We start from the raw sequence: 72,089 nt of genomic DNA, 5'->3' as shown, positions 1-72,089 counted from the left end.
ATGTCCGTTAGGCCCCTTCCCTTGAGATAAATCTGCAAATATCTCGGAAACTAAGCGAGCTATGGCAAAATGTTAAGAGACCTCTTTTGTAGAGAATTAAGTTTCCTACTTTTTATGTTCTATGATATTTTTTGATCAGATGCGTAGTTCTCGAGATATATCAAGATATTTAAAAGTTCCGAAGCCGCACCAACATAATAGAGATACAGAAACACCGTGGCCCCTTTCTTTGAGATAACTCTGCACTATTGCGAGCTGTAAATGCCACTTCCAGCTTAGCTGTGCAGAAGAAGAACAACAAGAAGAAGAAATATCTCGAAATATGTCCGTCAGGCCCCTTCCCTTGAGATATATCTGCAAATATCTCGGAAACGAAGCGAGCTATGACAAAATGTTAAGAGACCTTTTTTGTAGAGAATTATGTTTCCTACAATTTATGTTCTATGATATTTTTTGATCAGATGCGTAGTTCTCGAGATATATCAAGATATTTAAAAGTTCCGAAGCCGCACCAACATAATAGAGATACAGAAACACCGTGGCCCCTTTCTTTGAGATAACTCTGCACTATTGCGAGCTGCAAATGCCACTTCCAGCTTAGCTGCGCAGAAGAAGAACAACAAGAAGAAGAAATATCTCGAAATATGTCCGTCAGGCCCCTTCCCTTGAGATAAATCTGCAAATATCTCGGAAACGAAGCGAGCTATGGCAAAATGTTAAGAGACCTTTTTTGTAGAGAATTAAGTTTCCTACTTTTTATCTTCTATGATATTTTTTGATCAGATGCGTAGTTCTCGAGATATATCAAGATATTTAAAAGTTCCGAAGCCGCACCAACATAATAGAGATACAGAAACAGCGTGGCCCCTTTCTTTGAGATATCTCTGCACTATTGCGAGCTGGAAATGCCACTTCCAGCTTAGCTGCGCAGAAGAAGAACAACAAGAAGAAGAAATATCTCGAAATATGTCCGTCAGGCCCCTTCCCTTGAGATAAATCTGCAAATATCTCGGAAACGAAGCGAGCTATGGCAAAATGTTAAGAGACCTTATTTGTAGAGAATTAAGTTTCCTACTTTTTATGTTCTATGATATGTTTTGATCAGATGCGTAGTTCTCGAGATATATCAAGATATTTAAAAGTTCCGAAACCGCAACAACATAATAGAGATACAGAAACACCGTGGCCCCTTTCTTTGAGATAACTCTGCACTAGTGCGAGCCGCAAATGCCACTTCCAGCTTAGCTGTGCAGAAGAAGAACAACAAGAAGAAGAAATATCTCGAAATATGTCCGTCAGGCCCCTTCCCTTGAGATATATCTGCAAATATCTCGGAAACGAAGCGAGGTATGGCAAAATGTTAAGAGACCTTTTTTGTAGAGAATTATGTTTCCTACAATTTATGTTCTATCATATTTTTTTATCAGAAGCGTAGTTTTCGAGATATATCGAGATATTTAAAAGTTCCGAAGCCGCACCAACATAATAGGGATACAGAAACACCCTGGCCCCTTTCTTTGAGATAACTCTGCACTAGTGCGAGCCGCAAATGCCACTTCCAGCTTAGCTGTGCAGAAGAAGAACAACAAGAAGAAGAAATATCTCGAAATATGTCCGTCAGGCCCCTTCCCTTGAGATATATCTGCAAATATCTCGGAAACGAAGCGAGCTATGGCAAAATGTTAAGAGACCTTTTTTGTAGAGAATTAAGTTTCCTACTTTTTATCTTCTATGATATTTTTTGATCAGATGCGTAGTTCTCGAGATATATCAAGATATTTAAAAGTTCCGAAGCCGCACCAACATAATAGAGATACAGACACACCGTGGCCCCTCTCTTTGAGATAACTCTGCACTATTGCGAGCTGGAAATGCCACTTCCAGTTTAGCTGTGCAGAAGAAGAACAACAAGAAGAAGAAATATCTCGAAATATGTCCGTTAGGCCCCTTCCCTTGAGATAAATCTGCAAATATCTCGGAAACTAAGCGAGCTATGGCAAAATGTTAAGAGACCTCTTTTGTAGAGAATTAAGTTTCCTACTTTTTATGTTCTATGATATTTTTTGATCAGATGCGTAGTTCTCGAGATATATCAAGATATTTAAAAGTTCCGAAGCCGCACCAACATAATAGAGATACAGACACACCGTGGCCCCTTTCTTTGAGATAACTCTGCACTATTGCGAGCTGTAAATGCCACTTCCAGCTTAGCTGTGCAGAAGAAGAACAACAAGAAGAAGAAATATCTCGAAATATGTCCGTCAGGCCCCTTCCCTTGAGATATATCTGCAAATATCTCGGAAACGAAGCGAGCTATGACAAAATGTTAAGAGACCTTTTTTGTAGAGAATTATATTTCCTACAATCTATGTTCTATGATATTTTTTGATCAGATGCGTAGTTCTCGAGATATATCAAGATATTTAAAAGTTCCGAAGCCGCACCAACATAATAGAGATACAGAAACACCGTGGCCCCTTTCTTTGAGATAACTCTGCACTATTGCGAGCTGCAAATGCCACTTCCAGCTTAGCTGTGCAGAAGAAGAACAACAAGAAGAAGAAATATCTCGAAATATGTCCGTCAGGCCCCTTCCCTTGAGATATATCTGCAAATATCTCGGAAACGAAGCGAGCTATGGCAAAATGTTGAGAGACCTTTTTTGTAGAGAATTATGTTTCCTACTTTTTATGTTCTATGATATTTTTTGATCAGACGCGTAGCTCTCGATATATATCAAGATATTTAAAAGTTCCGAAGCCGCACCAACATAATAGAGATACAGAAACAGCGTGGCCCCTTTCTTTGAGATATCTCTGCACTATTGCGAGCTGCAAATGCCACTTCCAGCTTAGCTGCGCAGAAGAAGAACAACAAGAAGAAGAAATATCTCGAAATATGTCCGTCAGGCCCCTTCCCTTGAGATAAATCTGCAAATATCTCGGAAACGAAGCGAGCTATGGCAAAATGTTAAGAGACCTTATTTGTAGAGAATTAAGTTTCCTACTTTTTATGTTCTATGATATTTTTTGATCAGATGCGTAGTTCTCGAGATATATCAAGATATTTAAAAGTTCCGAAACCGCACCAACATAATAGAGATACAGAAACACCGTGGCCCCTTTCTTTGAGATAACTCTGCACTAGTGCGAGCTGCAAATGCCACTTCCAGTTTAGCTGTGCAGAAGAAGAACAACAAGAAGAAGAAATATCTCGAAATATGTCCGTTAGGCCCCTTCCCTTGAGATAAATCTGCAAATATCTCGGAAACTAAGCGAGCTATGGCAAAATGTTAAGAGACCTCTTTTGTAGAGAATTAAGTTTCGTACTTTTTATGTTCTATGATATTTTTTGATCAGATGCGTAGTTCTCGAGATATATCAAGATATTTAAAAGTTCCGAAGCCGCACCAACATAATAGAGATACAGAAACACCGTGGCCCCTTTCTTTGAGATAACTCTGCACTATTGCGAGCTGTAAATGCCACTTCCAGCTTAGCTGTGCAGAAGAAGAACAACAAGAAGAAGAAATATCTCGAAATATGTCCGTCAGGCCCCTTCCCTTGAGATATATCTGCAAATATCTCGGAAACGAAGCGAGCTATGACAAAATGTTAAGAGACCTTTTTTGTAGAGAATTATATTTCCTACAATCTATGTTCTATGATATTTTTTGATCAGATGCGTAGTTCTCGAGATATATCAAGATATTTAAAAGTTCCGAAGCCGCACCAACATAATAGAGATACAGAAACACCGTGGCCCCTTTCTTTGAGATAACTCTGCACTATTGCGAGCTGCAAATGCCACTTCCAGCTTAGCTGTGCAGAAGAAGAACAACAAGAAGAAGAAATATCTCGAAATATGTCCGTCAGGCCCCTTCCCTTGAGATATATCTGCAAATATCTCGGAAACGAAGCGAGCTATGGCAAAATGTTAAGAGACCTTTTTTGTAGAGAATTATGTTTCCTACTTTTTATGTTCTATGATATTTTTTGATCAGACGCGTAGCTCTCGATATATATCAAGATATTTAAAAGTTCCGAAGCCGCACCAACATAATAGAGATACAGAAACAGCGTGGCCCCTTTCTTTGAGATATCTCTGCACTATTGCGAGCTGCAAATGCCACTTCCAGCTTAGCTGCGCAGAAGAAGAACAACAAGAAGAAGAAATATCTCGAAATATGTCCGTCAGGCCCCTTCCCTTGAGATAAATCTGCAAATATCTCGGAAACGAAGCGAGCTATGGCAAAATGTTAAGAGACCTTATTTGTAGAGAATTAAGTTTCCTACTTTTTATGTTCTATGATATTTTTTGATCAGATGCGTAGTTCTCGAGATATATCAAGATATTTAAAAGTTCCGAAACCGCACCAACATAATAGAGATACAGAAACACCGTGGCCCCTTTCTTTGAGATAACTCTGCACTAGTGCGAGCTGCAAATGCCACTTCCAGCTTAGCTGTGCAGAGGAAGAACAACAAGAAGAAGAAATATCTCGAAATATGTCCGTCCGGCCCCTTCCCTTGAGATATATCTGCAAATATCTCGGAAACGAAGCGAGCTATGGCAAAATGTTAAGAGACCTTTTTTGTAGAGAATTACGTTACCTACAATTTATGTTCTATGATATTTTTTGATCAGAAGCGTAATTTTCGAGATATATCGAGATATTTAAAAGTTCCGAAGCCGCACCAACATAATAGAGATACAGAAACACCGTGGCCCCTTTCTTTGAGATAACTCTGCACTATTGCGAGCTGTAAATGCCACTTCCAGCTTAGCTGTGCAGAAGAAGAACAACAAGAAGAAGAAATATCTCGAAATATGTCCGTCAGGCCCCTTCCCTTGAGATATATCTGCAAATATCTCGGAAACGAAGCGAGCTATGACAAAATGTTAAGAGACCTTTTTTGTAGAGAATTATGTTTCCTACAATTTATGTTCTATGATATTTTTTGATCAGATGCGTAGTTCTCGAGATATATCAAGATATTTAAAAGTTCCGAAGCCGCACCAACATAATAGAGATACAGAAACACCGTGGCCCCTTTCTTTGAGATAACTCTGCACTATTGCGAGCTGCAAATGCCACTTCCAGCTTAGCTGTGCAGAAGAAGAACAACAAGAAGAAGAAATATCTCGAAATATGTCCGTCAGGCCCCTTCCCTTGAGATATATCTGCAAATATCTCGGAAACGAAGCGAGCTATGGCAAAATGTTAAGAGACCTTTTTTGTAGAGAATTATGTTTCCTACTTTTTATGTTCTATGATATTTTTTGATCAGACGCGTAGCTCTCGATATATATCAAGATATTTAAAAGTTCCGAAGCCGCACCAACATAATAGAGATACAGAAACAGCGTGGCCCCTTTCTTTGAGATATCTCTGCACTATTGCGAGCTGCAAATGCCACTTCCAGCTTAGCTGCGCAGAAGAAGAACAACAAGAAGAAGAAATATCTCGAAATATGTCCGTCAGGCCCCTTCCCTTGAGATAAATCTGCAAATATCTCGGAAACGAAGCGAGCTATGGCAAAATGTTAAGAGACCTTATTTGTAGAGAATTAAGTTTCCTACTTTTTATGTTCTATGATATTTTTTGATCAGATGCGTAGTTCTCGAGATATATCAAGATATTTAAAAGTTCCGAAACCGCACCAACATAATAGAGATACAGAAACACCGTGGCCCCTTTCTTTGAGATAACTCTGCACTAGTGCGAGCTGCAAATGCCACTTCCAGCTTAGCTGTGCAGAGGAAGAACAACAAGAAGAAGAAATATCTCGAAATATGTCCGTCCGGCCCCTTCCCTTGAGATATATCTGCAAATATCTCGGAAACGAAGCGAGCTATGGCAAAATGTTAAGAGACCTTTTTTGTAGAGAATTATGTTTCCTACAATTTATGTTCTATGATATTTTTTGATCAGAAGCGTAGTTTTCGAGATATATCGAGATATTTAAAAGTTCCGAAGCCGCACCAACATAATAGAGATACAGAAACACCGTGGCCCCTTTCTTTGAGATAACTCTGCATTATTGCGAGCTGTAAATGCCACTTCCAGCTTAGCTGTGCAGCAGAAGAACAACAAGAAGAAGAAATATCTCGAAATATGTCCGTCAGGCCCCTTCCCTTGAGATATATCTGCAAATATCTCGGAAACGAAGCGAGCTATGGCAAAATGTTAAGAGACCTTTTTTGTAGAGAATTATGTTTCCTACTTTTTATGTTCTATGATATTTTTTGATCAGACGCGTAGCTCTCGATATATATCAAGATATTTAAAAGTTCCGAAGCCGCACCAACATAATAGGGATACAGAAATACCGTGGCCCCTTTCTTTGAGATAACTCTGCACTAGTGCGAGCCGCAAATGCCACTTCCAGCTTAGCTGTGCAGAAGAAGAACAACAAGAAGAAGAAATATCTCGAAATATGTCCGTCAGGCCCCTTCCCTTGAGATATATCTGCAAATATCTCGGAAACGAAGCGAGGTATGGCAAAATGTTAAGAGACCTTTTTTGTAGAGAATTATGTTTCCTACAATTTATGTTCTATGATATTTTTTGATCAGATGCGTAGTTCTCGAGATATATCAAGATATTTAAAAGTTCCGAAGCCGCACCAACATAATAGAGATACAGACACACCGTGGCCCCTCTCTTTGAGATAACTCTGCACTATTGCGAGCTGGAAATGCCACTTCCAGTTTAGCTGTGCAGAAGAAGAACAACAAGAAGAAGAAATATCTCGAAATATGTCCGTTAGGCCCCTTCCCTTGAGATAAATCTGCAAATATCTCGGAAACTAAGCGAGCTATGGCAAAATGTTAAGAGACCTCTTTTGTAGAGAATTAAGTTTCCTACTTTTTATGTTCTATGATATTTTTTGATCAGATGCGTAGTTCTCGAGATATATCAAGATATTTAAAAGTTCCGAAGCCGCACCAACATAATAGAGATACAGAAACACCGTGGCCCCTTTCTTTGAGATAACTCTGCACTATTGCGAGCTGTAAATGCCACTTCCAGCTTAGCTGTGCAGAAGAAGAACAACAAGAAGAAGAAATATCTCGAAATATGTCCGTCAGGCCCCTTCCCTTGAGATATATCTGCAAATATCTCGGAAACGAAGCGAGCTATGACAAAATGTTAAGAGACCTTTTTTGTAGAGAATTATGTTTCCTACAATTTATGTTCTATGATATTTTTTGATCAGATGCGTAGTTCTCGAGATATATCAAGATATTTAAAAGCTCCGAAGCCGCACCAACATAATAGAGATACAGAAACACCGTGGCCCCTTTCTTTGAGATAACTCTGCACTATTGCGAGCTGCAAATGCCACTTCCAGCTTAGCTGTGCTGAGGAAGAACAACAAGAAGAAGAAATATCTCGAAATATGTCCATCAGGCCAGTTCCTTTGAGCTGAATCGGCAAATATCTCGGAAACGAAGCGAGCTATGGCAAAATGTTAAGAGACGTTTTTTGTAGAGAATTATGTTTCCTACAATTTATGTTCTATGATATTTTTTGATCAGAAGCGTAGTTTTCGAGATATATCGAGATATTTAAAAGTTCCGAAGCCGCACCAACATAATAGGGATACAGAAACACCGTGGCCCCTTTCTTTGAGATAACTCTGCACTAGTGCGAGCCGTAAATGCCACTTCCAGCTTAGCTGTGCAGAGGAAGAACAACAAGAAGAAGAAATATCTCGAAATATGTCCGTCAGGCCAGTTCCTTTGAGCTGAATCTGCAAATATCTCGGAAACGAAGCGAGCTATGGCAAAATGTTAAGAGACGTTTTTTGTAGAGAATTATGTTTCCTACAATTCATGTTCTATGATATTTTTTGGTCAGAAGCGTAGTTTTCGAGATATATCGAGATATTTAAAAGTTCAGAAGCCGCACCAACATAATAGGGATACAGAAACACCGTGGCCCCTTTCTTTGAGATAACTCTGCACTATTGCGAGCTGCAAATGCCACTTCCAGCTTAGCTGTGCAGAGGAAGAACAACAAGAAGAAGAAATATCTCGAAATATGTCCGTCAGGCCAGTTCCTTTGAGCTGAATCTGCAAATATCTCGGAAACGAAGCGAGCTATGGCAAAATGTTAAGAGACGTTTTTTGTAGAGAATTATGTTTCCTACAATTTATGTTCTATGATATTTTTTGGTCAGAAGCGTAGTTTTCGAGATATATCGAGATATTTAAAAGTTCCGAAGCCGCACCAACATAATAGGGATACAGAAACACCGTGGCCCCTTTCTTTGAGATAACTCTGCACTAGTGCGAGCCGCAAATGCCACTTCCAGCTTAGCTGTGTAGAAGAAGAACAACAAGAAGAAGAAATATCTCGAAATATGTCCGCCAGGCCCCTTCCCTTGAGATAAATCTGCAAATATCTCGGAAACGAAGCGAGCTATGGCAAAATGTTAAGAGACCTTTTTTGTAGAGAATTAAGTTTCCTACTTTTTATATTCTATGATATTTTTTGATCAGATGCGTAGTTCTCGAGATATATCAAGATATTTAAAAGTTCCGAAGCCGCACCAACATAATAGAGATACAGAAACACCGTGGCCCCTTTCTTTGAGATAACCTTGCACTATTGCGAGCTGCAAATGCCACTTCCAGCTTAGCTGTGCAGAAGAAGAACAACAAGAAGAAGAAATATCTCGAAATATGTCCGTCAGGCCCCTTCCCTTGAGATATATCTGCAAATATCTCGGAAACGAAGCGAGCTATGGCAAAATGTTAAGAGACCTTTTTTGTAGAGAATTATGTTTCCTACTTTTTATGTTCTATGATATTTTTTGATCAGACGCGTAGCTCTCGATATATATCAAGATATTTAAAAGTTCCGAAGCCGCACCAACATAATAGAGATACAGAAACAGCGTGGCCCCTTTCTTTGAGATATCTCTGCACTATTGCGAGCTGCAAATGCCACTTCCAGCTTAGCTGCGCAGAAGAAGAACAACAAGAAGAAGAAATATCTCGAAATATGTCCGACAGGCCCCTTCCCTTGAGATAAATCTGCAAATATCTCGGAAACGAAGCGAGCTATGGCAAAATGTTAAGAGACCTTATTTGTAGAGAATTAAGTTTCCTACTTTTTATGTTCTATGATATTTTTTGATCAGATGCGTAGTTCTCGAGATATATCAAGATATTTAAAAGTTCCGAAACCGCACCAACATAATAGAGATACAGAAACACCGTGGCCCCTTTCTTTGAGATAACTCTGCACTAGTGCGAGCTGCAAATGCCACTTCCAGCTTAGCTGTGCAGAGGAAGAACAACAAGAAGAAGAAATATCTCGAAATATGTCCGTCCGGCCCCTTCCCTTGAGATATATCTGCAAATATCTCGGAAACGAAGCGAGCTATGGCAAAATGTTAAGAGGCCTTTTTTGTAGAGAATTATGTTTCCTACAATTTATGTTCTATGATATTTTTTGATCAGAAGCGTAGTTTTCGAGATATATCGAGATATTTAAAAGTTCCGAAGCCGCACCAACATAATAGAGATACAGAAACACCGTGGCCCCTTTCTTTGAGATAACTCTGCATTATTGCGAGCTGTAAATGCCACTTCCAGCTTAGCTGTGCAGCAGAAGAACAACAAGAAGAAGAAATATCTCGAAATATGTCCGTCAGGCCCCTTCCCTTGAGATATATCTGCAAATATCTCGGAAACGAAGCGAGCTATGGCAAAATGTTAAGAGACCTTTTTTGTAGAGAATTATGTTTCCTACTTTTTATGTTCTATGATATTTTTTGATCAGACGCGTAGCTCTCGATATATATCAAGATATTTAAAAGTTCCGAAGCCGCACCAACATAATAGGGATACAGAAATACCGTGGCCCCTTTCTTTGAGATAACTCTGCACTAGTGCGAGCCGCAAATGCCACTTCCAGCTTAGCTGTGCAGAAGAAGAACAACAAGAAGAAGAAATATCTCGAAATATGTCCGTCAGGCCCCTTCCCTTGAGATATATCTGCAAATATCTCGGAAACGAAGCGAGGTATGGCAAAATGTTAAGAGACCTTTTTTGTAGAGAATTATGTTTCCTACAATTTATCTTCTATGATATTTTTTGATCAGATGCGTAGTTCTCGAGATATATCAAGATATTTAAAAGTTCCGAAGCCGCACCAACATAATAGAGATACAGACACACCGTGGCCCCTCTCTTTGAGATAACTCTGCACTATTGCGAGCTGGAAATGCCACTTCCAGTTTAGCTGTGCAGAAGAAGAACAACAAGAAGAAGAAATATCTCGAAATATGTCCGTTAGGCCCCTTCCCTTGAGATAAATCTGCAAATATCTCGGAAACTAAGCGAGCTATGGCAAAATGTTAAGAGACCTCTTTTGTAGAGAATTAAGTTTCCTACTTTTTATGTTCTATGATATTTTTTGATCAGATGCGTAGTTCTCGAGATATATCAAGATATTTAAAAGTTCCGAAGCCGCACCAACATAATAGAGATACAGAAACACCGTGGCCCCTTTCTTTGAGATAACTCTGCACTATTGCGAGCTGTAAATGCCACTTCCAGCTTAGCTGTGCAGAAGAAGAACAACAAGAAGAAGAAATATCTCGAAATATGTCCGTCAGGCCCCTTCCCTTGAGATATATCTGCAAATATCTCGGAAACGAAGCGAGCTATGACAAAATGTTAAGAGACCTTTTTTGTAGAGAATTATGTTTCCTACAATTTATGTTCTATGATATTTTTTGATCAGATGCGTAGTTCTCGAGATATATCAAGATATTTAAAAGCTCCGAAGCCGCACCAACATAATAGAGATACAGAAACACCGTGGCCCCTTTCTTTGAGATAACTCTGCACTATTGCGAGCTGCAAATGCCACTTCCAGCTTAGCTGTGCTGAGGAAGAACAACAAGAAGAAGAAATATCTCGAAATATGTCCATCAGGCCAGTTCCTTTGAGCTGAATCGGCAAATATCTCGGAAACGAAGCGAGCTATGGCAAAATGTTAAGAGACGTTTTTTGTAGAGAATTATGTTTCCTACAATTTATGTTCTATGATATTTTTTGATCAGAAGCGTAGTTTTCGAGATATATCGAGATATTTAAAAGTTCCGAAGCCGCACCAACATAATAGGGATACAGAAACACCGTGGCCCCTTTCTTTGAGATAACTCTGCACTAGTGCGAGCCGTAAATGCCACTTCCAGCTTAGCTGTGCAGAGGAAGAACAACAAGAAGAAGAAATATCTCGAAATATGTCCGTCAGGCCAGTTCCTTTGAGCTGAATCTGCAAATATCTCGGAAACGAAGCGAGCTATGGCAAAATGTTAAGAGACGTTTTTTGTAGAGAATTATGTTTCCTACAATTTATGTTCTATGATATTTTTTGGTCAGAAGCGTAGTTTTCGAGATATATCGAGATATTTAAAAGTTCAGAAGCCGCACCAACATAATAGGGATACAGAAACACCGTGGCCCCTTTCTTTGAGATAACTCTGCACTATTGCGAGCTGCAAATGCCACTTCCAGCTTAGCTGTGCAGAGGAAGAACAACAAGAAGAAGAAATATCTCGAAATATGTCCGTCAGGCCAGTTCCTTTGAGCTGAATCTGCAAATATCTCGGAAACGAAGCGAGCTATGGCAAAATGTTAAGAGACGTTTTTTGTAGAGAATTATGTTTCCTACAATTTATGTTCTATGATATTTTTTGGTCAGAAGCGTAGTTTTCGAGATATATCGAGATATTTAAAAGTTCCGAAGCCGCACCAACATAATAGGGATACAGAAACACCGTGGCCCCTTTCTTTGAGATAACTCTGCACTAGTGCGAGCCGCAAATGCCACTTCCAGCTTAGCTGTGCAGAAGAAGAACAACAAGAAGAAGAAATATCTCGAAATATGTCCGCCAGGCCCCTTCCCTTGAGATAAATCTGCAAATATCTCGGAAACGAAGCGAGCTATGGCAAAATGTTAAGAGACCTTTTTTGTAGAGAATTAAGTTTCCTACTTTTTATATTCTATGATATTTTTTGATCAGATGCGTAGTTCTCGAGATATATCAAGATATTTAAAAGTTCCGAAGCCGCACCAACATAATAGAGATACAGAAACACCGTGGCCCCTTTCTTTGAGATAACTCTGCACTATTGCGAGCTGTAAATGCCACTTCCAGCTTAGCTGTGCAGAAGAAGAACAACAAGAAGAAGAAATATCTCGAAATATGTCCGCCAGGCCCCTTCCCTTGAGATAAATCTGCAAATATCTCGGAAACGAAGCGAGCTATGGCAAAATGTTAAGAGACCTTTTTTGTAGAGAATTAAGTTTCCTACTTTTTATATTCTATGATATTTTTTGATCAGATGCGTAGTTCTCGAGATATATCAAGATATTTAAAAGTTCCGAAGCCGCACCAACATAATAGAGATACAGAAACACCGTGGCCCCTTTCTTTGAGATAACTCTGCACTATTGCGAGCTGTAAATGCCACTTCCAGCTTAGCTGTGCAGAAGAAGAACAACAAGAAGAAGAAATATCTCGAAATATGTCCGTCAGGCCCCTTCCCTTGAGATATATCTGCAAATATCTCGGAAACGAAGCGAGCTATGGCAAAATGTTAAGAGACCTTTTTTGTAGAGAATTATGTTTCCTACAATTTATGCTCTATGATATTTTTTGATCAGAAGCGTAGTTTTCGAGATACATCGAGATATTTAAAAGTTCCAAAGCCGCACCAACATAATAGAGATACAGAAACACCGTGGCCCCTTTCTTCGAGATAACTCTGCACTAGTGCGAGCCGCAAATGCCACTTCCAGCTTAGCTGTGCAGAAGAAGAACAACAAGAAGAAGAAATATCTCGAAATATGTCCGTCAGGCCCCTTCCCTTGAGATAAATCTGCAAATATCTCGGAAACGAAGCGAGCTATGGCAAAATGTTAAGAGACCTTTTTTGTAGAGAATTAAGTTTCCTACTTTTTATCTTCTATGATATTTTTTGATCAGATGCGTAGTTCTCGAGCTATATCAAGATATTTAAAAGTTCCGAAGCCGCACCAACATAATAGAGATACAGAAACACCGTGGCCCCTTTCTTTGAGATAACTCTGCACTATTGCGAATTGCAAATGCCACTTCCAGCTTAGCTGTGCAGAGGAAGAACAACAAGAAGAAGAAATATCTCGAAATATGTCCGTCAGGCCCCTTCCCTTGAGATAAATCTGCAAATATCTCGGAAACGAAGCGAGCTATGGCAAAATGTTAAGAGACCTTTTTTGTAGAGAATTAAGTTTCCTACTTTTTATGTTCTATGATATTTTTTGATCAGATGCGTAGTTCTCGATATATATCAAGATATTTAAAAGTTCCGAAGCCGCACCAACATAATAGAGATACAGAAACAGCGTGGCCCCTTTCTTTGAGATATCTCTGCACTATTGCGAGCTGCAAATGCCACTTCCAGCTTAGCTGCGCAGAAGAAGAACAACAAGAAGAAGAAATATCTCGAAATATGTCCGTCAGGCCCCTTCCCTTGAGATAAATCTGCAAATATCTCGGAAACGAAGCGAGCATTGGCAAAATGTTAAGAGACCTTATTTGTAGAGAATTAAGTTTCCTACTTTTTATGTTCTATGATATTTTTTGATCAGATGCGTAGTTCTCGAGATATATCAAGATATTTAAAAGTTCCGAAACCGCACCAACAAAATAGAGATACAGAAACACCGTGGCCCCTTTCTTTGAGATAACTCCGCACTATTGCGAGCTGTAAATGCCACTTCCAGCTTAGCTGTGCAGAAGAAGAACAACAAGAAGAAGAAATATCTCGAAGTATGTCCGTCAGGCCCCTTCCCTTGAGATAAATCTGCAAATATCTCGGAAACGAAGCGAGCTATGGCAAAATGTTAAGAGACCTTTTTTGTAGAGAATTAAGTTTCCTACTTTTTATGTTCTATGATATTTTTTGATCAGATGCGTAGTTCTCGAGATATATCAAGATATTTAAAAGTTCCGAAGCCGCACCAACATAATAGAGATACAGAAACACCGTGGCCCCTTTCTTTGAGATAACTCTGCACTATTGCGAGCTGCAAATGCCACTTCCAGCTTAGCTGTGCAGAAGAAGAACAACAAGAAGAAGAAATATCTCGAAATATGTCCGTCAGGCCCCTTCCCTTGAGATATATCTGCAAATATCTCGGAAACGAAGCGAGCTATGGCAAAATGATAAGAGACCTTTTTTGTAGAGAATTATGTTTCCTACTTTTTATGGTCTATGATATTTTTTGATCAGACGCGTAGCTCTCGATATATATCAAGATATTTAAAAGTTCCGAAGCCGCACCAACATAATAGAGATACAGAAACAGCGTGGCCCCTTTCTTTGAGATATCTCTGCACTATTGCGAGCTGCAAATGCCACTTCCAGCTTAGCTGCGCAAAAGAAGAACAACAAGAAGAAGAAATATCTCGAAATATGTCCGTCAGGCCCCTTCCCTTGAGATAAATCTGCAAATATCTCGGAAACGAAGCGAGCTATGGCAAAATGTTAAGAGACCTTATTTGTAGAGAATTAAGTTTCCTACTTTTTATGTTCTATGATATTTTTTGATCAGATGCGTAGTTCTCGAGATATATCAAGATATTTAAAAGTTCCGAAACCGCACCAACATAATAGAGATACAGAAACACCGTGGCCCCTTTCTTTGAGATAACTCTGCACTATTGCGAGCTGTAAATGCCACTTCCAGCTTAGCTGTGCAGAAGAAGAACAACAAGAAGAAGAAATATCTCGAAATATGTCCGTCAGGCCCCTTCCCTTGAGATATATCTGCAAATATCTCGGAAACGAAGCGAGCTATGGCAAAATGTTAAGAGACCTTTTTTGTAGAGAATTATGTTTCCTACAATTTATGTTCTATGATATTTTTTGATCAGAAGCGTAGTTTTCGAGATATATCGAGATATTTAAAAGTTCCAAAGCCGCACCAACATAATAGAGATACAGAAACACCGTGGCCCCTTTCTTTGAGATAACTCTGCACTAGTGCGAGCCGCAAATGCCACTTCCAGCTTAGCTGTGCAGAAGAAGAACAACAAGAAGAAGAAATATCTCGAAATATGTCCGTCAGGCCCCTTCCCTTTAGATATATCTGCAAATATCTCGGAAACGAAGCGAGGTATGGCAAAATGTTAAGAGACCTTTTTTGTAGAGAATTATGTTTCCTACAATTTATGTTCTATGATATTTTTTGATCAGAAGCGTAGTTTTCGAGATATATCGAGATATTTAAAAGTTCCAAAGCCTCACCAACATAATAGAGATACAGAAACACCGTGGCCCCTTTCTTTGAGATAACTCTGCACTAGAGCGAGCCGCAAATGCCACTTCCAGCTTAGCTGTGCAGAAGAAGAACAACAAGAAGAAGAAATATCTCGAAATATGTCCGTCAGGCCCCTTCTCTTGAGATAAATCTGCAAATATCTCGGAAACGAAGCGAGCTATGGCAAAATGTTAAGAGACCTCTTTTGTAGAGAATTAAGTTTGCTACTTTTTATGTTCTATGATATTTTTCAATCAGATGCGTAGTTCTCGAGATATATCAAGATATTTAAAAGTTCCGAAGCCGCACCAACATAATAGAGATACAGAAACACCGTGGCCCCTTTCTTTGAGATAACTCTGCACTATTGCGAGCTGCAAATGCCACTTCCAGCTTAGCTGTGCAGAAGAAGAACAACAAGAAGAAGAAATATCTCGAAATATGTCCGTCAGGCCCCTTCCCTCGAGATAAATCTGCAAATATCTCGGAAACGAAGCGAGCTATGGCAAAATGTTAAGAGACCTTTTTTGTAGAGAATTAAGTTTCCTACTTTTTGTGTTCTATGATATTTTTTGATCGGATGCGTAGTTCTCGAGATATATCAAGATATTTAAAAGTTCCGAAGCCGCATCAACATAATAGAGATACAGAAACACCGTGGCCCCTGTCTTTGAGGTAACTCTGCACTATTGCGAACTGCAAATGCCACTTCCAGCTTAGCTGTGCAGAAGAAGAACAACAAAAAGAAGAAATATCTCGAAATATGTCCGTCAGGCCCCTTCCCTTGAGATAAATCTGCAAATATCTCGGAAACAAAGCGAGCTACGGCAAAATGTTAAGAGACCTTTTTTGTAGAAAATTAGGATTCCTACTTTTTATGTTCTATGATATTTTTTGATCAGATGCGTAGTTCTCGAGATATATCAAGGTATTTGAAAGTTCCGAAGCCGCACCAACATAATAGAGATACAGAAACACCGTGGCCCCTTTCTTTGAGATAACTCTGCACTATTGCGAGCTGCAAATGCCACTTCCAGCTTAGCTGTGCAGAAGAAGAACAACAAAAAGAAGAAATATCTCGAAATATGTCCGTCAGGCCCCTTCCCTTGAGATAAATCTGCAAATATCTCGGAAACGAAGCGACCTATGGCAAAATGTTAAGAGACCTCTTTTGTAGAGAATTAAGTTTCCTACTTTTTATGTTCTATGATATTTTTCGATCAGATGCGTAGTTCTCGAGATATATCAAGATATTTAAAAGTTCCGAAGCCGCACCAACATAATAGAGATACAGAAACACCGTGGCCCCTTTCTTTGAGATAACTCTGCACTATTGCGAGCTGCAAATGCCACTACCAGCTTAGCTGTGCAGAAGAAGAACAACAAGAAGAAGAAATATCTCGAAATATGTCCGTCAGGCCCCTTCTCTTGAGATAAATCTGCAAATATCTCGGAAACGAAGCGAGCTATGGCAAAATGTTAAGAGACCTCTTTTGTAGAGAATTAAGTTTGCTACTTTTTATGTTCTATGATATTTTTCGATCAGATGCGTAGTTCTCGAGATATATCAAGATATTTAAAAGTTCCGAAGCCGCACCAACATAATAGAGATACAGAAACACCGTGGCCCCTTTCTTTGAGATAACTCTGCACTATTGCGAGCTGCAAATGCCACTTCCAGCTTAGCTGTGCAGAAGAAGAACAACAAGAAGAAGAAATATCTCGAAATATGTCCGTCAGGCCCCTTCCCTTGAGATAAATCTGCAAATATCTCGGAAACGAAGCGAGCTACGGCAAAATGTTAAGAGACCTTTTTTGTAGAAAATTAGGATTCCTACTTTTTATGTTCTATGATATTTTTTGATCAGATGCGTAGTTCTCGAGATATATCCTGATATTTAAAAGTTCCGAAGCGGCACCAACATAATAGAGATACAGAAACACCGTGGCCCCTTTCTTTGAGGTAACTCTGCACTATTGCGAGCTGCAGATGCCACTTCCAGCTTAGCTGTGCAGAAGAAGAACAACAAGAAGAAGAAATATCTCGAAATATGTCCGTCAGGCCCCTTCCCTTGAGATAAATCTGCAAATATCTCGGAAACGAAACGAGCTATGGCAAAATGTTAAGAGACCTTACTTGTAGAGATTTAAGTTTCCTACTTTTTATGTTCTACGATATTTTTTGATCAGATGCGTAGTTCTCGAGATATATCAAGATATTTAAAAGTTCCGAAGCCGCACCAACATAATAGAGATACAGAAACACCGTGGCCCCTTTCTTTGAGATAACTCTGCACTATTGCGCGCTGCAAATGCCACTTCCAGCTTAGCTGTGCAGAAGAAGAACAACAAGAAGAAGAAATATCTCGAAATATGTCCGTCAGGCCCCTTCCCTTGAGATAAATCTGCAAATATCTCGGAAACGAAGCGAGCTACGGCAAAATGTTAAGAGACCTTTTTTGTAGAAAATTAGGATTCCTACTTTTTATGTTCTATGATATTTTTTGATCAGATGCGTAGTTCTCGAGATATATCAAGATACTTAAAAGTTCCGAAGCGGCACCAACATAATAGAGATACAGAAACACCGTGGCCCCTTTCTTTGAGGTAACTCTGCACTATTGCGAGCTGCAAATGCCACTTCCAGCTTAGCTGTGCAGAAGAAGAACAACAAGAAGAAGGAATATCTCGAAATATGTCCGTCAGGCCCCTTCCCTTGAGATAAATCTGCGAATATCTCGGAAACGAAGCGAGCTATGGCAAAATGTTTAGAGACCTTTTTTGTAGAGAATTATGTTTCCTACAATTTACGTTCTCCGATATTTTTTGATCAGAAGCGTAGTTTCCGAGATATATCGAGATATTTAAAAGTTCCGAAGCCGCACCAACATAATAGAGATACAGAAACACCGTGGCCCCTTTCTTTGAGATAACTCTGCACTATTGCGACCTGCAAATGCCACTTCCAGCTTAGCTGTGCAGAAGAGGAACAACAAGAAGAAGAAATAACTCGGAATATGTCCGTCAGGCCCCTTCCCTTGAGCTAAATCTGCAAATATCTCGGAAACGATGCCAGCTATGGGAAAATGTTAAGAGACCTTTTTTGTAGAGAATTAAGTTTCCTACTTTTTATGTTCTATGATATTTTTTGATCAGATGCGTAGTTCTCGAGATATATCAAGATATTTAAAAGCTCCGAAGCTGCACCAACATAATAGAGGTACAGAAACACCGTGGCCCCTTTCTTTGAGATAACTCTGCACTATTGCGAGCTGCAAATGCCACTTCCAGCTTAGCTGTGCAGAAGAAGAACAACAAGAATAAGAAATATTTCGAAATATGTCCGTCAGGCCCCTTCCCTTGAGATAAATCTGCAAATATCTCGGAAACGAAGCGAGCTATGGCAAAATGTTAAGAGACCATTTTTGTAGAGAATTAAGTTTCCTACTTTTTATGTTCTATGATATTTTTTGATCAGATGCGTAGTTCTCGAGATATATCCTGATATTTAAAAGTTCCGAAGCGGCACCAACATAATAGAGATACAGAAACACCGTGGCCCCTTTCTTTGAGGTAACTCTGCACTATTGCGAGCTGCAAATGCCACTTCCAGCTTAGCTGTGCAGAAGAAGAACAACAAGAAGAAGGAATATCTCGAAATATGTCCGTCAGGCCCCTTCCCTTGAGATAAATCTGCAAATATCTCGGAAACCAAGCGAGCTATCGCAAAATGTTAAGAGACCTTATTTGTAGAGAATTAAGTTTCCTACTTTTTATGTTCTACGATATTTTTTGATCAGATGCGTAGTTCTCGAGATATATCAAGATATTTAAAAGTTCCGAAGCCGCACCAACATAATAGAGATACAGAAACACCGTGGCCCCTTTCTTTGAGATAACTCTGCACTATTGCGAGCTGCAAATGCCACTTCCAGCTTAGCTGTGCAGAAGAAGAACAACAAGAAGAAGAAATATCTGGAAATATGTCCGTCAGGCCCCTTCCCTTGAGATAAATCTGCAAATATCTCGGAAACGAAGCGAGCTACGGCAAAATGTTAAGAGACCTTTTTTGTAGAAAATTAGGATTCCTACTTTTTATGTTCTATGATATTTTTTGATCAGATGCGTAGTTCTCGAGATATATCCTGATATTTAAAAGTTCCGAAGCGGCACCAACATAATAGAGATACAGAAACACCGTGGCCCCTTTCTTTGAGGTAACTCTGCACTATTGCGAGCTGCAAATGCCACTTCCAGCTTAGCTGTGCAGAAGAAGAACAACAAGAAGAAGAAATATCTCGAAATATGTCCGTCAGGCCCCTTCCCTTGAGATAAATGTGCAAATATCTCGGAAACGAAGCGAGCTACGGCAAAATGTTAAGAGACCTTTTTTGTAGAAAATTAGGATTCCTACTTTTTATGTTCTATGATAATTTTTGAACAGATGCGTAGTTCTCGAGATATATCAAGATATTTAAAAGTTCCGAAGCCGCACCAACATAATAGAGATACAGAAACACCGTGGCCCCTTTCTTTGAGGTAACTCTGCACTATTGCGAGCTGCAAATGCCACTTCCAGCTTAGCTGTGCAGAAGAAGAAATATCTCGAAATATGTCCGTCAGGCCCCTTCCCTTGAGATAAATCTGCAAATATCTCGGAAACCAAGCGAGCTATGGCAAAATGTTAAGAGACCATTTTTGTAGAGAATTAAGTTTCCTACTTTTTATGTTCTATGATATTTTTTGATCAGATGCGTAGTTCTCGAGATATATCCTGATATTTAAAAGTTCCGAAGCGGCACCAACATAATAGAGGTACAGAAACACCGTGGCGCCTTTCTTTGAGATAACTCTGCACTATTGCGAGCTGCAAATGCCACTTCCAGCTTAGCTGTGCAGAAGAAGAACAACAAGAATAAGAAATATTTCGAAATATGTCCGTCAGGCCCCTTCCCTTGAGATAAATCTGCAAATATCTCGGAAACGAAGCGAGCTACGGCAAAATGTTAAGAGACCTTTTTTGTAGAGAATTATGTTTCCTACAATTTACGTTCTCTGATATTTTTTGATCAGAAGCGTAGTTTTCGAGATATATCGAGATATTTAAAAGTTCCGAAGCCGCACCAACATAATAGAGATACAGAAACACCGTGGCCCCTTTCTTTGAGATAACTCTGCACTATTGCGAGCTGCAAATGCCACTTCCAGCTTAGCTGTGCAGAAGAAGAACAACAAGAATAAGAAATATTTCGAAATATGTCCGTCAGGCCCCTTCCCTTGAGATAAATCTGCAAATATCTCGGAAACGAAGCGAGCTATGGTAAAATGTTAAGAGACCTTTTTTGTAGAGAATTAAGTTTCCTACTTTTTATGTTCTATGATATTTTTTGATCAGATGCGTAGTTCTCGAGATATATCAAGATATTTAAAAGCTCCGAAGCTGCACCAACATAATAGAGGTACAGAAACACCGTGGCCCCTTTCTTTGAGATAACTCTGCACTATTGCGAGCTGCAAATGCCACTTCCAGCTTAGCTGTGCAGAAGAAGAACAACAAGAATAAGAAATATTTCGAAATATGTCCGTCAGGCCCCTTCCCTTGAGATAAATCTGCAAATATCTCGGAAACGAAGCGAGCTACGGCAAAATGTCAAGAGAGCTTTTTTGTAGAAAATTAGGTTTCCTACTTTTTATGTTCTATGATATTTTTTGATCAGATGCGTAGTTCTCGAGATATATCAAGATACTTAATAGTTCCGAAGCCGCACCAACATAATAGAGATACAGAAACACCGTGGCCCCTTTCTTTGAGATAACTCTGCACTATTGCGAGCTGCAAATGCCACTTCCAGCTTAGCTGTGCAGAAGAAGAACAACAAGAATAAGAAATATTTCGAAATATGTCCGTCAGGCCCCTTCCCTTGAGATAAATCTGCAAATATCTCGGAAACGAAGCGAGCTATGGCAAAATGTTAAGAGACCTTTTTTGTAGCGAATTAAGTTTCCTACTTTTTATGTTCTATGATATTTTTTGATCAGATGCGTAGTTCTCGAGATATATCAAGATATTTAAAAGCTCCGAAGCTGCACCAACATAATAGAGGTACAGAAACACCGTGGCCCCTTTCTTTGAGATAACTCTGCACTATTGCGAGCTGCAAATGCCACTTCCAGCTTAGCTGTGCAGAAGAAGAACAACAAGAATAAGAAATATTTCGAAATATGTCCGTCAGGCCCCTTCCCTTGAGATAAATCTGCAAATATCTCGGAAACGAAGCGAGCTACGGCAAAATGTCAAGAGAGCTTTTTTGTAGAAAATTAGGTTTCCTACTTTTTATGTTCTATGATATTTTTTGATCAGATGCGTAGTTCTCGAGATATATCAAGATACTTAATAGTTCCGAAGCCGCACCAACATAATAGAGATACAGAAACACCGTGGCCCCTTTCTTTGCGATAACTCTGCACTATTGCGAGCTGCAAATGCCACTTCCAGCTTAGCTGTGCAGAAGAAGAACAACAAGAAGAAGAAATATCTGGAAATATGTCCGTCAGGCCCCTTCCCTTGAGATAAATCTGCAAATATCTCGGAAACGAAGCGAGCTACGGCAAAATGTTAAGAGACCTTTTTTGTAGAAAATTAGGATTCCTACTTTTTATGTTCTATGATATTTTTTGAACAGATGCGTAGTTCTCGAGATATATCAAGATATTTAAAAGTTCCGAAGCCGCACCAACATAATAGAGATACAGAAACACCGTGGCCCCTTTCTTTGCGATAACCCTGCACTATTGCGAGCTGCAAATGCCACTTCCAGCTTAGCTGTGCAGAAGAAGAACAACAAGAAGAAGAAATATCTCGAAATATGTCCGTCAGGCCCCTTCCCTTGAGATAAATCTGCAAATATCTCGGAAACGAAGCGAGCTACGGCAAAATGTTAAGAGACCTTTTTTGTAGAAAATTAGGATTCCTACTTTTTATGTTCTATGATATTTTTTGAACAGATGCGTAGTTCTCGAGATATATCAAGATATTTAAAAGTTCCGAAGCCGCACCAACATAATAGAGATACAGAAACACCGTGGCCCCTTTCTTTGAGATAACTCTGCACTATTGCGAGCTGCAAATGCCACTTCCAGCTTAGCTGTGCAGAAGAAGAACAACAAGAATAAGAAATATTTCGAAATATGTCCGTCAGGCCCCTTCCCTTGAGATAAATCTGCAAATATCTCGGAAACGAAGCGAGCTATGGCAAAATGTTGAGACCTTTTTTGTAGAGAATTAAGTTTCCTACTTTTTATGTTCTATGATATTTTTTGATCAGATGCGTAGTTCTCGAGATATATCAAGATATTTAAAAGCTCCGAAGCTGCACCAACATAATAGAGGTACAGAAACACCGTGGCCCCTTTCTTTGAGATAACTCTGCACTATTGCGAGCTGCAAATGCCACTTCCAGCTTAGCTGTGCAGAAGAAGAACAACAAGAATAAGAAATATTTCGAAATATGTCCGTCAGGCCCCTTCCCTTGAGATAAATCTGCAAATATCTCGGAAACGAAGCGAGCTACGGCAAAATGTCAAGAGACCTTTTTTGTAGAAAATTAGGTTTCCTACTTTTTATGTTCTATGATATTTTTTGATCAGATGCGTAGTTCTCGAGATATATCAAGATACTTAAAAGTTCCGAAGCCGCACCAACATAATAGAGATACAGAAACACCGTGGCCCCTTTCTTTGCGATAACTCTGCACTATTGCGAGCTGCAAATGCCACTTCCAGCTTAGCTGTGCAGAAGAAGAACAACAAGAAGAAGGAATATCTCGAAATATGTCCGTCAGGCCCCTTCCCTTGAGATAAATCTGCGAATATCTCGGAAACGAAGCGAGCTATGGCAAAATGTTTAGAGACCTTTTTTGTAGAGAATTATGTTTCCTACAATTTACGTTCTCCGATATTTTTTGATCAGAAGCGTAGTTTCCGAGATATATCGAGATATTTAAAAGTTCCGAAGCCGCACCAACATAATAGAGATACAGAAACACCGTGGCCCCTTTCTTTGAGATAACTCTGCACTATTGCGACCTGCAAATGCCACTTCCAGCTTAGCTGTGCAGAAGAGGAACAACAAGAAGAAGAAATAACTCGGAATATGTCCGTCAGGCCCCTTCCCTTGAGCTAAATCTGCAAATATCTCGGAAACGATGCCAGCTATGGGAAAATGTTAAGAGACCTTTTTTGTAGAGAATTAAGTTTCCTACTTTTTATGTTCTATGATATTTTTTGATCAGATGCGTAGTTCTCGAGATATATCAAGATATTTAAAAGCTCCGAAGCTGCACCAACATAATAGAGGTACAGAAACACCGTGGCCCCTTTCTTTGAGATAACTCTGCACTATTGCGAGCTGCAAATGCCACTTCCAGCTTAGCTGTGCAGAAGAAGAACAACAAGAATAAGAAATATTTCGAAATATGTCCGTCAGGCCCCTTCCCTTGAGATAAATCTGCAAATATCTCGGAAACGAAGCGAGCTATGGCAAAATGTTAAGAGACCATTTTTGTAGAGAATTAAGTTTCCTACTTTTTATGTTCTATGATATTTTTTGATCAGATGCGTAGTTCTCGAGATATATCCTGATATTTAAAAGTTCCGAAGCGGCACCAACATAATAGAGATACAGAAACACCGTGGCCCCTTTCTTTGAGGTAACTCTGCACTATTGCGAGCTGCAAATGCCACTTCCAGCTTAGCTGTGCAGAAGAAGAACAACAAGAAGAAGGAATATCTCGAAATATGTCCGTCAGGCCCCTTCCCTTGAGATAAATCTGCAAATATCTCGGAAACCAAGCGAGCTATCGCAAAATGTTAAGAGACCTTATTTGTAGAGAATTAAGTTTCCTACTTTTTATGTTCTACGATATTTTTTGATCAGATGCGTAGTTCTCGAGATATATCAAGATATTTAAAAGTTCCGAAGCCGCACCAACATAATAGAGATACAGAAACACCGTGGCCCCTTTCTTTGAGATAACTCTGCACTATTGCGAGCTGCAAATGCCACTTCCAGCTTAGCTGTGCAGAAGAAGAACAACAAGAAGAAGAAATATCTGGAAATATGTCCGTCAGGCCCCTTCCCTTGAGATAAATCTGCAAATATCTCGGAAACGAAGCGAGCTACGGCAAAATGTTAAGAGACCTTTTTTGTAGAAAATTAGGATTCCTACTTTTTATGTTCTATGATATTTTTTGATCAGATGCGTAGTTCTCGAGATATATCCTGATATTTAAAAGTTCCGAAGCGGCACCAACATAATAGAGATACAGAAACACCGTGGCCCCTTTCTTTGAGGTAACTCTGCACTATTGCGAGCTGCAAATGCCACTTCCAGCTTAGCTGTGCAGAAGAAGAACAACAAGAAGAAGAAATATCTCGAAATATGTCCGTCAGGCCCCTTCCCTTGAGATAAATGTGCAAATATCTCGGAAACGAAGCGAGCTACGGCAAAATGTTAAGAGACCTTTTTTGTAGAAAATTAGGATTCCTACTTTTTATGTTCTATGATAATTTTTGAACAGATGCGTAGTTCTCGAGATATATCAAGATATTTAAAAGTTCCGAAGCCGCACCAACATAATAGAGATACAGAAACACCGTGGCCCCTTTCTTTGAGGTAACTCTGCACTATTGCGAGCTGCAAATGCCACTTCCAGCTTAGCTGTGCAGAAGAAGAAATATCTCGAAATATGTCCGTCAGGCCCCTTCCCTTGAGATAAATCTGCAAATATCTCGGAAACCAAGCGAGCTATGGCAAAATGTTAAGAGACCATTTTTGTAGAGAATTAAGTTTCCTACTTTTTATGTTCTATGATATTTTTTGATCAGATGCGTAGTTCTCGAGATATATCCTGATATTTAAAAGTTCCGAAGCGGCACCAACATAATAGAGGTACAGAAACACCGTGGCGCCTTTCTTTGAGATAACTCTGCACTATTGCGAGCTGCAAATGCCACTTCCAGCTTAGCTGTGCAGAAGAAGAACAACAAGAATAAGAAATATTTCGAAATATGTCCGTCAGGCCCCTTCCCTTGAGATAAATCTGCAAATATCTCGGAAACGAAGCGAGCTACGGCAAAATGTTAAGAGACCTTTTTTGTAGAGAATTATGTTTCCTACAATTTACGTTCTCTGATATTTTTTGATCAGAAGCGTAGTTTTCGAGATATATCGAGATATTTAAAAGTTCCGAAGCCGCACCAACATAATAGAGATACAGAAACACCGTGGCCCCTTTCTTTGAGATAACTCTGCACTATTGCGAGCTGCAAATGCCACTTCCAGCTTAGCTGTGCAGAAGAAGAACAACAAGAATAAGAAATATTTCGAAATATGTCCGTCAGGCCCCTTCCCTTGAGATAAATCTGCAAATATCTCGGAAACGAAGCGAGCTATGGTAAAATGTTAAGAGACCTTTTTTGTAGAGAATTAAGTTTCCTACTTTTTATGTTCTATGATATTTTTTGATCAGATGCGTAGTTCTCGAGATATATCAAGATATTTAAAAGCTCCGAAGCTGCACCAACATAATAGAGGTACAGAAACACCGTGGCCCCTTTCTTTGAGATAACTCTGCACTATTGCGAGCTGCAAATGCCACTTCCAGCTTAGCTGTGCAGAAGAAGAACAACAAGAATAAGAAATATTTCGAAATATGTCCGTCAGGCCCCTTCCCTTGAGATAAATCTGCAAATATCTCGGAAACGAAGCGAGCTACGGCAAAATGTCAAGAGAGCTTTTTTGTAGAAAATTAGGTTTCCTACTTTTTATGTTCTATGATATTTTTTGATCAGATGCGTAGTTCTCGAGATATATCAAGATACTTAATAGTTCCGAAGCCGCACCAACATAATAGAGATACAGAAACACCGTGGCCCCTTTCTTTGAGATAACTCTGCACTATTGCGAGCTGCAAATGCCACTTCCAGCTTAGCTGTGCAGAAGAAGAACAACAAGAATAAGAAATATTTCGAAATATGTCCGTCAGGCCCCTTCCCTTGAGATAAATCTGCAAATATCTCGGAAACGAAGCGAGCTATGGCAAAATGTTAAGAGACCTTTTTTGTAGCGAATTAAGTTTCCTACTTTTTATGTTCTATGATATTTTTTGATCAGATGCGTAGTTCTCGAGATATATCAAGATATTTAAAAGCTCCGAAGCTGCACCAACATAATAGAGGTACAGAAACACCGTGGCCCCTTTCTTTGAGATAACTCTGCACTATTGCGAGCTGCAAATGCCACTTCCAGCTTAGCTGTGCAGAAGAAGAACAACAAGAATAAGAAATATTTCGAAATATGTCCGTCAGGCCCCTTCCCTTGAGATAAATCTGCAAATATCTCGGAAACGAAGCGAGCTACGGCAAAATGTCAAGAGAGCTTTTTTGTAGAAAATTAGGTTTCCTACTTTTTATGTTCTATGATATTTTTTGATCAGATGCGTAGTTCTCGAGATATATCAAGATACTTAATAGTTCCGAAGCCGCACCAACATAATAGAGATACAGAAACACCGTGGCCCCTTTCTTTGCGATAACTCTGCACTATTGCGAGCTGCAAATGCCACTTCCAGCTTAGCTGTGCAGAAGAAGAACAACAAGAAGAAGAAATATCTGGAAATATGTCCGTCAGGCCCCTTCCCTTGAGATAAATCTGCAAATATCTCGGAAACGAAGCGAGCTACGGCAAAATGTTAAGAGACCTTTTTTGTAGAAAATTAGGATTCCTACTTTTTATGTTCTATGATATTTTTTGAACAGATGCGTAGTTCTCGAGATATATCAAGATATTTAAAAGTTCCGAAGCCGCACCAACATAATAGAGATACAGAAACACCGTGGCCCCTTTCTTTGCGATAACCCTGCACTATTGCGAGCTGCAAATGCCACTTCCAGCTTAGCTGTGCAGAAGAAGAACAACAAGAAGAAGAAATATCTCGAAATATGTCCGTCAGGCCCCTTCCCTTGAGATAAATCTGCAAATATCTCGGAAACGAAGCGAGCTACGGCAAAATGTTAAGAGACCTTTTTTGTAGAAAATTAGGATTCCTACTTTTTATGTTCTATGATATTTTTTGAACAGATGCGTAGTTCTCGAGATATATCAAGATATTTAAAAGTTCCGAAGCCGCACCAACATAATAGAGATACAGAAACACCGTGGCCCCTTTCTTTGAGATAACTCTGCACTATTGCGAGCTGCAAATGCCACTTCCAGCTTAGCTGTGCAGAAGAAGAACAACAAGAATAAGAAATATTTCGAAATATGTCCGTCAGGCCCCTTCCCTTGAGATAAATCTGCAAATATCTCGGAAACGAAGCGAGCTATGGCAAAATGTTGAGACCTTTTTTGTAGAGAATTAAGTTTCCTACTTTTTATGTTCTATGATATTTTTTGATCAGATGCGTAGTTCTCGAGATATATCAAGATATTTAAAAGCTCCGAAGCTGCACCAACATAATAGAGGTACAGAAACACCGTGGCCCCTTTCTTTGAGATAACTCTGCACTATTGCGAGCTGCAAATGCCACTTCCAGCTTAGCTGTGCAGAAGAAGAACAACAAGAATAAGAAATATTTCGAAATATGTCCGTCAGGCCCCTTCCCTTGAGATAAATCTGCAAATATCTCGGAAACGAAGCGAGCTACGGCAAAATGTCAAGAGACCTTTTTTGTAGAAAATTAGGTTTCCTACTTTTTATGTTCTATGATATTTTTTGATCAGATGCGTAGTTCTCGAGATATATCAAGATACTTAAAAGTTCCGAAGCCGCACCAACATAATAGAGATACAGAAACACCGTGGCCCCTTTCTTTGCGATAACTCTGCACTATTGCGAGCTGCAAATGCCACTTCCAGCTTAGCTGTGCAGAAGAAGAACAACAAGAAGAAGGAATATCTCGAAATATGTACGTCAGGCCCCTTCCCTTGAGATAAATCTGCAAATATCTCGGAAACCAAGCGAGCTATGGCAAAATGTTTAGAGACCTTATTTGTAGAGAATTAAGTTTCCTACTTTTTATGTTCTACGATATTTTTTGATCAGATGCGTAGTTCTCGAGATATATCAAGATATTTAAAAGTTCCGAAGCCGCACCAACATAATAGAGATACAGAAACACCGTGGCCCCTTTCTTTGAGATAACTCTGCACTATTGCGAGCTGCAAATGCCACTTCCAGCTTAGCTGTGCAGAAGAAGAACATCAAGAAGAAGAAATATCTCGAAATATGTCCGTCAGGCCCCTTCCCTTGAGATAAATCTGCAAATATCTCGGAAACGAAGCGAGCTATGGCAAAATGTTAAGAGACCTTTTTTGTAGAAAATTAGGATTCCTACAATTTACGTTCTCTGATATTTTTTGATCAGAAGCGTAGTTTTCGAGATATATCGAGATATTTAAAAGTTCCGAAGCCGCACCAACATAATAGAGATACAGAAACACCGTGGCCCCTTTCTTTGAGATAACTCTGCACTATTGCGACCTGCAAATGCCACTTCCAGCTTAGCTGTGCAGAAGAGGAACAACAAGAAGAAGAAATATCTCGGAATATGTCCGTCAGGCCCCTTCCCTTGAGCTAAATCTGCAAATATCTCGGAAACGATGCCAGCTATGGGAAAATGTTAAGAGACCTTTTTTGTAGAGAATTAAGTTTCCTACTTTTTATGTTCTATGATATTTTTTGATCAGATGCGTAGTTCTCGAGATATATCAAGATATTTAAAAGCTCCGAAGCTGCACCAACATAATAGAGGTACAGAAACACCGTGGCCCCTTTCTTTGAGATAACTCTGCACTATTGCGAGCTGCAAATGCCACTTCCAGCTTAGCCGTGCAGAAGAAGAACAACAAGAATAAGAAATATTTCGAAATATGTCCGTCAGGCCCCTTCCCTTGAGATAAGTCTGCAAATATCTCGGAAACGAAGCGAGCTATGGCAAAATGTTAAGAGACCATTTTTGTAGAGAATTAAGTTTCCTACTTTTTATGTTCTATGATATTTTTTGATCAGATGCGTAGTTCTCGAGATATATCAAGATATTTAAAAGCTCCGAAGCTGCACCAACATAATAGAGGTACAGAAACACCGTGGCCCCTTTCTTTGAGATAACTCTGCACTATTGCGAGCTGCAAATGCCACTTCCAGCTTAGCTGTGCAGAAGAAGAACAACAAGAATAAGAAATATTTCGAAATATGTCCGTCAGGCCCCTTCCCTTGAGATAAATCTGCAAATATCTCGGAAACGAAGCGAGCTATGGCAAAATGTTAAGAGACCTTTTTTGTAGAGAATTATGTTTCCTACAATTTACGTTCTCTGATATTTTTTGATCAGAAGCGTAGTTTTCGAGATATATCGAGATATTTAAAAGTTCCGAAGCCGCACCAACATAATAGAGATACAGAAACACCGTGGCCCCTTTCTTTGAGATAACTCTGCACTATTGCGACCTGCAAATGCCACTTCCAGCTTAGCTGTGCAGAAGAGGAACAACAAGAAGAAGAAATATCTCGGAATATGTCCGTCAGGCCCCTTCCCTTGAGCTAAATCTGCAAATATCTCGGAAACGAAGCGAGCTATGGCAAAATGTTAAGAGACCATTTTTGTAGAGAATTAAGTTTCCTACTTTTTATGTTCTATGATATTTTTTGATCAGATGCGTAGTTCTCGAGATATATCCTGATATTTAAGAGTTCCGAAGCGGCACCAACATAATAGAGATACAGAAACACCGTGGCCCCTTTCTTTGAGGTAACTCTGCACTATTGCGAGCTGCAAATGCCACTTCCAGCTTAGCTGTGCAGAAGAAGAACAACAAGAAGAAGGAATATCTCGAAATATGTCCGTCAGGCCCCTTCCCTTGAGATAAATCTGCAAATATCTCGGAAACCAAGCGAGCTATGGCAAAATGTTTAGAGACCTTATTTGTAGAGAATTAAGTTTCCTACTTTTTATGTTCTACGATATTTTTTGATCAGATGCGTAGTTCTCGAGATATATCAAGATATTTAAAAGTTCCGAAGCCGCACCAACATAATAGAGATACAGAAACACCGTGGCCCCTTTCTTTGCGATAACCCTGCACTATTGCGAGCTGCAAATGCCACTTCCAGCTTAGCTGTGCAGAAGAAGAACAACAAGAAGGAGAAATATCTCGAAATATGTCCGTCAGGCCCCTTCCCTTGAGATAAATCTGCAAATATCTCGGAAACGAAGCGAGCTATGGCAAAATGTTAAGAGACCATTTTTGTAGAGAATTAAGTTTCCTACTTTTTATGTTCTACGATATTTTTTGATCAGATGCGTAGTTCTCGAGATATATCCTGATATTTAAAAGTTCCGAAGCGGCACCAACATAATAGAGATACAGAAACACCGTGGCCCCTTTCTTTGAGGTAACTCTGCACTATTGCGAGCTGCAAATGCCACTTCCAGCTTAGCTGTGCAGAAGAAGAACAACAAGAAGAAGGAATATCTCGAAATATGTCCGTCAGGCCCCTTCCCTTGAGATAAATCTGCAAATATCTCGGAAACCAAGCGAGCTATGGCAAAATGTTTAGAGACCTTATTTGTAGAGAATTAAGTTTCCTACTTTTTATGTTCTACGATATTTTTTGATCAGATGCGTAGTTCTCGAGATATATCAAGATATTTAAAAGTTCCGAAGCCGCACCAACATAATAGAGATACAGAAACACCGTGGCCCCTTTCTTTGAGATAACTCTGCACTATTGCGAGCTGCAAATGCCACTTCGAGCTTAGCTGTGCAGAAGAAGAACATCAAGAAGAAGAAATATCTCGAAATATGTCCGTCAGGCCCCTTCCCTTGAGATAAATCTGCAAATATCTCGGAAACGAAGCGAGCTATGGCAAAATGTTAAGAGACCTTTTTTGTAGAAAATTAGGATTCCTACAATTTACGTTGTCTGATATTTTTTGATCAGAAGCGTAGTTTTCGAGATATATCGAGATATTTAAAAGCTCCGAAGCTGCACCAACATAATAGAGGTACAGAAACACCGTGGCCCCTTTCTTTGAGATAACTCTGCACTATTGCGAGCTGCAAATGCCACTTCCAGCTTAGCCGTGCAGAAGAAGAACAACAAGAATAAGAAATATTTCGAAATATGTCCGTCAGGCCCCTTCCCTTGAGATAAGTCTGCAAATATCTCGGAAACGAAGCGAGCTATGGCAAAATGTTAAGAGACCATTTTTGTAGAGAATTACGTTTCCTACTTTTTATGTTCTATGATATTTTTTGATCAGATGCGTAGTTCTCGAGATATATCAAGATATTTAAAAGCTCCGAAGCTGCACCAACATAATAGAGGTACAGAAACACCGTGGCCCCTTTCTTTGAGATAACTCTGCACTATTGCGAGCTGCAAATGCCACTTCCAGCTTAGCTGTGCAGAAGAAGAACAACAAGAATAAGAAATATTTCGAAATATGTCCGTCAGGCCCCTTCCCTTGAGATAAATCTGCAAATATCTCGGAAACGAAGCGAGCTATGGCAAAATGTTAAGAGACCTTTTTTGTAGAGAATTATGTTTCCTACAATTTACGTTCTCTGATATTTTTTGATCAGAAGCGTAGTTTTCGAGATATATCGAGATATTTAAAAGTTCCGAAGCCGCACCAACATAATAGAGATACAGAAACACCGTGGCCCCTTTCTTTGAGATAACTCTGCACTATTGCGACCTGCAAATGCCACTTCCAGCTTAGCTGTGCAGAAGAGGAACAACAAGAAGAAGAAATATCTCGGAATATGTCCGTCAGGCCCCTTCCCTTGAGTTAAATCTGCAAATATCTCGGAAACGAAGCGAGCTATGGCAAAATGTTAAGAGACCATTTTTGTAGAGAATTAAGTTTCCTACTTTTTATGTTCTATGATATTTTTTGATCAGATGCGTAGTTCTCGAGATATATCCTGATATTTAAAAGTTCCGAAGCGGCACCAACATAATAGAGATACAGAAACACCGTGGCCCCTTTCTTTGAGGTAACTCTGCACTATTGCGAGCTGCAAATGCCACTTCCAGCTTAGCTGTGCAGAAGAAGAACAACAAGAAGAAGGAATATCTCGAAATATGTCCGTCAGGCCCCTTCCCTTGAGATAAATCTGCAAATATCTCGGAAACCAAGCGAGCTATGGCAAAATGTTTAGAGACCTTATTTGTAGAGAATTAAGTTTCCTACTTTTTATGTTCTACGATATTTTTTGATCAGATGCGTAGTTCTCGAGATATATCAAGATATTTAAAAGTTCCGAAGCCGCACCAACATAATAGAGATACAGAAACACCGTGGCCCCTTTCTTTGCGATAACCCTGCACTATTGCGAGCTGCAAATGCCACTTCCAGCTTAGCTGTGCAGAAGAAGAACAACAAGAAGAAGAAAGATCTCGAAATATGTCCGTCAGGCCCCTTCCCTTGAGATAAATCTGCAAATATCTCGGAAACGAAGCGAGCTATGGCAAAATGTTAAGAGACCATTTTTGTAGAGAATTAAGTTTCCTACTTTTTATGTTCTACGATATTTTTTGATCAGATGCGTAGTTCTCGAGATATATCGAGATATTTAAAAGTTCCGAAGCCGCACCAACATAATAGAGATACAGAAACACCGTGGCCCCTTTCTTTGAGATAACTCTGCACTATTGCGACCTGCAAATGCCACTTCCAGCTTAGCTGTGCAGAAGAGGAACAACAAGAAGAAGAAATATCTCGGAATATGTCCGTCAGGCCCCTTCCCTTGAGCTAAATCTGCAAATATCTCGGAAACGATGCCAGCTATGGGAAAATGTTAAGAGACCTTTTTTGTAGAGAATTAAGTTTCCTACTTTTTGATCAGATGCGTAGTTCTCGAGATATATCAAGATATTTAAAAGCTCCGAAGCTGCACCAACATAATAGAGGTACAGAAACACCGTGGCCCCTTTCTTTGAGATAACTCTGCACTATTGCGAGCTGCAAATGCCACTTCCAGCTTAGCTGTGCAGAAGAAGAACAACAAGAATAAGAAATATTTCGAAATATGTCCGTCAGGCCCCTTCCCTTGAGATAAATCTGCAAATATCTCGGAAACGAAGCGAGCTATGGCAAAATGTTAAGAGACCATTTTTGTAGAGAATTAAGTTTCCTACTTTTTATGTTCTATGATATTTTTTGATCAGATGCGTAGTTCTCGAGATATATCAAGATATTTAAAAGCTCCGAAGCTGCACCAACATAATAGAGGTACAGAAACACCGTGGCCCCTTTCTTTGAGATAACTCTGCACTATTGCGAGCTGCAAATGCCACTTCCAGCTTAGCTGTGCAGAAGAAGAACAACAAGAAGAAGGAATATCTCGAAATATGTCCGTCAGGCCCCTTCCCTTGAGATAAATCTGCAAATATCTCGGAAACGAAGCGAGCTACGGCAAAATGTTAAGAGACCTTTTTTGTAGAAAATTAGGTTTCCTACTTTTTATGTTCTATGATATTTTTTGATCAGATGCGTAGTTCTCGAGATATATCAAGATATTTAAAAGTTCCGAAGCCGCACCAACATAATAGAGATACAGAAACACCGTGGCCCCTTTCTTTGAGATAACTCTGCACTATTGCGAGCTGCAAATGCCACTTCCAGCTTAGCTGTGCAGAAGAAGAACAACAAGAAGAAGAAATATCTCGAAATATGTCCGTCAGGCCCCTTCCCTTGAGATAAATCTGCAAATATCTCGGAAACGAAGCGAGCTATGGCAAAATGTTAAGAGACCTTTTTTGTAGAGAATTATGTTTCCTACAATTTACGTTCTCTGATATTTTTTGATCAGAAGCGTAGTTTTCGAGATATATCGAGATATTTAAAAGTTCCGAAGCCGCACCAACATAATAGAGATACAGAAACACCGTGGCCCCTTTCTTTGAGATAACTCTGCACTATTGCGACCTGCAAATGCCACTTCCAGCTTAGCTGTGCAGAAGAGGAACAACAAGAAGAAGAAATATCTCGGAATATGTCCGTCAGGCCCCTTCCCTTGAGCTAAATCTGCAAATATCTCGGAAACGATGCCAGCTATGGGAAAATGTTAAGAGACCTTTTTTGTAGAGAATTAAGTTTCCTACTTTTTGATCAGATGCGTAGTTCTCGAGATATATCAAGATATTTAAAAGCTCCGAAGCTGCACCAACATAATAGAGGTACAGAAACACCGTGGCCCCTTTCTTTGAGATAACTCTGCACTATTGCGAGCTGCAAATGCCACTTCCAGCTTAGCTGTGCAGAAGAAGAACAACAAGAATAAGAAATATTTCGAAATATGTCCGTCAGGCCCCTTCCCTTGAGATAAATCTGCAAATATCTCGGAAACGAAGCGAGCTATGGCAAAATGTTGAGAGACCATTTTTGTAGAGAATTAAGTTTCCTACTTTTTATCTTCTATGATATTTTTTGATCAGATGCGTAGTTCTCGAGATATATCAAGATATTTAAAAGCTCCGAAGCTGCACCAACATAATAGAGGTACAGAAACACCGTGGCCCCTTTCTTTGAGATAACTCTGCACTATTGCGAGCTGCAAATGCCACTTCCAGCTTAGCTGTGCAGAAGAAGAACAACAAGAAGAAGGAATATCTCGAAATATGTCCGTCAGGCCCCTTCCCTTGAGCTAAATCTGCAAATATCTCGGAAACGATGCCAGCTATGGGAAAATGTTAAGAGACCTTTTTTGTAGAGAATTAAGTTTCCTACTTTTTATGTTCTATGATATTTTTTGATCAGATGCGTAGTTCTCGAGATATATCAAGATATTTAAAAGCTCCGAAGCTGCACCAACATAATAGAGGTACAGAAACACCGTGGCCCCTTTCTTTGAGATAACTCTGCACTATTGCGAGCTGCAAATGCCACTTCCAGCTTAGCGGTGCAGAAGAGGAACAACAAGAAGAAGAAATATCTCGGAATATGTCCGTCAGGCCCCTTCCCTTGAGCTAAATCTGCAAATATCTCGGAAACGAAGCGAGCTATGGCAAAATGTTAAGAGACCATTTTTGTAGAGAATTAAGTTTCCTACTTTTTATGTTCTATGATATTTTTTGATCAGATGCGTAGTTCTCGAGATATATCCTGATATTTAAAAGTTCCGAAGCGGCACCAACATAATAGAGATACAGAAACACCGTGGCCCCTTTCTTTGAGGTAACTCTGCACTATTGCGAGCTGCAAATGCCACTTCCAGCTTAGCTGTGCAGAAGAAGAACAGCAAGAAGAAGGAATATCTCGAAATATGTCCGTCAGGCCCCTTCCCTTGAGATAAATCTGCAAATATCTCGGAAACCAAGCGAGCTATGGCAAAATGTTTAGAGACCTTATTTGTAGAGAATTAAGTTTCCTACTTTTTATGTTCTACGATATTTTTTGATCAGAAGCGTAGTTTTCGAGATATATCGAGATATTTAAAAGTTCCGAAGCCGCACCAACATAATAGAGATACAGAAACACCGTGGCCCCTTTCTTTGAGATAACTCTGCACTATTGCGACCTGCAAATGCCACTTCCAGCTTAGCTGTGCAGAAGAGGAACAACAAGAAGAAGAAATATCTCGGAATATGTCCGTCAGGCCCCTTCCCTTGAGCTAAATCTGCAAATATCTCGGAAACGAAGCGAGCTATGGCAAAATGTTAAGAGACCATTTTTGTAGAGAATTAAGTTTCCTACTTTTTATGTTCTATGATATTTTTTGATCAGATGCGTAGTTCTCGAGATATATCCTGATATTTAAAAGTTCCGAAGCGGCACCAACATAATAGAGATACAGAAACACCGTGGCCCCTTTCTTTGAGGTAACTCTGCACTATTGCGAGCTGCAAATGCCACTTCCAGCTTAGCTGTGCAGAAGAAGAACAACAAGAAGAAGGAATATCTCGAAATATGTCCGTCAGGCCCCTTCCCTTGAGATAAATCTGCAAATATCTCGGAAACCAAGCGAGCTATGGCAAAATGTTTAGAGACCTTATTTGTAGAGAATTAAGTTTCCTACTTTTTATGTTCTACGATATTTTTTGATCAGATGCGTAGTTCTCGAGATATATCAAGATATTTAAAAGTTCCGAAGCCGCACCAACATAATAGAGATACAGAAACACCGTGGCCCCTTTCTTTGAGATAACTCTGCACTATTGCGAGCTGCAAATGCCACTTCCAGCTTAGCTGTGCAGAAGAACAACAACAAGAAGAAGAAATATCTCGGAATATGTCCGTCAGGCCCCTTCCCTTGAGATAAATCTGCAAATATCTCGGAAACGAAGCGAGCTATGGCAAAATGTTAAGATACCTTTTTTGTAGAGAATTGTGCTTCCTACAATTTATGTTCTATGATATTTTTTGATCAGAAGCGTAGTTTTCGAGATATATCGAGATATTTAAAAGTTCCGAAGCCGCACCAACATAATAGAGATACAGAAACACCGTGGCCCCGTTCTTTGAGATAACTCTGCACTATTGCGAGCTGCAAATGCCACTTCCAGCTTAGCTGTGCAGAGGAAGAACAACAAGAAGAAGAAATATCTCGGAATATGTCCGTCAGGCCCCTTCCCTTGAGCTAAATCTGCAAATATCTCGGAAACGATGCCAGCTATGGGAAAATGTTAAGAGACCTTTTTTGTAGAGAATTAAGTTTCCTACTTTTTGATCAGATGCGTAGTTCTCGAGATATATCAAGATATTTAAAAGCTCCGAAGCTGCACCAACATAATAGAGGTACAGAAACACCGTGGCCCCTTTCTTTGAGATAACTCTGCACTATTGCGAGCTGCAAATGCCACTTCCAGCTTAGCTGTGCAGAAGAAGAACAACAAGAATAAGAAATATTTCGAAATATGTCCGTCAGGCCCCTTCCCTTGAGATAAATCTGCAAATATCTCGGAAACGAAGCGAGCTATGGCAAAATGTTAAGAGACCATTTTTGTAGAGAATTAAGTTTCCTACTTTTTATGTTCTATGATATTTTTTGATCAGATGCGTAGTTCTCGAGATATATCAAGATATTTAAAAGCTCCGAAGCTGCACCAACATAATAGAGGTACAGAAACACCGTGGCCCCTTTCTTTGAGATAACTCTGCACTATTGCGAGCTGCAAATGCCACTTCCAGCTTAGCTGTGCAGAAGAAGAACAACCAGAATAAGAAATATTTCGAAATATGTCCGTCAGGCCCCTTCCCTTGAGATAAATCTGCAAATATCTCGGAAACGAAGCGAGCTACGGCAAAATGTTAAGAGACCTTTTTTGTAGAAAATTAGGTTTCCTACTTTTTATGTTCTATGATATTTTTTGATCAGATGCGTAGTTCTCGAGATATATCAAGATATTTAAAAGTTCCGAAGCCGCACCAACATAATAGAGATACAGAAACACCGTGGCCCCTTTCTTTGAGATAACTCTGCACTATTGCGAGCTGCAAATGCCACTTCCAGCTTAGCTGTGCAGAAGAAGAACAACAAGAAGAAGAAATATCTCGAAATATGTCCGTCAGGCCCCTTCCCTTGAGATAAATCTGCAAATATCTCGGAAACGAAGCGAGCTATGGCAAAATGTTAAGAGACCTTTTTTGTAGAGAATTATGTTTCCTACAATTTACGTTCTCTGATATTTTTTGATCAGAAGCGTAGTTTTCGAGATATATCGAGATATTTAAAAGTTCCGAAGCCGCACCAACATAATAGAGATACAGAAACACCGTGGCCCCTTTCTTTGAGATAACTCTGCACTATTGCGACCTGCAAATGCCACTTCCAGCTTAGCTGTGCAGAAGAGGAACAACAAGAAGAAGAAATATCTCGGAATATGTCCGTCAGGCCCCTTCCCTTGAGCTAAATCTGCAAATATCTCGGAAACGATGCCAGCTATGGGAAAATGTTAAGAGACCTTTTTTGTAGAGAATTAAGTTTCCTACTTTTTGATCAGATGCGTAGTTCTCGAGATATATCAAGATATTTAAAAGCTCCGAAGCTGCACCAACATAATAGAGGTACAGAAACACCGTGGCCCCTTTCTTTGAGATAACTCTGCACTATTGCGAGCTGCAAATGCCACTTCCAGCTTAGCTGTGCAGAAGAAGAACAACAAGAATAAGAAATATTTCGAAATATGTCCGTCAGGCCCCTTCCCTTGAGATAAATCTGCAAATATCTCGGAAACGAAGCGAGCTATGGCAAAATGTTAAGAGACCATTTTTGTAGAGAATTAAGTTTCCTACTTTTTAGGTTCTATGATATTTTTTGATCAGATGCGTAGTTCTCGAGATATATCAAGATATTTAAAAGCTCCGAATCTGCACCAACATAATAGAGGTACAGAAACACCGTGGCCCCTTTCTTTGAGATAACTCCGCACTATTGCGAGCTGCAAATGCCACTTCCAGCTTAGCTGTGCAGAAGAAGAACAACAAGAAGAAGGAATATCTCGAAATATGTCCGTCAGGCCCCTTCCCTTGAGCTAAATCTGCAAATATCTCGGAAACGATGCCAGCTATGGGAAAATGTTAAGAGACCTTTTTTGTAGAGAATTAAGTTTCCTACTTTTTATGTTCTATGATATTTTTTGATCAGATGCGTAGTTCTCGAGATATATCAAGATATTTAAAAGCTCCGAAGCTGCACCAACATAATAGAGGTACAGAGACACCGTGGCCCCTTTCTTTGAGATAACTCTGCACTATTGCGAGCTGCAAATGCCACTTCCAGCTTAGCGGTGCAGAAGAGGAACAACAAGAAGAAGAAATATCTCGGAATATGTCCGTCAGGCCCCTTCCCTTGAGCTAAATCTGCAAATATCTCGGAAACGAAGCGAGCTATGGCAAAATGTTAAGAGACCATTTTTGTAGAGAATTAAGTTTCCTACTTTTTATGTTCTATGATATTTTTTGATCAGATGCGTAGTTCTCGAGATATATCCTGATATTTAAAAGTTCCGAAGCGGCACCAACATAATAGAGATACAGAAACACCGTGGCCCCTTTCTTTGAGGTAACTCTGCACTATTGCGAGCTGCAAATGCCACTTCCAGCTTAGCTGTGCAGAAGAAGAACAGCAAGAAGAAGGAATATCTCGAAATATGTCCGTCAGGCCCCTTCCCTTGAGATAAATCTGCAAATATCTCGGAAACCAAGCGAGCTATGGCAAAATGTTTAGAGACCTTATTTGTAGAGAATTAAGTTTCCTACTTTTTATGTTCTACGATATTTTTTGATCAGAAGCGTAGTTTTCGAGATATATCGAGATATTTAAAAGTTCCGAAGCCGCACCAACATAATAGAGATACAGAAACACCGTGGCCCCTTTCTTTGAGATAACTCTGCACTATTGCGACCTGCAAATGCCACTTCCAGCTTAGCTGTGCAGAAGAGGAACAACAAGAAGAAGAAATATCTCGGAATATGTCCGTCAGGCCCCTTCCCTTGAGCTAAATCTGCAAATATCTCGGAAACGAAGCGAGCTATGGCAAAATGTTAAGAGACCATTTTTGTAGAGAATTAAGTTTCCTACTTTTTATGTTCTATGATATTTTTTGATCAGATGCGTAGTTCTCGAGATATATCCTGATATTTAAAAGTTCCGAAGCGGCACCAACATAATAGAGATACAGAAACACCGTGGCCCCTTTCTTTGAGGTAACTCTGCACTATTGCGAGCTGCAAATGCCACTTCCAGCTTAGCTGTGCAGAAGAAGAACAACAAGAAGAAGGAATATCTCGAAATATGTCCGTCAGGCCCCTTCCCTTGAGATAAATCTGCAAATATCTCGGAAACCAAGCGAGCTATGGCAAAATGTTTAGAGACCTTATTTGTAGAGAATTAAGTTTCCTACTTTTTATGTTCTACGATATTTTTTGATCAGATGCGTAGTTCTCGAGATATATCAAGATATTTAAAAGTTCCGAAGCCGCACCAACATAATAGAGATACAGAAACACCGTGGCCCCTTTCTTTGAGATAACTCTGCACTATTGCGAGCTGCAAATGCCACTTCCAGCTTAGCTGTGCAGAAGAAGAACAACAAGAAGAAGAAATATCTCGAAATATGTCCGTCAGGCCCCTTCCCTTGAGATAAATCTGCAAATATCTCGGAAACGAAGCGAGCTATGGCAAAATGTGGAGAGACCTTTTTTGTAGAGAATTATGTTTCCTACAATTTACGTTCTCTGATATTTTTTGATCAGAAGCGTAGTTTTCGAGATATATCGAGATATTTAAAAGTTCCGAAGCCGCACCAACATAATAGATACAGAAACACCGTGGCCCCTTTCTTTGAGATAACTCTGCACTATTGCGACCTGCAAATGCCACTTCCAGCTTAGCTGTGGAGAAGAGGAACAACAAGAAGAAGAAATATCTCGGAATATGTCCGTCAGGCCCCTTCCCTTGAGCTAAATCTGCAAATATCTCGGAAACGATGCCAGCTATGGGAAAATGTTAAGAGACCTTTTTTGTAGAGAATTAAGTTTCCTACTTTTTGATCAGATGCGTAGTTCTCGAGATATATCAAGATATTTAAAAGCTCCGAAGCTGCACCAACATAATAGAGGTACAGAAACACCGTGGCCCCTTTCTTTGAGATAACTCTGCACTATTGCGAGCTGCAAATGCCACTTCCAGCTTAGCTGTGCAGAAGAAGAACAACAAGAAGAAGGAATATCTCGAAATATGTCCGTCAGGCCCCTTCCCTTGAGATAAATCTGCAGATATCTCGGAAACCAAGCGAGCTATGGCAAAATGTTTAGAGACCTTATTTGTAGAGAATTAAGTTTCCTACTTTTTATGTTCTACGATATTTTTTGATCAGATGCGTAGTTCTCGAGATATATCAAGATATTTAAAAGTTCCGAAGCCGCACCAACATAATAGAGATACAGAAACACCGTGGCCCCTTTCTTTGAGATAACTCTGCACTATTGCGAGCTGCAAATGCCACTTCCAGCTTAGCTGTGCAGAAGAAGAACAACAAGAAGAAGAAATATCTCGAAGTATGTCCGTCAGGCCCCTTCCCTTGAGATAAATCTGCAAATATCTCGGAAACGAAGCGAGCTATGGCAAAATGTTAACAGACTTTTTTGTAGAGAATTAAGTTCCCTACTTTTTATGTTCTATGATATTTTTTGATCAGATGCGTAGTTCTCGAGATATACCAAGATATTTAAAAGTTCCGAAGCCGCACCAACATAATAGAGATACAGAAACACCGTGGCCCCTTTCTTTGAGATAACTCTGCACTATTGCGAGCTGCAAATGCCACTTCCAGCTTAGCTGTGCAGAAGAAGAACAACATGAAGAAGAAATATTACGAAATATGTCCGTTAGGCCCCTTCCCTTGAGATAAATCTGCAAATATCTCGGAAACGAAGCGAGCTATGGCAAAATGTTAAGAGACCTTTTTTGTAGCGAATTAAGTTTCCTACTTTTTATGTTCTATGATATTTTTTGATCAGATGCGTAGTTCTCGAGATATATCAAGATATTGAAAAGTTCCGAAGCCGCACCAACATAATAGAGATACAGAAACACCGTGGCCCCTTTCTTTGAGATAACTCTGCACTAGTGCGAGCCGCAAATGCCACTTCCAGCTTAGCTGTGCAGAAGAAGAACAACAAGAAGAAGAAATATCTCGAAATATGTCCGTCAGGCCCCTTCCCTTGAGATAAATATGCAAATATCTCGGAAACGAAGCGAGCTATGGCAAAATGTTAAGCGACCTTTTTTGTAGAGAATTAAGTTTCCTACTTTTTATGTTCTATGATATTTTTTGATCAGATGCGTAGTTCTCGAGATATATCAAGATATTTAAAAGTTCCGAAGCCGCACCAACATAATAGAGATACAGAAACACCGTGGCCCCTTTCTTTGAGATAACTCTGCACTATTGCGAGCTGCAAATGCCACTTTCAGCTTAGCTGTGCAGAAGAAGAACAACAAGAAGAAGAAATATCTCGAAATATGTCCGTCAGGCCCCTTCCCTTGAGATAAATCTGCAAATATCTCGGAAACGAAGAGAGCTATGGCAAAATGTTAAGAGACCTTTTTCGTAGAGAATTAGGTTTCCTACTTTTTATGTTCTATGATATTTTTTGATCAGATGCGTAGTTCTCGAGATATATCAAGATATTTAAAAGTTCCGAAGCCGCACCAACATAATAGAGATACAGAAACACCGTGGCCCCTTTCTTTGAGATAACTCTGCACTATTGCGAGCTGCAAATGCCACTTCCAGCTTAGCTGTGCAGAGGAAGAACTACAAGAACAAGAAATATCTCGAAATATGTCCGTCAGGCCAGTTCCTTTGAGCTGAATCTGCAAATATCTCGGAAACGAAGCGAGCTATGGCAAAATGTTAAGAGACGTTTTTTGTAGAGAGTTATGTTTCCTACAATTTATGTTCTATGATATTTTTTGATCAGAAGCGTAGTTTTCGAGATATATCGAGATATAAAAAGTTCCGAAGCCGCACCAACATAATAGGGATACAGAAACACCGTGGCCCCTTTCTTTGAGATAACTCTGCACTAGTGCGAGCCGCAAATGCCACTTCCAGCTTAGCTGTGCAGAAGAAGAACAACAAGAAGAAGAAATATCTCGAAATATGTCCGTCAGGCCCCTTCCCTTGAGATAAATCTGCAAATATCTCGGAAACGAAGCGGGCTATGGCAAAATGTTAAGAGACCTTTTTTGTAGAAAATAAGTTTCCTACTTTTTATGTTCTATGATATTTTTTGATCAGATGCGTAGTTCTCGAGATATATCAAGATATTTAAAAGTTCCGAAGCCGCACCAACATAATAGAGATACTGAAACACCGTGGCCCCTTTCTTTGAGATAACTCTGCACTATTGCGAGCTGTAAATGCCACTTCCAGCTTAGCTGTGCAGAAGAAGAACAACAAGAAGAAGAAATATCTCGAAATATGTCCGTCAGGCCCCTTCCCTTGAGATAAATATGCAAATATCTCGGAAACGAAGCGAGCTATGGCAAAATGTTAAGCGACCTTTTTTGTAGAGAATTAAGTTTCCTACTTTTTATGTTCTATGATATTTTTTGATCAGATGCGTAGTTCTCGAGATATATCAAGATATTTAAAAGTTCCGAAGCCGCACCAACATAATAGAGATACAGAAACACCGTGGCCCCTTTCTTTGAGATAACTCTGCACTATTGCGAGCTGCAAATGCCACTTTCAGCTTAGCTGTGCAGAAGAAGAACAACAAGAAGAAGAAATATCTCGAAATATGTCCGTCAGGCCCCTTCCCTTGAGATAAATCTGCAAATATCTCGGAAACGAAGAGAGCTATGGCAAAATGTTAAGAGACCTTTTTTGTAGAGAATTAGGTTTCCTACTTTTTATGTTCTATGATATTTTTTGATCAGATGCGTAGTTCTCGAGATATATCAGGATATTTAAAAGTTCCGAAGCCGCACCAACATAATAGAGATACAGAAACACCGTGGCCCTCTTCTTTGAGATAACTCTGCACTATTGCGAGCCGTAAATGCCACTTCCAGCTTAGCTGTGCAGAAGAAGAACAACAAGAAGAAGAAATATCTCGAAATATGTCCGTCAGGCCCCTTCCCTTGAGATAAATCTGCACATATCTCGGAAACGAAGCGAGCTATGGCAAAATATTGAGAGACCTTTTTTGTAGAGAATTAAGTTTCCTACTTTTTATGTTCTATGATATTTTTTGATCAGATGCGTAGTTCTCGAGATATATCAAGATATTTAAAACTTCTGAAGCCGCACCAACATAATAGAAATACAGAAACACCGTGGCCCCTTTCTTTGAGATAACTCTGCACTATTGCGAGCTGCAAATGCCACTTCCAGCTTAGCTGTGCAGAGGAAGAACAACAAGAAGAAGAAATATCTCGAAATATGTCCGTCAGGCCAGTTCCTTTGAGCTGAATCTGCAAATATCTCGGAAACGAAGCGAGCTATGGCAAAATGTTAAGAGACGTTTTTTGTAGAGAATTATGTTTCCTACAATTTATGTTCTATGATATTTTTTGATCAGAAGCGTAGTTTTCGAGATATATCGAGATATTTAAAAGTTCCGAAGCCGCACCAACATAATAGGGATACAGAAACACCGTGGCCCCTTTCTTTGAGATAACTCTGCACTAGTGCGAGCCGCAAATGCCACTTCCAGCTTAGCTGTGCAGAAGAAGAACAACAAGAAGAAGAAATATCTCGAAATATGTCCGTCAGGCCCCTTCCCTTGAGATAAATCTGCAAATATCTCGGAAACGAAGCGAGCTATGGCAAAATGTTAAGAGACCTTTTTTGTAGAGAATTAAGTTTCCTACTTTTTATCTTCTATGATATTTTTTGATCAGATGCGTAGTTCTCGAGATATATCAAGATATTTAAAAGTTCCGAAGCCGCACCAACATAATAGAGATACAGAAACACCGTGGCCCCTTTCTTTGAGATAACTCTGCACTATTGCGAGCCGCAAATGCCACTTCCAGCTTAGCTGTGCAGAGGAAGAACAACAAGAAGAAGAAATATCTCGAAATATGTCCGTCAGGCCAGTTCCTTTGATCTGAATCTGCAAATATCTCGGAAACGAAGCGAGCTATGGCAAAATGTTAAGAGACCTTTTTTGTAGAGAATTATGTTTCCTACTTTTTATGTTCTATGATATTTTTTAATCAGATGCGTAGTTCTCGAGATATATCAAGATATTTAAAAGTTCCGAAGCCGCACCAACATAATAGAGATACAGAAACACCGTGGCCCCTTTCTTTGAGATAACTCTGCACTAGTGCGAGCTGCAAATGCCACTTCCAGCTTAGCTGTGCAGAAGAAGAACAACAAGAAGAAGAAATATCTCGAAATATGTCCGTCAGGCCCCTTCCCTTGAGATAAATCTGCAAATATCTCGGAAACGAAGCGAGCTATGGCAAAATGTTAAGAGACCTTTTTTGTAGGCAATTAAGTTTCCTACTTTTTATCTTCTATGATATTTTTTGATCAGATGCGTAGTTCTCGAGATATATCAAGATATTTAAAAGTTCCGAAGCCGCACCAACATAATAGAGATACAGAAACACCGTGGCCCCTCTCGTTGAGATAACTCTGCACTATTGCGAGCTGGAAATGCCACTTCCAGTTTAGCTGTGCAGAAGAAGAACAACAAGAAGAAGAAATATCTCGAAATATGTCCGTCAGGCCCCTTCCCTTGAGATAAATCTGCAAATATCTCGGAAACGAAGCGAGCTATGGCAAAATGTTTAGAGACCTTTCTTGTAGAGAATTAAGTTTCCTACCTTTTATGTAGTATGATATTTTTTGATCAGATGCGTAGTTCTCGAGATATATCAAGATATTTAAAAGTTCCGAAGCCGCACCAACATAATAGAGATACAGAAACACCGTGGCCCCTTTCTTTGAGATAACTCTGCACTATTGCGCGCTGCAAATGCCACTTCCAGCTTAGCTGGGCAGAAGAAGAACAACAAGAAGAAGAAATATCTCGAAATATGTCCGTCAGGCCCCTTCCCTTGAGATAAATCTGCAAATATCTCGGAAACGAAGCGAGCTACGGCAAAATGTTAAGAGACCTTTTTTGTAGAGAATTAAGTTTCCTACTTTTTATGTTCTATGATATTTTTTGATCAGATGCGTAGTTCTCGAGATATATCAAGATATTTAAAAGTTCCGAAGCCGCACCAACATAATAGAGATACAGAAACACCGTGGCCCCTTTCTTTGAGATAACTCTGCACTATTGCGAGCTGCAAATGCCACTTCCAGCTTAGCTGTGCAGAGGAAGAACAACAAGAAGAAGAAATATCTCGAAATATGTCCGTCAGGCCAGTTCCTTTGAGCTGAATCTGCAAATATCTCGGAAACGAAGCGAGCTATGGCAAAATGTTAAGAGACGTTTTTTGTAGAGAATTATGTTTCCTACAATTTATGTTCTATGATATTTTTTGATCAGAAGCGTAGTTTTCGAGATATATCGAGATATTTAAAAGTTCCGAAGCCGCACCAACATAATAGGGATACAGAAACACCGTGGCCCCTTTCTTTGAGATAACTCTGCACTAGTGCGAGCCGCAAATGCCACTTCCCGCTTAGCTGTGCAGAAGAAGAACAACAAGAAGAAGAAATATCTCGAAATATGTCCGTCAGGCCACTTCCCTTGAGATAAATCTGCAAATATATCGGAAACGAAGCGAGCTATGGCAAAATGTTAAGAGACGTTTTTTGTAGAGAATTATATTTCCTACAATTTATGTTCTATGATATTTTTTGATCAGAAGCGTAGTTCTCGAGATAGATCAAGATACTTAAAAGTTCCGAAGCCGCACCAAACATAATAGAGATACAGAAACACCGTGGCCCCTCTCTTTGAGATAACTCTGCACTATTGCGAGCTGCAAATGCCACTTCCAGCTTAGCTGTGCAGAAGAAGAACAACAAGAAGAAGAAATATCTCGAAATATGTCCGTCAGGCCCCTTCCCTTGAGATATATCTGCAAATATCTCGGAAACGAAGCGAGCTATGGCAAAATGTTAAGAGACCTTTTTTGTAGAGAATTATGCTTTCTACAATTTATGTTCTATGATATTTTTTGATCAGAAGCGTAGTTTTCGAGATATATCGAGATATTTAAAAGTTCCGAAGCCGCACCAACATAATAGAGATACAGAAACACCGTGGCCCCTTTCGTTGAGATAACTCTGCACTAGTGCGAGCCGCAAATGCCACTTCAAGCGTAGCTGTGCAGAAGAAGAACAACAAGAAGAAGAAATATCTCGAAATATGTCCGTCAGGCCCCTTCCCTTGAGATAAATCTGCAAATATCTCGGAAACGAAGCGAGCTATGGCAAAATGTTAAGAGACCTTTTTTGTAGAGAATTAAGTTTCCTACTTTTTATGTTCTATGATATTTTTTGATCAGAAGCGTAGTTTTCGAGATATATCGAGATATTTAAAAGTTCCGAAGCCGCACCAACATAATAGAGATACAGAAACACCGTGGCCCCTTTCTTTGAGATAACTCTGCACGATTGCGAGCTGGAAATGCCACTTCCAGTTTAGCTGTGCAGAAGAAGAACAACAAGAAGAAGAAATATCTCGAAATATGTCCGTCAGGCCAGTTCCTTTGAGCTGAATCTGCAAATATCTCGGAAACGAAGCGAGCTATGGCAAAATGTTAAGAGACGTTTTTTGTAGAGAATTATGTTTCCTACAATTTATGCTCTATGATATTTTTTAATCAGATGCGTAGTTCTCGAGATATATCAAGATATTTAAAAGTTCCGAAGCCGCACCAACATAATAGAGATACAGAAACACCGTGGCCCCTTTCTTTGAGATAACTCTGCACTAGTGCGAGCTGCAAATGCCACTTCCAGCTTAGCTGTGCAGAAGAAGAACAACAAGAAGAAGAAATATCTCGAAATATGTCCGTCAGGCCCCTTCCCTTGAGATAAATCTGCAAATAGCTCGGAAACGAAGCGAGCTATGGCAAAATGTTAAGAGACCTTTTTTGTAGGGAATTAAGTTTCCTACTTTTTATCTTCTATGATATTTTTTGATCAGATGCGTAGTTCTCGAGATATATCAAGATATTTAAAAGTTCCGAAGCCGCACCAACATAATAGAGATACAGAAACACCGTGGCCCCTCTCGTTGAGATAACTCTGCACTATTGCGAGCTGGAAATGCCACTTCCAGTTTAGCTGTGCAGAAGAAGAACAACAAGAAGAAGAAATATCTCGAAATATGTCCGTCAGGCCCCTTCCCTTGAGATAAATCTGCAAATATCTCGGAAACGAAGCGAGCTATGGCAAAATGTTTAGAGACCTTTCTTGTAGAGAATTAAGTTTCCTACCTTTTATGTAGTATGATATTTTTTGATCAGATGCGTAGTTCTCGAGATATATCAAGATATTTAAAAGTTCCGAAGCCGCACCAACATAATAGAGATACAGAAACACCGTGGCCCCTTTCTTTGAGATAACTCTGCACTAGTGCGAGCCGCAAATGCCACTTCCCGCTTAGCTGTGCAGAAGAAGAACAACAAGAAGAAGAAATATCTCGAAATATGTCCGTCAGGCCACTTCCCTTGAGATAAATCTGCAAATATCTCGGAAACGAAGCGAGCTATGGCAAAATGTTAAGAGACGTTTTTTGTAGAGAATTATATTTCCTACAATTTATGTTCTATGATATTTTTTGATCAGAAGCGTAGTTCTCGAGATAGATCAAGATACTTAAAAGTTCCGAAGCCGCACCAAACATAATAGAGATACAGAAACACCGTGGCCCCTCTCTTTGAGATAACTCTGCACTATTGCGAGCTGCAAATGCCACTTCCAGCTTAGCTGTGCAGAAGAAGAACAACAAGAAGAAGAAATATCTCGAAATATGTCCGTCAGGCCCCTTCCCTTGAGATATATCTGCAAATATCTCGGAAACGAAGCGAGCTATGGCAAAATGTTAAGAGACCTTTTTTGTAGAGAATTAAGTTTCCTACTTTTTATGTTCTATGATATTTTTTGATCAGATGCGTAGTTCTCGAGATATATCAAGATATTTAAAAGTTCCGAAGCCGCACCAACATAATAGAGATACAGAAACACCGTGGCCCCTTTCTTTGAGATAACTCTGCACTATTCCGAGCTGCAAATGCCACTTCCAGCTTAGCTGTGCAGAGGAAGAACAACAAGAAGAAGAAATATCTCGAAATATGTCCGTCAGGCCAGTTCCTTTGAGCTGAATCTGCAAATATCTCGGAAACGAAGCGAGCTATGGCAAAATGTTAAGAGACGTTTTTTGTAGAGAATTATGTTTCCTACAATTTATGTTCTATGATATTTTTTGATCAGAAGCGTAGTTTTCGAGATATATCGAGATATTTAAAAGTTCCGAAGCCGCACCAACATAATAGGGATACAGAAACACCGTGGCCCCTTTCTTTGAGATAACTCTGCACTAGTGCGAGCCGCAAATGCCACTTCCAGCTTAGCTGTGCAGAAGAAGAACAACAAGAAGAAGAAATATCTCGAAATATGTCCGTCAGGCCCCTTCCCTTGAGATAAATCTGCAAATATCTCGGAAACGAAGCGAGCTATGGCAAAATGTTAAGAGACCTTTTTTGTAGATAATTAAGTTTCCTACTTTTTATGTTCTATGATATTTTTCGACCAGAGGCGTAGTTCTCGAGATATATCAAGATATTTAAAAGTTCCGAAGCCGCACCAACATAATAGAGATACAGAAACACCGTGGCCCCTTTCTTTGAGATAACTCTGCACGATTGCGAGCTGGAAATGCCACTTCCAGTTTAGCTGTGCAGAAGAAGAACAACAAGAAGAAGAAATATCTCGAAATATGTCCATCAGGACCCTTCCCTTGAGATAAATCTGCAAATATCTCGGAAACGAAGCGAGCTATGGCAAAATGTTAAGAGACCTTTTTTGTAGAGAATTAAGTTTCCTACTTTTTATGTTCGATGATATTTTTTGATCAGATGCGTAGTTCTCGAGATATATCAAGATATTTAAAAGTTCCGAAGCTGCACCAACATAATAGAGGTACAGAAACACCGTGGCCTCTTTCTTTGAGATAACTCTGCACTATTGCGAGCTGCAAATGCCACTTCGAGCTTAGCTGTGCAGAAGAAGAACAACAAGCAGAAGAAATATCTCGAAATATATCCGTCAGACCCCTTCCCTTGAGATGAATCTGCAAATATCTCGGAAACGAAGCGAGCTATGGCAAAATGTTAAGAGACCTTTTTTGTAGAGAATTAAGTTTCCTACTTTTTATGTTCTATGATATTTTTTGATCAGAAGCGTAGTTTTCGAGATATATCGAGATATTTAAAAGTTCCGAAGCCGCACCAACATAATAGAGATACAGAAACACCGTGGCCCCTTTCTTTGAGATAACTCTGCACGATTGCGAGCTGGAAATGCCACTTCCAGTTTAGCTGTGCAGAAGAAGAACAACAAGAAGAAGAAATATGTCGAAATATGTCCATCAGGACCCTTCCCTTGAGATAAATCTGCAAATATCTCGGAAACGAAGCGAGCTATGGCAAAATGTTAAGAGACCTTTTTTGTAGAGAATTATGTTTCCTACAATTTATGTTCTATGATATTTTTTGATCAGAAGCGTAGTTTTCGAGATATATCGAGATATTTAAAAGTTCCGAAGCCGCACCAACATAATAGAGATACAGAAACACCGTGGCCCCTTTCTTTGAGATAACTCTGCACTATTGCGACCTGGAAATGCCACTTCCAGCTCAGCTGTGCAGAAGAAGAACAACAAGAAGAAGAAATATCTCGAAATATGTCCGTCAGGCCCCTTCCCTTGAGATAAATCTGCAAATATCTCGGAAACGAAGCGAGCTATGGCAAAATGTTAAGAGACCTTTTTTGTAGAGAATTAAGTTTCCTACTTTTTATGTTCTATGATATTTTTTGATCAGAAGCGTAGTTTTCGAGATATATCGAGATATTTAAAAGTTCCGAAGCCGCACCAACATAATAGAGATACAGAAACACCGTGGCCCCTTTCTTTGAGATAACTCTGCACGATTGCGAGCTGGAAATGCCACTTCCAGTTTAGCTGTGCAGAAGAAGAACAACAAGAAGAAGAAATATGTCGAAATATGTCCATCAGGACCCTTCCCTTGAGATAAATCTGCAAATATCTCGGAAACGAAGCGAGGTATGGCAAAATGTTAAGAGACCTTTTTTGTAGAGAATTATGTTTCCTACAATTTATGTTCTATGATATTTTTTGATCAGAAGCGTAGTTTTCGAGATATATCGAGATATTTAAAAGTTCCGAAGCCGCACCAACATAATAGAGATACAGAAACACCGTGGCCCCTTTCTTTGAGATAACTCTGCACGATTGCGAGCTGGAAATGCCACTTCCAGTTTAGCTGTGCAGAAGAAGAACAACAAGAAGAAGAAATATCTCGAAATATGTCCGTTAGGCCCCTTCCCTTGAGATAAATCTGCAAATATCTCGGAAACGAAGCGAGCTATGGCAAAATGTTAAGAGACCGTTTTCGTAGAGAATTAAGTTTCCTACTTTTTATGTTCTATGATATTTTTTGATCAGAAGCGTAGTTTTCGAGATATATCGAGATATTTAAAAGTTCCGAAGCCGCACCAACATAATAAAGATACAGAAACACCGTGGCCCCTTTCTTTGAGATAACTCTGCACGATTGCGAGCTGGAAATGCCACTTCCAGTTTAGCTGTGCAGAAGAAGAACAACAAGAAGAAGAAATATCTCGAAATATGTCCATCAGGACCCTTCCCTTGAGATAAATCTGCAAATATCTCGGAAACGAAGCGAGCTATGGCAAAATGTTAAGAGACCTTTTTTGTAGAGAATTAAGTTTCCTACTTTTTATGTTCGATGATATTTTTTGATCAGATGCGTAGTTCTCGAGATATATCAAGATATTTAAAAGTTCCGAAGCTGCACCAACATAATAGAGGTACAGAAACACCGTGGCCTCTTTCTTTGAGATAACTCTGCACTATTGCGAGCTGCAAATGCCACTTCGAGCTTAGCTGTGCAGAAGAAGAACAACAAGCAGAAGAAATATCTCGAAATATATCCGTCAGACCCCTTCCCTTGAGATGAATCTGCAAATATCTCGGAAACGAAGCGAGCTATGGCAAAATGTTAAGAGACCTTTTTTGTAGAGAATTAAGTTTCCTACTTTTTATGTTCTATGATATTTTTTGATCAGAAGCGTAGTTTTCGAGATATATCGAGATATTTAAAAGTTCCGAAGCCGCACCAACATAATAGAGATACAGAAACACCGTGGCCCCTTTCTTTGAGATAACTCTGCACGATTGCGAGCTGGAAATGCCACTTCCAGTTTAGCTGTGCAGAAGAAGAACAACAAGAAGAAGAAATATGTCGAAATATGTCCATCAGGACCCTTCCCTTGAGATAAATCTGCAAATATCTCGGAAACGAAGCGAGCTATGGCAAAATGTTAAGAGACCTTTTTTGTAGAGAATTATGTTTCCTACAATTTATGTTCTATGATATTTTTTGATCAGAAGCGTAGTTTTCGAGATATATCGAGATATTTAAAAGTTCCGAAGCCGCACCAACATAATAGAGATACAGAAACACCGTGGCCCCTTTCTTTGAGATAACTCTGCACTATTGCGACCTGGAAATGCCACTTCCAGCTCAGCTGTGCAGAAGAAGAACAACAAGAAGAAGAAATATCTCGAAATATGTCCGTCAGGCCCCTTCCCTTGAGATAAATCTGCAAATATCTCGGAAACGAAGCGAGCTATGGCAAAATGTTAAGAGACCTTTTTTGTAGAGAATTAAGTTTCCTACTTTTTATGTTCTATGATATTTTTTGATCAAATGCGTAGTTCTCGAGATATATCAAGATATTTAAAAGTTCCGAAGCCGCACCAACATAATAGAGATACAGAAACACCGTGGCCCCTTTCTTTGAGATAACTCTGCACGATTGCGAGCTGGAAATGCCACTTCCAGTTTAGCTGTGCAGAAGAAGAACAACAAGAAGAAGAAATATCTCGAAATATGTCCGTTAGGCCCCTTCCCTTGAGATAAATCTGCAAATATCTCGGAAACGAAGCGAGCTATGGCAAAATGTTAAGAGACCGTTTTCGTAGAGAATTAAGTTTCCTACTTTTTATGTTCTATGATATTTTTTGATCAGAAGCGTAGTTTTCGAGATATATCGAGATATTTAAAAGTTCCGAAGCCGCACCAACATAATAGAGATACAGAAACACCGTGTCCCCTTTCTTTGAGATAACTCTGCACTAGTGCGAGCCGCAAATGCCACTTCCAGCTTAGCTGTGCAGAAGAAGAACAACAAGAAGAAGAAATATCTCGAAATATGTCCGTCAGGCCCCTTCCCTTGAGATAAATATGCAAATATCTCGGAAACGAAGCGAGCTATGGCAAAATGTTAAGCGACCTTTTTTGTAGAGAATTAAGTTTCCTACTTTTTATCTTCTATGATATTTTTTGATCAGATGCGTAGTTCTCGAGATATATCAAGATATTTAAAAGTTCCGAAGCCGCACCAACATAATAGAGATACAGAAACACCGTGGCCCCTTTCTTTGAGATAACTCTGCACTATTGCGAGCTGCAAATGCCACTTTCAGCTTAGCTGTGCAGAAGAAGAACAACAAGAAGAAGAAATATCTCGAAATATGTCCGTCAGGCCCCTTCCCTTGAGATAAATCTGCAAATATCTCGGAAACGAAGAGAGCTATGGCAAAATGTTAAGAGACCTTTTTTGTAGAGAATTAGGTTTCCTACTTTTTATGTTCTATGATATTTTTTGATCAGATGCGTAGTTCTCGAGATATATCAAGATATTTAAAACTTCCGAAGCCGCACCAACATAATAGAAATACAGAAACACCGTGGCCCCTTTCTTTGAGATAACTCTGCACTATTGCGAGCTGCAAATGCCACTTCCAGCTTAGCTGTGCAGAGGAAGAACAACAAGAAGAAGAAATATCTCGAAATATGTCCGTCAGGCCAGTTCCTTTGAGCTGAATCTGCAAATATCTCGGAAACGAAGCGAGCTATGGCAAAATGTTAAGAGACGTTTTTTGTAGAGAATTATGTTTCCTACAATTTATGTTCTATGATATTTTTTGATCAGAAGCGTAGTTTTCGAGATATATCGAGATATTTAAAAGTTCCGAAGCCGCACCAACATAATAGGGATACAGAAACACCGTGGCCCCTTTCTTTGAGATAACTCTGCACTAGTGCGAGCCGCAAATGCCACTTCCAGCTTAGCTGTGCAGAAGAAGAACAACAAGAAGAAGAAATATCTCGAAATATGTCCGTCAGACCCCTTCCCTTGAGATAAATCTGCAAATATCTCGGAAACGAAGCGAGCTATGGCAAAATGTTAAGAGACCTTTTTTGTAGAGAATTAAGTTTCCTACTTTTTATGTTCTATGATATTTTTTGATCAGATGCGTAGTTCTCGAGATATATCAAGATATTTAAAAGTTCCGAAGCCGCACCAACATAATAGAGATACAGAAACACCGTGGCCCCTTTCTTTGAGATAACTCTGCACTATTGCGAGCCGCAAATGCCACTTCCAGCTTAGCTGTGCAGAGGAAGAACAACAAGAAGAAGAAATATCTCGAAATATGTCCGTCAGGCCAGTTCCTTTGATCTGAATCTGCAAATATCTCGGAAACGAAGCGAGCTATGGCAAAATGTTAAGAGACCTTTTTTGTAGAGAATTATGTTTCCTACTTTTTATGTTCTATGATATTTTTTAATCAGATGCGTAGTTCTCGAGATATATCAAGATATTTAAAAGTTCCGAAGCCGCACCAACATAATAGAGATACAGAAACACCGTGGCCCCTTTCTTTGAGATAACTCTGCACTAGTGCGAGCTGCAAATGCCACTTCCAGCTTAGCTGTGCAGAAGAAGAACAACAAGAAGAAGAAATATCTCGAAATATGTCCGTCAGGCCCCTTCCCTTGAGATAAATCTGCAAATATCTCGGAAACGAAGCGAGCTATGGCAAAATGTTAAGAGACCTTTTTTGTAGGGAATTAAGTTTCCTACTTTTTATCTTCTATGATATTTTTTGATCAGATGCGTAGTTCTCGAGATATATCAAGATATTTAAAAGTTCCGAAGCCGCACCAACATAATAGAGATACAGAAACACCGTGGCCCCTCTCGTTGAGATAACTCTGCACTATTGCGAGCTGGAAATGCCACTTCCAGTTTAGCTGTGCAGAAGAAGAACAACAAGAAGAAGAAATATCTCGATATATGTCCGTCAGGCCCCTTCCCTTGAGATAAATCTGCAAATATCTCGGAAACGAAGCGAGCTATGGCAAAATATTTAGAGACCTTTCTTGTAGAGAATTAAGTTTCCTACCTTTTATGTAGTATGATATTTTTTGATCAGATGCGTAGTTCTCGAGATATATCAAGATATTTAAAAGTTCCGAAGCCGCACCAACATAATAGAGATACAGAAACACCGTGGCCCCTTTCTTTGAGATAACTCTGCACTATTGCGCGCTGCAAATGCCACTTCCAGCTTAGCTGGGCAGAAGAAGAACAACAAGAAGAAGAAATATCTCGAAATATGTCCGTCAGGCCCCTTCCCTTGAGATAAATCTGCAAATATCTCGGAAACGAAGCGAGCTATGGCAAAATGTTAAGAGACCTTTTTTGTAGAGAATTAAGTTTCCTACTTTTTATGTTCTATGATATTTTTTGATCAGATGCGTAGTTCTCGAGATATATCAAGATATTTAAAAGTTCCGAAGCCGCACCAACATAATAGAGATACAGAAACACCGTGGCCCCTTTCTTTGAGATAACTCTGCACTATTGCGAGCTGCAAATGCCACTTCCAGCTTAGCTGTGCAGAGGAAGAACAACAAGAAGAAGAAATATCTCGAAATATGTCCGTCAGGCCAGTTCCTTTGAGCTGAATCTGCAAATATCTCGGAAACGAAGCGAGCTATGGCAAAATGTTAAGAGACGTTTTTTGTAGAGAATTATGTTTCCTACAATTTATGTTCTATGATATTTTTTGATCAGAAGCGTAGTTTTCGAGATATATCGAGATATTTAAAAGTTCCGAAGCCGCACCAACATAATAGGGATACAGAAACACCGTGGCCCCTTTCTTTGAGATAACTCTGCACTAGTGCGAGCCGCAAATGCCACTTCCAGCTTAGCTGTGCAGAAGAAGAACAACAAGAAGAAGAAATATCTCGAAATATGTCCGTCAGACCCCTTCCCTTGAGATAAATCTGCAAATATCTCGGAAACGAAGCGAGCTATGGCAAAATGTTAAGAGACCTTTTTTGTAGAGAATTAAGTTTCCTACTTTTTATGTTCTATGATATTTTTTGATCAGATGCGTAGTTCTCGAGATATATCAAGATATTTAAAAGTTCCGAAGCCGCACCAACATAATAGAGATACAGAAACACCGTGGCCCCTTTCTTTGAGATAACTCTGCACTATTGCGAGCCGCAAATGCCACTTCCAGCTTAGCTGTGCAGAGGAAGAACAACAAGAAGAAGAAATATCTCGAAATATGTCCGTCAGGCCAGTTCCTTTGATCTGAATCTGCAAATATCTCGGAAACGAAGCGAGCTATGGCAAAATGTTAAGAGACCTTTTTTGTAGAGAATTATGTTTCCTACTTTTTATGTTCTATGATATTTTTTAATCAGATGCGTAGTTCTCGAGATATATCAAGATATTTAAAAGTTCCGAAGCCGCACCAACATAATAGAGATACAGAAACACCGTGGCCCCTTTCTTTGAGATAACTCTGCACTAGTGCGAGCTGCAAATGCCACTTCCAGCTTAGCTGTGCAGAAGAAGAACAACAAGAAGAAGAAATATCTCGAAATATGTCCGTCAGGCCCCTTCCCTTGAGATAAATCTGCAAATATCTCGGAAACGAAGCGAGCTATGGCAAAATGTTAAGAGACCTTTTTTGTAGGGAATTAAGTTTCCTACTTTTTATCTTCTATGATATTTTTTGATCAGATGCGTAGTTCTCGAGATATATCAAGATATTTAAAAGTTCCGAAGCCGCACCAACATAATAGAGATACAGAAACACCGTGGCCCCTCTCGTTGAGATAACTCTGCACTATTGCGAGCTGGAAATGCCACTTCCAGTTTAGCTGTGCAGAAGAAGAACAACAAGAAGAAGAAATATCTCGAAATATGTCCGTCAGGCCCCTTCCCTTGAGATAAATCTGCAAATATCTCGGAAACGAAGCGAGCTATGGCAAAATGTTTAGAGACCTTTCTTGTAGAGAATTAAGTTTCCTACCTTTTATGTAGTATGATATTTTTTGATCAGATGCGTAGTTCTCGAGATATATCAAGATATTTAAAAGTTCCGAAGCCGCACCAACATAATAGAGATACAGAAACACCGTGGCCCCTTTCTTTGAGATAACTCTGCACTATTGCGCGCTGCAAATGCCACTTCCAGCTTAGCTGGGCAGAAGAAGAACAACAAGAAGAAGAAATATCTCGAAATATGTCCGTCAGGCCCCTTCCCTTGAGATAAATCTGCAAATATCTCGGAAACGAAGCGAGCTATGGCAAAATGTTAAGAGACCTTTTTTGTAGAGAATTAAGTTTCCTACTTTTTATGTTCTATGATATTTTTTGATCAGATGCGTAGTTCTCGAGATATATCAAGATATTTAAAAGTTCCGAAGCCGCACCAACATAATAGAGATACAGAAACACCGTGGCCCCTTTCTTTGAGATAACTCTGCACTATTGCGAGCTGCAAATGCCACTTCCAGCTTAGCTGTGCAGAGGAAGAACAACAAGAAGAAGAAATATCTCGAAATATGTCCGTCAGGCCAGTTCCTTTGAGCTGAATCTGCAAATATCTCGGAAACGAAGCGAGCTATGGCAAAATGTTAAGAGACGTTTTTTGTAGAGAATTATGTTTCCTACAATTTATGTTCTATGATATTTTTTGATCAGAAGCGTAGTTTTCGAGATATATCGAGATATTTAAAAGTTCCGAAGCCACACCAACATAATAGGGATACAGAAACACCGTGGCCCCTTTCTTTGAGATAACTCTGCACTAGTGCGAGCCGCAAATGCCACTTCCCGCTTAGCTGTGCAGAAGAAGAACAACAAGAACAAGAAATATCTCGAAATATGTCCGTCAGGCCACTTCCCTTGAGATAAATCTGCAAATATCTCGGAAACGAAGCGAGCTATGGCAAAATGTTAAGAGACGTTTTTTGTAGAGAATTATATTTCCTACAATTTATGTTCTATGATATTTTTTGATCAGAAGCGTAGTTCTCGAGATAGATCAAGATACTTAAAAGTTCCGAAGCCGCACCAAACATAATAGAGATACAGAAACACCGTGGCCCCTCTCTTTGAGATAACTCTGCACTATTGCGAGCTGCAAATGCCACTTCCAGCTTAGCTGTGCAGAAGAAGAACAACAAGAAGAAGAAATATCTCGAAATATGACCGTCAGGCCCCTTCCCTTGAGATATATCTGCAAATATCTCGGAAACGAAGCGAGCTATGGCAAAATGTTAAGAGACCTTTTTTGTAGAGAATTATGCTTTCTACAATTTATGTTCTATGATATTTTTTGATCAGAAGCGTAGTTTTCGAGATATATCGAGATATTTAAAAGTTCCGAAGCCGCACCAACATAATAGAGATACAGAAACACCGTGGCCCCTTTCGTTGAGATAACTCTGCACTAGTGCGAGCCGCAAATGCCACTTCAAGCTTAGCTGTGCAGAAGAAGAACAACAAGAAGAAGAAATATCTCGAAATATGTCCGTCAGGTCCCTTCCCTTGAGATAAATCTGCAAATATCTCGGAAACGAAGCGAGCTATGGCAAAATGTTAAGCGACCTTTTTTGTAGAGAATTAAGTTTCCTACTTTTTATGTTCTATGATATTTTTTGATCAGATGCGTAGTTCTCGAGATATATCAAGATATTTAAAAGTTCCGAAGCCGCACCAACATAATAGAGATACAGAAACACCGTGGCCCCTTTCTTTGAGATAACTCTGCACTATTGCGAGCTGCAAATGCCACTTTCAGCTTAGCTGTGCAGAAGAAGAACAACAAGAAGAAGAAATATCTCGAAATATGTCCGTCAGGCCCCTTCCCTTGAGATAAATCTGCAAATATCTCGGAAACGAAGAGAGCTATGGCAAAATGTTAAGAGACCTTTTTTGTAGAGAATTAGGTTTCCTACTTTTTATGTTCTATGATATTTTTTGATCAGATGCGTAGTTCTCGAGATATATCAAGATATTTAAAAGTTCCGAAGCCGCACCAACATAATAGAGATACAGAAACACCGTGGCCCCCTTCTTTGAGATAACTCTGCACTATTGCGAGCTGTAAATGCCACTTCCAGCTTAGCTGTGCAGAAGAAGAACAACAAGAAGAAGAAATATCTCGAAATATGTCCGTCAGGCCCCTTCCCTTGAGATAAATCTGCACATATCTCGGAAACGAAGCGAGCTATGGCAAAATATTAAGAGACCTTTTTTGTAGAGAATTAAGTTTCCTACTTTTTATGTTCTATGATATTTTTTGATCAGATGCGTAGTTCTCGAGATATATCAAGATATTTAAAACTTCCGAAGCCGCACCAACATAATAGAAATACAGAAACACCGTGGCCCCATTCTTTGAGATAACTCTGCACTATTGCGAGCTGCAAATGCCACTTCCAGCTTAGCTGTGCAGAGGAAGAACAACAAGAAGAAGAAATATCTCGAAATATGTCCGTCAGGCCAGTTCCTTTGAGCTGAATCTGCAAATATCTCGGAAACGAAGCGAGCTATGGCAAAATGTTAAGAGACGTTTTTTGTAGAGAATTATGTTTCCTACAATTGATGTTCTATGATATTTTTTGATCAGAAGCGTAGTTTTCGAGATATATCGAGATATTTAAAAGTTCCGAAGCCGCACCAACATAATAGGGATACAGAAACACCGTGGCCCCTTTCTTTGAGATAACTCTGCACTAGTGCGAGCCGCAAATGCCACTTCCAGCTTAGCTGTGCAGAAGAAGAACAACAAGAAGAAGAAATATCTCGAAATATGTCCGTCAGGCCCCTTCCCTTGAGATAAATCTGCACATATCTCGGAAACGAAGCGAGCTATGGCAAAATATTAAGAGACCTTTTTTGTAGAGAATTAAGTTTCCTACTTTTTATGTTCTATGATATTTTTTGATCAGATGCGTAGTTCTCGAGATATATCAAGATATTTAAAACTTCCGAAGCCGCACCAACATAATAGAAATACAGAAACACCGTGGCCCCTTTCTTTGAGATAACTCTGCACTATTGCGAGCTGCAAATGCCACTTCCAGCTTAGCTGTGCAGAGGAAGAACAACAAGAAGAAGAAATATCTCGAAATATGTCCGTCAGGCCAGTTCCTTTGAGCTGAATCTGCAAATATCTCGGAAACGAAGCGAGCTATGGCAAAATGTTAAGAGACGTTTTTTGTAGAGAATTATGTTTCCTACAATTGATGTTCTATGATATTTTTTGATCAGAAGCGTAGTTTTCGAGATATATCGAGATATTTAAAAGTTCCGAAGCCGCACCAACATAATAGGGATACAGAAACACCGTGGCCCCTTTCTTTGAGATAACTCTGCACTAGTGCGAGCCGCAAATGCCACTTCCAGCTTAGCTGTGCAGAAGAAGAACAACAAGAAGAAGAAATATCTCGAAATATGTCCGTCAGGCCCCTTCCCTTGAGATAAATCTGCAAATATCTCGGAAACGAAGCGAGCTATGGCAAAATGTTAAGAGACCTTTTTTGTAGAGAATTAAGTTTCCTACTTTTTATGTTCTATGATATTTTTTGATCAGATGCGTAGTTCTCGAGATATATCAAGATATTTAAAAGTTCCGAAGCCGCACCAACATAATAGAGATACAGAAACACCGTGGCCCCTTTCTTTGAGATAACTCTGCACTATTGCGAGCCGCAAATGCCACTTCCAGCTTAGCTGTGCAGAGGAAGAACAACAAGAAGAAGAAATATCTCGAAATATGTCCGTCAGGCCAGTTCCTTTGATCTGAATCTGCAAATATCTCGGAAACGAAGCGAGCTATGGCAAAATGTTAAGAGACCTTTTTTGTAGAGAATTATGTTTCCTACTTTTTATGTTCTATGATATTTTTCGATCAGAGGCGTAGTTCTCGAGATATATCAAGATATTTAAAAGTTCCGAAGCCGCACCAACATAATAGAGATACAGAAACACCGTGGCCCCTTTCTTTGAGATAACTCTGCACGATTGCGAGCTGGAAATGCCACTTCCAGTTTAGCTGTGCAGAAGAAGAACAACAAGAAGAAGAAATATCTCGAAATATGTCCATCAGGACCCTTCCCTTGAGATAAATCTGCAAATATCTCGGAAACGAAGCGAGCTATGGCAAAATGTTAAGAGACCTTTTTTGTAGAGAATTAAGTTTCCTACTTTTTATGTTCGATGATATTTTTTGATCAGAAGCGTAGTTCTCGAGATAGATCAAGATACTTAAAAGTTCCGAAGCCGCACCAAACATAATAGAGATACAGAAACACCGTGGCCCCTCTCTTTGAGATAACTCTGCACTATTGCGAGCTGCAAATGCCACTTCCAGCTTAGCTGTGCAGAAGAAGAACAACAAGAAGAAGAAATATCTCGAAATATGTCCGTCAGGCCCCTTCCCTTGAGATATATCTGCAAATATCTCGGAAACGAAGCGAGCTATGGCAAAATGTTAAGAGACCATTTTTGTAGAGAATTATGCTTTCTACAATTTATGTTCTATGATATTTTTTGATCAGAAGCGTAGTTTTCGAGATATATCGAGATATTTAAAAGTTCCGAAGCCGCACCAACATAATAGAGATACAGAAACACCGTGGCCCCTTTCGTTGAGATAACTCTGCACTATTGCGAGCTGCAAATGCCACTTCCAGCTTAGCTGTGCAGAAGAAGAACAACAAGAAGAAGAAATATCTCGAAATATGTCCGTCCGGCCAGTTCCTTTGAGCTGAATCTGCAAATGTCTCGGAAACGAAGCGAGCTATGGCAAAATATTAAGAGACGTTTTTTGTAGACAATCATGTTTCCTACAATTTATGTTCTATGATATTTTTTGATCAGAAGCGTAGTTTTCGAGATATATCGAGATATTTAAAAGTTCCGAAGCCGCACCAACATAATAGGGATACAGAAACACCGTGGCCCCTTTCTTTGAGATAACTCTGCACTAGTGCGAGCCGCAAATGCTACTTCCAGCTTAGCTGTGCAGAAGAAGAACAACAAGAAGAAGAAATATCTCGAAATATGTCCGTCAGGCCCCTTCCCTTGAGATAAATCTGCAAATATCTCGGAAACGAAGCGAGCTATGGCAAAATGTTAAGAGACCTTTTTTGTAGGGAATTAAGTTTCGTACTTTTTATCTTCTATGATATTTTTTGATCAGATGCGTAGTTCTCGAGATATATCAAGATATTTAAAAGTTCCGAAGCCGCACCAACATAATAGAGATACAGAAACACCGTGGCCCCTTTCTTTGAGATAACTCTGCACTATTGCGCGCTGCAAATGCCACTTCCAGCTTAGCTGGGCAGAAGAAGAACAACAAGAAGGAGAAATATCTCGAAATATGTCCGTCAGGCCCCTTCCCTTGAGATAAATCTGCAAATATCTCGGAAACGAAGCGAGCTATGGCAAAATGTTAAGAGACCTTTTTTGTAGAGAATTAAGTTTCCTACTTTTTATGTTCTATGATATTTTTCGATCAGAGGCGTAGTTCTCGAGATATATCAAGATATTTAAAAGTTCCGAAGCCGCACCAACATAATAGAGATACAGAAACACCGTGGCCCCTTTCTTTGAGATAACTCTGCACTAGTGCGAGCCGCAAATGCCACTTCCAGCTTAGCTGTGCAGAAGAAGAACAACAAGAAGAAGAAATATCTCGAAATATGTCCGTCAGGCCCCTTCCCTTGAGATATATCTGCAAATATCTCGGAAACGAAGCGAGCTATGGCAAAATGTTAAGAGACCTTTTTTGTAGAGAATTATGCTTCCTACAATTTATGTTCTATGATATTTTTTGATCAGAAGCGTAGTTTTCGAGATATATCGAGATATTTAAAAGTTCCGAAGCCGCACCAACATAATAGAGATACAGAAACACCGTGGCCCCGTTCTTTGAGATAACTCTGCACTATTGCGAGCTGCAAATGCCACTTCCAGCTTAGCTGTGCAGAGGAAGAACAACAAGAAGAAGAAATATCTCGAAATATGTCCGTCAGGCCAGTTCCTTTGAGCTGAATCTGCAAATGTCTCGGAAACGAAGCGAGCTATGGCAAAATATTAAGAGACGTTTTTTGTAGACAATTATGTTTCCTACAATTTATGTTCTATGATATTTTTTGATCAGAAGCGTAGTTTTCGAGATATATCGAGATATTTAAAAGTTCCGAAGCCGCACCAACATAGTAGGGATACAGAAACACCGTGGCCCCTTTCTTTGAGATAACTCTGCACTAGTGCGAGCCGCAAATGCTACTTCCAGCTTAGCTGTGCAGAAGAAGAACAACAAGAAGAAGAAATATCTTGAAATATGTCCGTCAGGCCCCTTCCCTTGAGATAAATCTGCAAATATCTCGGAAACGAAGCGAGCTATGGCAAAATGTTAAGAGACCTTTTTTGTAGGGAATTAAGTTTCCCACTTTTTATCTTCTATGATATTTTTTGATCAGATGCGTAGTTCTCGAGATATATCAAGATATTTAAAAGTTCCGAAGCCGCACCAACATAATAGAGATACAGAAACACCGTGGCCCCTTTCTTTGAGATAACTCTGCACTATTGCGAGCTGTAAATGCCACTTCCAGCTTAGCTGTGCAGAAGAAGGACAACAAGAAGAAGAAATATCTCGAAATATGTCCGTCAGGCCCCTTCCCTTGAGATATATCTGCAAATATCTCGGAAACGAAGCGAGCTATGGCAAAATGTTAAGAGACCTTTTTTGTAGAGAATTATGTTTCCTACAATTTATGTTCTACGATATTTTTTGATCAGAAGCGTAGTTTTCGAGATATATCGAGATATTTAAAAGTTCCGAAGCCGCACCAACATAATAGAGATACAGAAACACCGTGGCCCCTTTCTTTGAGATAACTGTGCACTAGTGCGAGCCGCAAATGCCACTTCCAGCTTAGCTGTGCAGAAGAAGAACAACAAGAAGAAGAAATATCTCGAAATATGTCCGTCAGGCCCCTTCCCTTGAGATAAATCTGCAAATATCTCGGAAACGAAGCGAGCTATGGCAAAATGTTAAGAGACGTTTTTTGTAGAGAATTATGTTTCCTACAATTTATGTTCTATGATATTTTTTGATCAGAAGCGTAGTTTTCGAGATATATCGAGATACTTAAAAGTTCCGAAGCCGCACCAACATAATAGAGATACAGAAACACCGTGGCCCCTTTCTTTGAGATAACTGTGCACCAGTGCGAGCCGCAAATGCCACTTCCAGCTTAGCTGTGCAGAAGAAGAACAACAAGAAGAAGAAATATCTCGAAATATGTCCGTCAGGCCCCTTCCCTTGAGATATATCTGCAAATATCTCGGAAACGAAGCGAGCTATGGCAAAATGTTAAGAGACCGTTTTTGTAGAGAATTATGTTTCCTACTTTTTATGTTCTATGATATTTTCTGATCAGACGCGTGGTTCTCGAGATATATCAAGATATTTAAAAGTTCCGAAGCCGCACCAACATAATAGAGATACAGAAACACCGTGGCCCCTTTCTTTGAGATAACTCTGCACTATTGCGAGCTGCAAATGCCACTTCCAGCTTAGCTGTGCAGAAGAAGAACAACAAGAAGAAGAAATATCTCGAAATATGTCGTCAGGCCCCTTCCCTTGAGATAAATCTGCAAATATCTCGGAAACGAAGAGAGCTATGGCAAAATGTTAAGAGACCTTTTTTGTAGAGAATTAAGTTTCCTACTTTTCATGTTCTATCACATTTTTCGATCAGATGCGTAGTTCTCGAGATATATCAAGATATTTAAAAGTTCCGAAGCCGCACCAACATAATAGAGATACAGAAACACCGTGGCCCTTTTCTTTGAGATAACTCTGCACTATTGCGAGCTGTAAATGCCACTTCCAGCTTAGCTGTGCAGAAGAAGAACAACAAGAAGAAGAAATATCTCGAAATATGTCCGTCAGGCCCCTTCCCTTGAGATAAATATGCAAATATCTCGGAAACGAAGCGAGCTATGGCAAAATGTTAAGAAACCTTTTTTGTAGAGAATTAAGTTTTCTACTTTTTATGTTCTATGATATTTTTTGATCAGATGCGTAGTTCTCGAGATATATCAAGATATTTAAAAGTTCCGAAGCCGCACCATCATAATAGAGATACAGAAACACCGTGGCCCCTTTCTTTGAGATAACTCTGCACTATTGCGAGCTGCAAATGCCACTTCCAGCTTAGCTGTGCAGAGGAAGAACAACAAGAAGAAGAAATATCTCGAAATATGTCCGTCACGCCAGTTCCTTTGAGCTGAATCTGCAAATATCTCGGAAACGAAGCGAGCTATGGCAAAATGTTAAGAGATGTTTTTTGTAGAGAATTATGTTTCCTACAATTTATGTTCTATGATATTTTTTGATCAGAAGCGTAGTTTTCGAGATATATCGAGATACTTAAAAGTTCCGAAGCCGCACCAACATAATAGAGATACAGAAACACCGTGGCCCCTTTCTTTGAGATAACTCTGCACTATTGCGAGCTGCAAATGCCACTTCCAGCTTAGCTGTGCAGAAGAAGAACAACAAGAAGAAGAAATATCTCGAAATATGTCGTCAGGCCCCTTCCCTTGAGATAAATCTGCAAATATCTCGGAAACGAAGAGAGCTATGGCAAAATGTTAAGAGACCTTTTTTGTAGAGAATTAAGTGTCCTACTTTTCATGTTCTATCACATTTTTCGATCAGATGCGTAGTTCTCGAGATATATCAAGATATTTAAAAGTTCCGAAGCCGCACCAACATAATAGAGATACAGAAACACCGTGGCCCCTTTCTTTGAGATATCTCTGCACTATTGCGAGCTGCAAATGCCACTTCCAGCTTAGCTGTGCAGAAGAAGAACAACAAGAAGAAGAAATATCTCGAAATATGTCCGTGAGGCCCCTTCCCTTGAGATAAATCTGCAAATATCTCGGAAACGAAGCGAGCTATGGCAAAATGTTAAGAGACCTTATTTGTAGAGAATTAAGTTTCCTACTTTTTATGTTCTATGATATTTTTTGATCAGATGCGTAGTTCTCGAGATATATCAAGATATTTAAAAGTTCCGAAACCGCACCAACATAATAGAGATACAGAAACACCGTGGCCCCTTTCTTTGAGATAACTCTGCACTAGTGCGAGCCGCAAATGCCACTTCCAGCTTAGCTGTGCAGAAGAAGAACAACAAGAAGAAGAAATATCTCGAAATATGTCCGTTAGGCCCCTTCCCTTGAGATAAATCTGCAAATATCTCGGAAACGAAGCGAGCTATGGCAAAATGTTGAGAGACCTTTTTTGTAGAGAATTAAGCTTCCTACTTTTTATGTTCTATGATATTTTTTGATCCGATGCGTAGTTCTCGAGATATATCAAGATATTTAAAAGTTCCGAAGCCGCACCAACATAATAGAGATACAGAAACACCGTGGCCCTTTTCTTTGAGATAACTCTGCACTATTGCGAGCTGCAAATGCCACTTCCAGCTTAGCTGTGCAGAAGAAGAACAACAAGAAGAAGAAATATCTCGAAATATGTCCGTCAGGCCAGTTCCTTTGAGCTGAATCTGCAAATGTCTCGGAAACGAAGCGAGCTATGGCAAAATATTAAGAGACGTTTTTTGTAGACAATTATGTTTCCTACAATTTATGTTCTATGATATTTTTTGATCAGAAGCGTAGTTTTCGAGATATATCGAGATATTTAAAAGTTCCGAAGCCGCACCAACATAGTAGGGATACAGAAACACCGTGGCCCCTTTCTTTGAGATAACTCTGCACTAGTGCGAGCCGCAAATGCTACTTCCAGCTTAGCTGTGCAGAAGAAGAACAACAAGAAGAAGAAATATCTTGAAATATGTCCGTCAGGCCCCTTCCCTTGAGATAAATCTGCAAATATCTCGGAAACGAAGCGAGCTATGGCAAAATGTTAAGAGACCTTTTTTGTAGGGAATTAAGTTTCCCACTTTTTATCTTCTATGATATTTTTTGATCAGATGCGTAGTTCTCGAGATATATCAAGATATTTAAAAGTTCCGAAGCCGCACCAACATAATAGAGATACAGAAACACCGTGGCCCCTTTCTTTGAGATAACTCTGCACTATTGCGAGCTGTAAATGCCACTTCCAGCTTAGCTGTGCAGAAGAAGGACAACAAGAAGAAGAAATATCTCGAAATATGTCCGTCAGGCCCCTTCCCTTGAGATATATCTGCAAATATCTCGGAAACGAAGCGAGCTATGGCAAAATGTTAAGAGACCTTTTTTGTAGAGAATTATGTTTCCTACAATTTATGTTCTACGATATTTTTTGATCAGAAGCGTAGTTTTCGAGATATATCGAGATATTTAAAAGTTCCGAAGCCGCACCAACATAATAGAGATACAGAAACACCGTGGCCCCTTTCTTTGAGATAACTGTGCACTAGTGCGAGCCGCAAATGCCACTTCCAGCTTAGCTGTGCAGAAGAAGAACAACAAGAAGAAGAAATATCTCGAAATATGTCCGTCAGGCCCCTTCCCTTGAGATAAATCTGCAAATATCTCGGAAACGAAGCGAGCTATGGCAAAATGTTAAGAGACGTTTTTTGTAGAGAATTATGTTTCCTACAATTTATGTTCTATGATATTTTTTGATCAGAAGCGTAGTTTTCGAGATATATCGAGATACTTAAAAGTTCCGAAGCCGCACCAACATAATAGAGATACAGAAACACCGTGGCCCCTTTCTTTGAGATAACTGTGCACCAGTGCGAGCCGCAAATGCCACTTCCAGCTTAGCTGTGCAGAAGAAGAACAACAAGAAGAAGAAATATCTCGAAATATGTCCGTCAGGCCCCTTCCCTTGAGATATATCTGCAAATATCTCGGAAACGAAGCGAGCTATGGCAAAATGTTAAGAGACCGTTTTTGTAGAGAATTATGTTTCCTACTTTTTATGTTCTATGATATTTTCTGATCAGACGCGTGGTTCTCGAGATATATCAAGATATTTAAAAGTTCCGAAGCCGCACCAACATAATAGAGATACAGAAACACCGTGGCCCCTTTCTTTGAGATAACTCTGCACTATTGCGAGCTGCAAATGCCACTTCCAGCTTAGCTGTGCAGAAGAAGAACAACAAGAAGAAGAAATATCTCGAAATATGTCGTCAGGCCCCTTCCCTTGAGATAAATCTGCAAATATCTCGGAAACGAAGAGAGCTATGGCAAAATGTTAAGAGACCTTTTTTGTAGAGAATTAAGTTTCCTACTTTTCATGTTCTATCACATTTTTCGATCAGATGCGTAGTTCTCGAGATATATCAAGATATTTAAAAGTTCCGAAGCCGCACCAACATAATAGAGATACAGAAACACCGTGGCCCTTTTCTTTGAGATAACTCTGCACTATTGCGAGCTGTAAATGCCACTTCCAGCTTAGCTGTGCAGAAGAAGAACAACAAGAAGAAGAAATATCTCGAAATATGTCCGTCAGGCCCCTTCCCTTGAGATAAATATGCAAATATCTCGGAAACGAAGCGAGCTATGGCAAAATGTTAAGAAACCTTTTTTGTAGAGAATTAAGTTTTCTACTTTTTATGTTCTATGATATTTTTTGATCAGATGCGTAGTTCTCGAGATATATCAAGATATTTAAAAGTTCCGAAGCCGCACCATCATAATAGAGATACAGAAACACCGTGGCCCCTTTCTTTGAGATAACTCTGCACTATTGCGAGCTGCAAATGCCACTTCCAGCTTAGCTGTGCAGAGGAAGAACAACAAGAAGAAGAAATATCTCGAAATATGTCCGTCACGCCAGTTCCTTTGAGCTGAATCTGCAAATATCTCGGAAACGAAGCGAGCTATGGCAAAATGTTAAGAGATGTTTTTTGTAGAGAATTATGTTTCCTACAATTTATGTTCTATGATATTTTTTGATCAGAAGCGTAGTTTTCGAGATATATCGAGATACTTAAAAGTTCCGAAGCCGCACCAACATAATAGAGATACAGAAACACCGTGGCCCCTTTCTTTGAGATAACTCTGCACTATTGCGAGCTGCAAATGCCACTTCCAGCTTAGCTGTGCAGAAGAAGAACAACAAGAAGAAGAAATATCTCGAAATATGTCGTCAGGCCCCTTCCCTTGAGATAAATCTGCAAATATCTCGGAAACGAAGCGAGCTATGGCAAAATGTTAAGAGACCTTATTTGTAGAGAATTAAGTTTCCTACTTTTTATGTTCTATGATATTTTTTGATCAGATGCGTAGTTCTCGAGATATATCAAGATATTTAAAAGTTCCGAAACCGCACCAACATAATAGAGATACAGAAACACCGTGGCCCCTTTCTTTGAGATAACTCTGCACTAGTGCGAGCCGCAAATGCCACTTCCAGCTTAGCTGTGCAGAAGAAGAACAACAAGAAGAAGAAATATCTCGAAATATGTCCGTTAGGCCCCTTCCCTTGAGATAAATCTGCAAATATCTCGGAAACGAAGCGAGCTATGGCAAAATGTTGAGAGACCTTTTTTGTAGAGAATTAAGCTTCCTACTTTTTATGTTCTATGATATTTTTTGATCCGATGCGTAGTTCTCGAGATATATCAAGATATTTAAAAGTTCCGAAGCCGCACCAACATAATAGAGATACAGAAACACCGTGGCCCTTTTCTTTGAGATAACTCTGCACTATTGCGAGCTGCAAATGCCACTTCCAGCTTAGCTGTGCAGAAGAAGAACAACAAGAAGAAGAAATATCTCGAAATATGTCCGTCAGGCCCCTTCCCTTGAGATATATCTGCAAATATCTCGGAAACGAAGCGAGCTATGGCAAAATGTTAAGAGACCTTTTTTGTAGAGAATTATGTTTTCTACAATTTAGGTTCTATGATATTTTTTGATCAGAAGCGTAGTTTTCGAGATATATCGAGATATTTAAAAGTTCCGAAGCCGCACCATCATAATAGAGATACAGAAACACCGTGGCCCCTTTCTTTGAGATAACTCTGCACTATTGCGAGCTGCAAATGCCACTTCCAGCTTAGCTGTGCAGAGGAAGAACAACAAGAAGAAGAAATATCTCGAAATATGTCCGTCACGCCAGTTCCTTTGAGGTGAATCTGCAAATATCTCGGAAACGAAGCGAGCTATGGCAAAATGTTAAGAGACGTTTTTTGTAGAGAATTACGTTTCCTACAATTTATGTTCTATGATATTTTTTGATCAGAAGCGTAGTTTTCGAGATATATCGAGATACTTAAAAGTTCCGAAGCCGCACCAACATAATAGAGATACAGAAACACCGTGGCCCCTTTCTTTGAGATAACTCTGCACGATTGCGAGCTACAAATGCCACTTCCAGCTTAGCTGTGCAGAGGAAGAACGACAAGAAGAAGAAATATCTCGAAATATGTCCGTCAGGCCAGTTCCTTTGAGCTGAATCTGCAAATATCTCGGAAACGAAGCGAGCTATGGCAAAATGTTAAGAGACGTTTTTTGTAGAGAATTATGTTTCCTACAATTTATGTTCTATGATATTTTTTGATCAGAAGCGTAGTTTTCGAGATATATCGAGATACTTAAAAGTTCCGAAGCCGCACCAACATAATAGAGATACAGAAACACCGTGGCCCCTTTCTTTGAGATAACTGTGCACTAGTGCGAGCCGCAAATGCCACTTCCAGCTTAGCTGTGCAGAAGAAGAACAACAAGAAGAAGAAATATCTCGAAATATGTCCGTTAGGCCCCTTCCCTTGAGATAAATCTGCAAATATCTCGGAAGCGAAGCGAGCTATGGCAAAATGTTAAGAGACCTTTTTTGTAGAGAATTAAGTTTCCTACTTTTTATGTTCTATGATATTTTTTGATCAGATGCGTAGTTCTCGAGATATATCAAGATATTTAAAAGTTCCGAAGCCGCACCAACATAATAGAGATACAGAAACACCGTGGCCCCTTTCTTTGAGATAACTCTGCACTATTGCGAGCTGGAAATGCCACTTCCAGTTTAGCTGTGCAGAAGAAGAACAACAAGAAGAAGAAATATCTCGAAATATGTCCGTTAGGCCCCTTCCCTTGAGATAAATCTGCAAATATCTCGGAAACGAAGCGAGCTATGGCAAAATGTTAAGAGACCTTTTTTGTAGAGAATTAAGTTTCCTACCTTTTATGTTCTATGATATTTTTTGATCAGATGCGTAGTTCTCGAGATATATCAAGATATTTAAAAGTTCCGAAGCCGCACCAACATAATAGAGATACAGAAACACCGTGGCCCCTTTCTTTGAGATAACTCTGCACTATTGCGAGCTGCAAATGCCACTTCCAGCTTAGCTGTGCAGAGGAAGAACAACAAGAAGAAGAAGTATCTCGAAATATGTCCGTCAGGCCAGTTCCTTTGAGCTGAATCTGCAAATATCTCGGAAACGAAGCGAGCTATGGCAAAATGTTAAGAGACGTTTTTTGTAGAGAATTATGTTTCCTACAATTTATGTTCTATGATATTTTTTGATCAGAAGCGTAGTTTTCGAGATATATCGAGATATTTAAAAGTTCCGAAGACGCACCAACATAATAGAGATACAGAAACACCGTGGCCCCTTTCTTTGAGATAACTGTGCACTAGTGCGAGCCGCAAATGCCACTTCCAGCTTAGCTGTGCAGAAGAAGAACAACAAGAAGAAGAAATATCTCGAAATATGTCCGTCAGGCCCCTTCCCTTGACATATATCTGCAAATATCTCGGAAACGAAGCGAGCTATGGCAAAATGTTAAGAGACCTTTTTTGTAGAGA

Source organism: Osmia lignaria, unplaced genomic scaffold (assembly GCF_051020975.1).
Source record: "Osmia lignaria lignaria isolate PbOS001 unplaced genomic scaffold, iyOsmLign1 scaffold0006, whole genome shotgun sequence".
Classification (NCBI taxonomy): domain Eukaryota; kingdom Metazoa; phylum Arthropoda; class Insecta; order Hymenoptera; family Megachilidae; genus Osmia; species Osmia lignaria.
This window is presented reverse-complemented; position numbering follows the sequence as displayed.